The following is a 72089-nucleotide window of genomic DNA, read 5'->3' as shown; positions in this document are numbered from 1 at the left end:
AGGCAAGTGGCAAGCTGCAGGCCTGGAACGTTGTGTCTCCGAGTTCAATACAGCTTTTCCATGGAAACTCCTAGTGCAGAATAGAAATAGCCTCTAACTCCCATAGGAGGGAGTCTAGTTGTAAGCTGGCTTCAAGTCATACTTATTTTGAGTGTTGAGCAAGATGCCTATCCCTAGTGGTTCCACACTGCATGTGTACTAAGCTTCAAACTCCCTTATGTTACATGCCTGTCAGAAGGTGTGTGAGAGGCAAGTGGCAAGTTGTAGAAAAAGAAGGCTTGTTTTTCCTACTTCAGTATAGCACTTTCCATTGAAATTTGTCACCTAGAGTAGTGCTGCTTTGTAATTGGTATAGGAGAGAGACTACTTGAAAGTTGGCTTGGCTTCAAGGCATAGTTACTTCTGAAAGTTGAGCTCTTTGTAGGACCCTCCCGTATCCTGTTTGCCTGTAGACTTAATTCTAATATCCTTATGTTATGATGGCAGAAGTTGTGTGAGTGCAACTGGAAGTTGTAGGCCCAGAAGTCCTTTGTCTCCGAGTTCAATACAGCAATTTCCTAACAACATCCTCAATTAGAATGAAGTTAGGTTCTAACTCCCATAAATGAGAGGCTAGTTGAAACCTGGCTTTAAGGCATAATTACTTCTGAGAGTTGAGCTCATGGCCTGTCCTTCCCATATCCTTACTGCCTGTACACTTTGCTTTTAACTACCTTATGTTGGATGAATGATAGAAGCTGTGTTAGAGACAAGTACAAGATGCTGGCCTGAAGGTTTGTGTCTCCGAGTACAGTAGAGTGCCTTGCATGGAACTTCTTCACCTAGAATGGTGCCAGGTTCTAGCTACAAAAGGAACGAAGCTAGCTGAAAGCTGGCTTCGAGACCTACTTATTTCTGAGTGTTGAGCAAAAGCCTATCCCTCATAGCTCCACACTGCATGTGTACTAAGCTTCAAACTCCCTTATGTTACGTGTCTGTCAGAAGGTGTGTGAGAGGCAAGTGGCAAGTTGTAGAAATGGAAAACTTGTTTTTCCAAAGTCAATACAATGCTTTCCATTGAAAGTTCTCACCTAGAGTAGGTGAATTACTTTGTAATCTTATAGGACAAAGGCTATTTGAAAGCTGGCTACAAGGCATACTTAATTCTGAGAATTGAGTTCTTGGCAGGACCCTTCCCCATTCTGTTTGCCTGTAGACTTAGCTTCCAACATCCTTATGTTAGATGCTGGTAGAAGTGGTGTGGGAGACAAGTGAATTTGCAGGCCCAGAAGTCTGATGTCTCTGAGTTCAAAAAAGCTATTTCCTAATAACATCATCAATTAGAATGGAGTTATGTTCTAACTCCCATAAATGAGAGGCTAGTTGAAAGCTGTCTTCAAGGCACACTTACTTCTGCGAGTTGAGCTCATGGTTTGTCCCTCCTTCATCCTCATTGCCTTTATACTTTGCTTCTAACAACTTTATGTTCAATGACTGATAGAAGTTATGTGAGAGGCAGGTGAAACTTTCAGGCCAAGAGGCCTTGTGTCTCCATGTTGACTACAGGGACTTTCTAGGAATATCCTCACTTAGAATAGAGTTGGAATTGAACTCCCATAAATGAAAGGCTAGTTGAATGCTGGCTTCAAGGCATACTTAGTTCTGAGTGTTAAGCTCATGGCCATTCCTTCCCATATCCTGACTTTCTGTAGACTTAGCTTTTAACATCCTTATCTTAGGAGCCTGAGAGAAGTGGTCGAGAGGCAAGTGAAAGTTGCAGGCACAGCAGTGTCTCCGAGGTCAAAACAGTGATTTCCTAGAAATAGTCTCACTTAGAATGGATCTAGATATTAACTCCCATAAATGAGAGGTTAGTTGAAAGCTGGCTTCAAGATGTACCCATTTCTGACTGTTGAGCAAAGTGCCTATCCCATGAGGTTGCTCACTGCATGTGTACTTAGCTCCAAACTCCCGTATGGTATATGCCTGTCAGAAGTTGTGTGAGAGGCAAGTGGCAAGTTGTAGAAAAGGAAGGCTTGTTTTTTCCTACTTCAATACAGACCTTTCCATTGAAAGTGCTCACCTAGATTAGAGCTACCTTGTAATTCTTATAAGAGAGAGGCTAATTGAAGGCTCGCTTCAAGTCATACTTACTTGTGAGCATTAAGCTTATGGCCTGTCCCTCCTGTATCCTGTCTCACTGTAGACTTCACTTCTAACATCCTTGTCAGATGCCTGGCAGAAGTTGTGTGAGAGGCAAATGAAAGTTGCAGGCCCAGAAGTGATTCATAGGTCAATAAAGCGATTTCCTAGAAATAGCTTTACTTAGAATGGAGCTAGATACTAACTCCCATAAATGAGATGCTAGTTGAAAGCTGGCTTCAAGGCATAATTACTTCTGATTGTTGAGCACAGGTGCTGTCCCTCACACTTACACACTGCCTGGGGGTTTAGTTTCCAACATTCTCATTTTTATGCTTGTCAGAATTTTCGTGAGAGTCAAGTGGCAAGCTACAGGCCTGGAAGGCTTGGGTCTCTGAGATCAATACAGCTATTGCCTGGAAACTCCTAGCATAGAATGGAGTTATACTAATTCCCAAAAGAATGAGTCTAGTTGTAATCTGGCTTCAAGACATACTTATTTCTGACAGTTGAGCTCATGGCTTGTACCTACTGCATCCTAATTGCCTGTACACTTAGATTCTATCATCTTTATGTTTGATACCTGACAGAAGTTGTGTCAGGCAAGTAAAAGTTTCAGGCAGTGAAGTCTTGTGTCTCTGTGTTCAATAGAGCGGTTCCCTAGGATCATCCTCACTTAGAATGGAGCTAGATTCTAACTCCCCTAAATGAGAGGCTAGTTGAATGCTGGCTTCAAGGCATACTTAGTTCTGAGATTTATGCTCATGGCCAGTACTTCCCATATCCAGGCTCCCTGTAGACTCAGCTTTTAACTTCTTTATGTTAGATGCCTGAGAGAAGTTGTGTGAGAGGCAAGTGAAATTTGCAGGCCAAGCAGTCTTGTGTCTCCGAAATCAATTCATCAATTTCTTAGATATAGCCACACTTGGAATGGAGTAGATACTAACTCCCACAAATGAGAGGCTAGTTGAAAGCTGGCTTCAAGATATACTTATTTCTGAGTGTTGACAAAGGTGCCTATCTATCGCGGTTCTACACTGCATGTGTACTTAGCTTCAAATTCTATTACATGCCTGTAGGAAGTAGTGTGAGGCAAGGAGCAAGTTGTAGAAATGGAAGGCTTGTTTTTCCTACTTCAATACAGCCCTTTCCATTGAAAGATCTCACCTAGAGTAGAGCTCTTTGCAATTCTTATAGGAGAGAGGCTACTTGAAAGCTGACTTCAAGGCATACTTCCTTCTGAGAGTTAAGCTCGTGGCCTGTTCCTCCTGTATCCTGACTCACTGTAGACTTAGCTTCTAACATCCTTATGTTTGATGCCTGAGAGAAGTTGTGTGAGAGGCAAGTGAAATTTGCAGGCCCAGAAGTCTTGTGTCTCCAAAGTCAATATGGCGATTTCCTAGAAATATCCTCCCTTAGAAGGGAGCTAGATACTCACTTCCATGAATGAGATGATAGTTGAGAGCTGGCTTCAAGACGTACTTACTTCTAAGAGTTGAGCAGAGTTGCTGTCCCTCGCACTTCCACGTGGCCTCTGGATTTTGTTTCTAACACCCTGATTACAGATATTTGTCAGAAGGTGTGTGAGAGGCAAGTGGCAAGCTGCAGGCCTGGAAGACTTGTGTCTCTGAGTTCAATACAGATTTTGCAATGGAAATTCCTACTGTAGAATGCTATTACCCTGTAAAACCAATAGGAGAAAGTATACTTGTAACTGTGTCAGAGGCAAGTAAAAGTTTCAGGCAGTGAAGTCTTGTGTCTCTGTGTTCAATAGAGCGGTTCCCTAGGATCACCCTCACTTAGAATGGAGCTAGATTCTAACTCTCATAAATGAGAGGCTAGTTGAAAGCTGGCTTCAAGGCATACTTGCTTCTGATAGTTAATCTCATGGCCCATCCCTCCTGCATCCTGACTCATGGTAAACTTAGCTTCTAACATTCTTATATTAGATGCATGATAGAAATTGTGTGAGAGGCAAGGGAAAGTTGTAGGCCCAGCAGTCTTGTGTCTGTGAGGTCAATACAGTGATTCCCTAGAAGTGCCTCACTTAAAATGGAAATAAATACTAAAAAATAAAACCATAGCTGGGGGCATCACAATGCCATATTTCAGGTTGTACTACAAAGCTGTGGTCATCAAGACAGTGTGGTACTGGCACAAAAACAGACGCATAGATCAATGGAACAGAATAGAGAACCCAGAAGTGGACCCTCAACTTTATGGTCAACTAATATTCTATAAAGGAGGAAAGACTATCCACTGGAAGAAAGACAGTCTCTTCAGTAAATGGTGCTGGGAAAATTGGACACCCACATGCAGAAGAATGGAACTAGACCACCCTCTTTCACCATACACAAAGATAAACTCAAAATGGATGAAAGATCTAAATGAGGCAAGATTCCATCAAAATTCTAGATAACTTTCAAATCATCCTGAAAACCTACGAATTCAGTCTGAGATTTAAAGAGAGAACAGATGGAATGCTACAGTGAGAAGAGTTTGTGCTTCTATCAAGGTAGGAAGACGGAAAAATATAAGTAAAAAAGCATCCAAGGGGAAGGAGCCCCCATGAGGAGCCGGGCTAAGGCTACACGGCAAGAAGCAGGAGGTTTACCAATTTTCCCAGACCGAAAAGGCACTTGCAGGGAGCTCCGGCAGGATCCCAGGAGGGGCAGGGATGCCCTCAGGTTCCAAGGGGCACTAACAGAGGAACTGTGCCCCGGGGGAGAGCCCACCACACACCATGGGCAGAGCTCCCTAAAGGCCTGGAGCGTGTGCTTGGTGGGGCCTGGAGTGCAGCTCAGGAAGCTCAGGGAGCAGCTGGGGGGGGGGGGGTGGAGGCGCTGCGCGGTCCTGTGAGCCCCTCGGGTGGCGGCTCTGGCGGCAGCTCCACGAGGTGGGGGGTGTGCGGCCCCGGAGCCCAGGGTGCTGGGGGACAAAGCCTAACATCCGGCGCTCCCCCCAGGACAGACAGAGGCTGGGAGGACACAGGACAGCAAGGAGGCTCCTGCCGCCTGGCAGCCCCAAGCTGTGCAGATGGGCGGCCCCATCCCCCCGAGCATCCAGGCCCCTGTGGACTGGGAGCTGCGGTAGTTACTGTGGAAGCTGACTCCAGAGTTGGAAAGCTGGCCACCATAATTGTTGTTCCTCCTGGTGTCACCTTGTACCTGGGACTCAGCAGGGGCCTCGCAGGATAAACAGCTCCCACTGAGCCATGCACCTGGCAGGGGGATGAGCAGCTCCCCCAGGTGCACACACCTGAGAATCAGCACAGCAGGCACCTCCCCCAGAAGACCAGCTAGAAGGACAAGGGAAAAAGAAGTTATTGACCAAGGAGCACTGGAAAATTACAGGGGAAGTCGAGGGATTTCCAGTACATAGAATCAGAAGATACTCCCCCCCCTTTTTTTGTGTTTTCTGTTCCCCCCCCTTTTCCCCTTTTTTTCTCTCTTTTCTCCTTTTTCCATTACAACATCTTTTTGGCCACTCTGCACTGAGGAAAATGACTAGAAGGAAAAACTCATCACAAAAGAAAGAATCAGAAACAATCCTCTCTCCCACAGAGTTACAAAATTTGGATTACAATTCAATATCAGAAAGCCAATTCAGAAGCACAATTCAGAAGCACAATTATAAAGCTACTTGTGGCTCTAGAAAACAGCATAAAGGATTCAAGAGACTTCATGACTGCAGAATTTAGATCTAATCAGGCAGAAATTAAAAATCAATTAAATGACATGCAATCTAAACTGGAGGTCTTAATGATGAGGGTTAATGAGGTAGAAGAACGAGTGAGTGACATAGAAGACAAGTTGATGGCAAGGAAGGAATCTGAGGAAAAAAGAGGAAAACAATTAAAAGATCATGAGGATAGGTTAAGGGAAATAAATGACAGCTTCAGAATGAAAAATCTACATTTAATTGGAATTCCCAGGGGTGCCGAAAGGGACAGAGAAAGTGTAGTTGAACAAATCATAGCTGACAACTTCCCTAACTTGGGAAGGGAAACAGGCATTCAGATCCAGGAGATAGAGAGATCCCCCCCATAAAATCAACAAAAATCACTCAAAACCTCTATATTTAATAGTGAAACTTGCAAATTCCAAATATAAAGAGAACATCCTTAAAGCAACAAGAGACAAGAGATACCTAACCTTTATGGGGACAAGTATTAGGTTAACAGCAGACCTCTCCACAGAGACCTGGCAGGCCAGAAAGGGCGGGCAAGATATATTCAGGGTCCTAAATTAGAAGAACCTGCAGCCAAGAATACTTTATCCAGCAAGGCTCTCATTCCGAATATAAGGAAAGATAAAGAGCTTCCAAGATAGGCAGAAACGGAAAGAATATGCACCACCAAACCAGCTCTGCAAGAAATAGTAAGGGGGACTCAGTAAAAGAAAGAGGAAATCCAAGGAAATAATCCACAAAAACAGGGACTGATAGGTAACATAATGACACTAAATTCACAACTTTCAATAGTAACTCTAAACGTGAATGGGCTTAATGATCCCATCAAAAGATGCAAGGTTTTAGACTGGATAAAAAAGCAAGACCCATCTATTTGCTGTTTGCAAGAGACTCATTTTAGACCTAAGCACACCTCCAGCCTGAAAATAAAAGGTTGGAGAACCATTTACCATTCAAATGGTCCTCAAAAGAAAGGGGTAGCCATCCTCATATCAGATAAATTGAAGTTTCTCCCAAAGACTGAAAGAAGAGATGAAGAGGGACACTATATCATACTTAAAGGATCTATCCAAAAAGAGGACCTAAGAATCATGAATATTTGTGCCCCGAATGTGGGAGCTGCCAAGTATATCAATCAATTAATAACCAAAGTTAAGACATGCTTAAATAATACACTTATACTGGGAGACATGAACATGGCACTTTCTGCAATCGACAGATCTTCTAAGCACAACATCTCCAAAGAAACAAGAGCTTTAAATGATACACTGGACCAGATGGATTTCACAGATATTTTCAGAACTTTACATCCAAGTGCAACTGTATATACATTCTTCTCAAGTGCACATGGAACTTTCTCCGGAATAGACCACATATTGGGTCACAAATCAGGTCTTAAGTGACACCAAAAGATTGGGATTGTCCCCTGCATATTTTCAGACAATAATGCTTTGAAACTAGAACGAAATGACAAGAAGTTTGGAAGGATGTTAAACAATCCTGCTAAAGGATGAAAAGGTAAACCAGGAAATTAGAGAAGAATTAAAAAGATTCATGGAAACTAATGAGAATGAAGATACAACCATTCAAAAACTTTGGGATAGGGATCCCTGGGTGGTGCAGCGGTTTAGCGCCTGCCTTTGGCCCAGGGCGCGATCCTGGAGACCCGGGATCGAATCCCACGTTGGGCTCCCGGTGCATGGAGCCTGCTTCTCCCTCTGCCTGTGTCTCTGCCTCTCTCTCTCTCTCTCTGTGTGACTATCATAAATAAATAAATAATTTTAAAAAAACTTTGGGATACCCCAAAAGCAGTCCTGAGGGGGAAATACATCGCAATACAAACGTCCATCCAAAAACTGGAAAGAACACAAATACAAAAGCTAACCTTGAACCTAAAGGAGCTGGAGAAAAAAAAAAAAACAGCAAATAGAAACTACACCCATTTCATGATTGGATTGTTTGTTTCTTTGGTGTTGAGTTTAATAAGTTCTTTATAGATCTTGGAAACTAGCCCTTTATCTGATATGTCATTTGCAAATATCTTCTCCCATTCTGTAGGTTGTCTTTGAGTTTTGTTGACTGTATCCTTTGCTGTGCAAAAGCTTCTTATCTTGATGAAGTCCCAATAGTTCATTTTTGCTTTTGTTTCTTTTGCCTTCGTGGATGTATCTTGCAAGAAGTTACTATGGCCGAGTTCAAAAAGGGTGTTGCCTGTGTTCTTCTCTAGGATTTTGATGGAATCTTGTCTCACATTTAGATCTTTCATCCATTTTGAGTTTATCTTTGTGTATGGTGAAAGAGAGTGGTCTAGTTTCATTCTTCTGCATGTGGATGGGCAAAAGACATGAACAGAAATCTCACAGAGGAAGACATAGACATGGCCAACATGCACATGAGAAAATGCTCTGCATCACTTGCCATCAGGGAAATACAAATCAAAACCACAATGAGATACCACCTCACACCAGTGAGAATGGGAAAAATTAACAAGGCAGGAAACAACAAATGTTGGAGAGGATGTGGAGAAAAGGGAACCCTCTTACACTGTTGGTGGGAATGTGAACTGGTGCAGCCACTGTGGAAAACTGTGTGGAGGTTCCTCAAACAGTTAAAAATATACCTGCCCTACGACCCAGCAATTGCACTGTTGGGGATTTACCCCAAAGATACAAATGCAATGAAACGCTGGGACACCTGCACCCCGATGTTTCTAGCAGCAATGGCCACGATAGCCAAACTGTGGAAGGAGCCTCGGTGTCCAACGAAAGATGAATGGATAAAGAAGATGTGGTTTATGTATACAATGGAATATTACTCAGCTATTAGAAATGACAAATACCCACCATTTGCTTCAACGTGGATGGAACTGGAGGGTATTATGCTGAGTGAAGTAAGTCAGTCGGAGAAGGACAAACATTATATGTTCTCATTCATTTGGGGAATATAAATAATAGTGAAAGGGAAAATAAGGGAAGGGAGAAGAAATGTGTGGGAAATATCAGAAAGGGAGACAGAACGTAAAGACTGCTAACTCTGGGAAACGAACTAGGGGTGGTAGAAGGGGAGGAGGGCGGGGGGTGGGAGTGAATGGGTGACGGGCACTGGGTGTTATTCTGTATGTTAGTAAATTGAACACCAATAAAAAAAATAATAAAAAAAAAAAAAAAGAAACTACACCCAGCAGAAGAGAATTAATAAAGACTCGAGCAGAACTCAATGAAATAGAGACCAGAAGAACTGTGGAACAGATCGACAAAACCAAGAGTTGGTTCTTTGAAAGAATTAATAACATAGATAAACCATTAGCAGTCTTATTAAAAAGAAGAGAGAAAAGACTCAAATTAATAAAATCATGAATGAGAAAGGAGAGATCTCCACCAATACCAAGGAAATACAAACGATTTTGAAAACATATTATGAGCTGTTCTACGCCAATAAATTAGGTAATCTAGAAGAAATGGACGCACTTCTGGAAAATCACAAACTACCAAATCTGGAACAGGAAGAAATAGACAACCTGAACAGGCCGATAACCAGGGAGGAAATTGAAGCAGTCATCAAAAACCTCCCAAGACACAAAAGTCCAGGGCCAGATGGCTTCCCAGGGGAATTCTATCAAACGTTTAAAGAAGAAACCATACCTATTCTACTAAAGCTGTTTGGAAAGATAGAACGAGATGGAGTACTTCTAAACTCCTTCGATGAGGCCAGCATCGCCTTAATTCCAAAACCAGACAAAGACCCCACCAAAAAGGAGAATTGTAGACCAATATCCCTGATGAACACAGATGCAAAAATTCTCAAGAAGATACTAGCCAATAGGATCCAACAATACATTAAAAAGATTATTCACCATGACAAAGTGGGATTTATCCCCAGGATCTGGCCCTGGACTTTTGTGTCTACAATTTGGATTACATCTCATTTAATTGATTTTTTAATTTCAGCCTGATTAGATGTAAATTCTGCAGTCATGAAGTCTCTAGAATCCTTTGTGCTTTTTTTCCAGAGCCACCAATAGCTTTATAATTGTGCTTCTGAATTGGCCATCTGACATTGAATTGTAATCCAAATTCTGTAAGTCTGTGGGAAAGAGGACTGTTTCTGATTATTTCTTTTGTGGTGACTTCTTCCTTCTAGTCATTTTCCTCAGTGAAGAGTGGCTAAAAACAAGTTGTACTTGATGGAAGCACGAACTCTTCTCATTGTAGCATCCCAGCTGTTCTCTCTTTAAATCTGAGGACGAATTCATAGGTTTTTCAGGATGATTTGAAAGTGATCTAGGTAAGTTAGTGGGGATAGGTGACTGGGGACCCCACTCTTCCACCATCTTGCCCCAACTCCCAAGGCATATTTACTACTGATAGATGAGCACAGGTGCTTTCCCTCACTATTTCACAATGCCTGGGGATTTAGTTTCCCACATCCTCTTTTTAGATGCTTGTCAGAAGATTTGTGAGAGGCATTGGCAAGATGCAGGCCTGGAAGGCTTGTGTCTACTAGTTCAATACAGCTTTTGCGATGAAAATTCTAAGCATATAATGGAGTTAGCCTGTAACTCCCAAAAGAGCAAGCCTAGTTTTAATCTGGCTTCAAGGCATACTTCCTTCTGACAGTTGAGCTTATGGCCTGTCGCTCCCACCTCCTGATTGCCTGTACACTTAGCTTCTATCATCCTTATGATCGATGACAGACAGAAGTTGTGTGAGAGGCAGGTGAACGTTGCAGCCCAGACAACTGTGTCTCCATGATCAAGAGAGCACTATCCTAGAAATAGCCTGACTTAGAATGCATTTATATACTAATTCCCACTAATGAGAGGTCACTTGAAACCTGGCCTCAGTACTCCCTGACTTCTGAAACATGAGAACACATGCTACCCCTCGCAGTCTTACATGGCCAGTGGATTGAGTTTCTAACACCCTCATTTTATATTATAGAATCTGCCTGAGAGGCTAGCAGCAAGCTGCACGTGTGGAAGGGTCGTGTCTCCGAGTAGATTTGAGCACTGCCATGGATCCTTCTGAAATGGAATGGGGCTAGGTTTTCACTTCAAGGGAAAAGAAGCTCTCTGGGAGGTGGCACCAAGAAATACTTCTTTCTGAGTGTTGAGCAAGGTGCTTATACCAGGCGGTTCCACACTGCATGTGTACTTAGCTTCAAACGCACTTATGTTACATGCGTCTCAGAAACTGTGTGAGAGTGAAGTGGCAAGGTTTAGAAAGGTATACGTTGAGATCCCTGGGTGGCGCAGCGGTTTGGCGCCTGCCTTTGGCCCAGGGCGCGATCCTGGAGACCCGGGATCGAATCCCACATCGGGCTCCCGGTGCATGGAGCCTGCTTCTCCTTGTGCCTGTGTCTCTGCCTCTCTCTCTTTCTCTCTCTGTGACTATCATAAAAAAATAAAAATTAAAAAAAATTAAAAAAAGAAAGGTATACGTTGAATCCTGACGTCCATGCAAAGCTTTCCAGTGAAAATTCCAACCGAGAGTACCCCTACACTGTACATCTTAAAGGAGAGAAGATACTTGAAAGTTCTCCATGAGCCCTACTACTTCTGAGTTGGGATGACGGCATGACCCTTGCACATCCAAAATGCCTGTAAACATAGCTTCGGACATAAAATACTGGACTCTGACTGAAGTCGTTTCAGAGGCAAGGGGCAAGGTGTTGAAAAAGAAAGCTTGTTGTCCTATCTCAAACGCACTCAAGTTACATGCCTGTCATAGAGGGTGTGAGAGTTAAGTGGCATGATGAACGAAAGGAAAGCTTGTTTTCCTACTTCGAATCAGTGCTCTACATGAAAATTCTCAGGGAGAGTTGAGCTGCACTGTAAATCTTAAAGGAGAGAGGCTACTTGACAGCTGGCGATTACATCTGTGAGTAGGGCTGACAGCGTGACCATCCCGTGCCCAAACTGCCTGAAAACATAGCTTCTGACATCCTAATGTGCTATGCCTGGCAGAAGTCGTTTCCCAGGCAAGGGGCAAGGAACAGAAAGCTTGTGGTCCTAACTTGCAAGAGCGCTTTCCATTGAAATGGCTCCCTTCGAGTAGAGCTACATCGTAACTGTGAAAGCAGAGAGGCTACTTGAAAGCTGGCTACAAGGTCTCTTTAGTTTTGAGAGTTGAGTTGACGGCATGACGCTCCCGCTTCCAACTTCCTGGACCTAGCTTCTGGTATCCTCATGTTCTCTCCAAGACCGAAGCTGAGTGAGAGGCAAGGGAATGTTGCAGACCCAGACAACAAGTGTCTCCATCATCAAGAGAGTGGTTTCCAGGAAATGGCCTCGCTCCGAATGCAGCTATATAGTCATCCCCACAAAAAACAGGCTTGTTGAAACATGGCTTTAGGACTCACTGACGTCTGTAACAGGAAAAAACATGGAGTCCCTGGCGTATCCACATTGCTTGGGAATGAGTTTTTGACACACTCGTTTTACATGATTGTCAGAATCTGCGGAAGAGGCAAGCAGCAAGCTGCCGGCTTGGAAGGTTTGTGTCTCCAGGTCCACCAGAGTCCAATGCATGGAACCTCCTCACCGAGGATCTTGCTACGCCCCATCTCCACGTAGAACTAACCACGTAGAGGGCTGGTACAAGCACATACTTCTGCGTGAGTGTTGAGCAAAAGGACTAACCCTCTCGGTTCCACACTGCATGTGACTGAGCTTCAAATGCACTCATGTTACATGCCTGTCATAACCTGTGTGAGAGTTAAGTGGCACGGTGTGGGAAAGGGAAGTTTCTTTTCCTACTTCAATTCAGCCCTTTACATTGACCTTCTAAGGGAGAGTACAGCTGCACTGCAAACCTTAAAGGAGAGAGGCTACTTGAAAGCAGACCACGAAGCCTACTTACTTCTGAGAGAGGGGCTGACGCCGTGACCGTCCCGCACCCAAACTGCCTGTCAACGTAGCTTCTGACATCCTAACGTGCGCTGCTTGGAGAGAGTCGTTTCCCAGGCAAGGGGCAAGGTGCCCAAACAGAAAGCTTGTTGTCCTAACTCGCTAGAGCGCTTTCCATCGAAATGGCTCCCTTTGAGTAGAGCTACATTGTAACTGTGAAAGGAGAGAGGCTACTTGAAAGCTGGCTACAAGGTGTATTTAGTTTTGAGAGTTGAATTGACGGAATGATGCTCCCGCATCCACAAAGCCTGGAGCCCTAGCTTCTGGTATCCTAATGTTCTCTGCATGACAGAAATTTAGTGAGTGGCAAGTGAATGTTGCAAACCCAGACGACCAGTGTCTCCATCATTAAGAGAGTGGTTTCCAGGAAATGGCCTCGCTTAGAATTCAGCTAAATAGTCATTCCCAACAATGACAGGCTAGATGAGACCTGGTTTCAGGACACACTGACGTCTGAAACAGGAACGCACATGGTGTCCCTGGCAGATCCACATTGCCTTGGAATGAGTTTCTGACACCCTCGTTTTACATGATTGTCAGAATCTGCGGGAGAGCCAGGCGGCAAGCTTCCGGCTTGGAAGCTTTGTGACTCCAGGTCCAGCAGAGGGCATTGCATGGAACATCCACACCGAATATCTTGCTACGCCCCATCTCCACATACAACTATCTGTGTTGAGTGCTGGCACCAGCGTATACTTCTGCATGAGTGTTGAGCAAAGGGACTAACCCTCATGGTTCCAAACTGCATGTGTACTGAGCATCAAAGGCACTCATGTTACATGCCTGTCATAACCTGTGTGTGTTAAGTGGTATGTTTTAGGAAAGGGAAGCTTGTTTTCCTATTTAATTCAGTGCTTTACATCGAACCTTCTAACGGAGGATTTTTTTTTTCATTTCAGAAATGTTTTTTTATTTTTATCTGAAAACAACTTAAATTTTTAGACGAATGATTTTAGTATATAAATTTGATTTGTTTTTATTTTTTATTTTTTTAATAAATTAATTTTTTATTGGTGTTCAATTTACAACATACAGAATAACACCCAGCGCTCATCCCGTCAAGTGTCCCCCTCAGTGTCCGTCACCCACTCACCCCCACCCCCCGCCTTCCTCCCCTTCCACCGCCCCTAGTTCGTTTCCCAGATTTAGAAGTCTTTATGTTCTGTCTCCCTTTCTGATATTTCCCGCACATTTCTTCTCCCTTCCCTTATATTCCCTTTCACTATTATTTATATTCCCCAAATGAATGAGAACATACACTGTTTTTATACAGAATATAAAGATTCCCCTCATTGATCTTCCACGTGAAGGGTATTACAAGCCTGAAGGTAGATACTTTCTGCACACAAGTGTGTATCTTATACATAGGGTACTGGAAACCAATGGTGTAGTGCTTCTACACATAAATTAGGTCAAGTGACATCACATATTAAAAAGGAGCAAGAGAAATATTCTAGTTAATCAGATTCAAGAAACAAACAGGACACAAAAACTGCAGATAAGACCAAGTCAGTAACTTTAGTTAGGACACTGCAGATTATACTGGAGTAACAAGTCTGCGAGGCTATAGTGTGTACCACATTAAAACAGCAAGGGAAAGGGTGGATGAGGGATTTTCACTAAAGCAAATTAACTTCTTGTCAACTGCCAAAACAAAACAAAACGAAACTGAGCATATGAATGTTAGTATACTGAAGGCGTGTTATACCAGTTTCTGCGCAGCATGCTAAAAGTTAGTTAGAACTTCTTCATTGGTGCATATGAATCATTAATAGTCATGGAAAGTTTTTTTTTTTTTTTGGCGCCCTTCTCACCAAATTTCAAGCATGTCTTATTTTAGATGGTGTATAGCTTTTATCTATAATTTCGTCCTGTAAAAACATGTGAAGACAACGTTCATTCTGTGCCAGAGGATGACCAGCGACATTATTTATAAACAGCTCCAGCCCTTGCTTCCTTTCTTTAATAAAATTGTCATCAAATATTCCATCATCTCCTCTAAAAGGAAGCTGACGCAAAAATGCTTTTCCAGGGAGACTTGCACTGTAAACATTAAAGGAGAGAGGCTATTTGAAAGCTGGCCACGAAGCCTACTTACTTCTGAGAGTGGGTCTGACGCCATGACCGTCCCGCACCCAAACTGCCTGTCAACATAGCTTCTGACATCCTAATGTGCGCTGCCTGGTGGAAGTCGTTTCCCAGGCATGGGGCAGGTGCCCAAAAAGAAAGCTTGTTGTCCTAACTCGCTAGAGCACTTTCCATCGAAATGGCTCCCTTTGAGAAGTGCGACATTGTAACTGTGAAAGGAGAGAGGCTACTTGAAAGCTGGCTACAAAGTCTCTTTAGTTTTGAGAGTTGAGTTGACGGAATGACGCTCCGGCATCCACAAAGCCTGGAACCCTAGCTTCTGGTGTCCTAATGTTCTCTGCATGACAGAAGTTTAGTGAATGGCAAGTGAATGTTGCAGACCCAGACGACCAGTGTCTCCATCATCAAGAGAGTAGTTTCCAGGAAATGGCCTCGCTTCGAATGGAGCTACATAGTCATTCCCACAAACGAGAGTCTAGTTGAAACCTGGCTTCAGGACACACTGGCCTATGAAACAGGAACACACCTGGTGTCCCTGGCAGTTCCACATTGCCTCTCCATTGAGTTTCTGACACCCTCGTTTTACATGATTGTCCGAATCTGCGGGAGAGGCAAGCGGCACGCTGCCAGCTTGGAAGCTTTGTGTCTCCAGGTCCAGCAGAGGGCATTGCATGGAACCTCCTCGCCAATGATCTTGATACGCTCCAACTCCACGTAGAACTAACCGCGTTGAGTGCTGGCACCAGCGCATACTTCTGCGTGAGTGTTGATCAAAGGGACTAACCTTCGAGGTTCCACACTGCATGTGTACTGAGCATCAAACGCACTCATGTTACATGCCTGTCATAACCTGTGTGAGAGTTAAGTGGCACGGTGTGGGAAAGGGAAGCTTGTTTTCCTACTTCAATTCAGTGCTTTACATCGAACCTTCTAACGGAGAGTACAGCTGCACTATAAACATTAAGGGAGAGAGGCTATTTGAAAGCTGGCCACGAAGCCTACTTACCTCTGAGAGGGAGGCTGACGGTGTGACCGTCCCGCACCCAAACTGCCTGTCAACATAGCTTCTGACATCCTAATGTGCGCTGCTGGCGGAAGTCGTTTCCCAGGCAAGGGGCAAGGTGCCCAAACAGAAAGCTTGTTGTCCTAACTCGCTAGAGCACTTTCCATCGAAATGGCTCCCTTGGAGTAGAGCTACATTGTAACTGTGAAAGGAGAGAGGCTACTTGAAAGCTGGCTACAAGGTGTATTTAGTTTTGAGAGTTGAGTTGATTTCATGACCCTCCTGTATCCACACAGCTTGTAAACTTAGGTTCTAATATCCTAAATTTGGCTGTCTGTCAGAACTTGAGTGAGAGGCAAGTGAATGTTGCAGGCCAATACACTAGTGTCTCCATGATCAATAGTGTGGTTTCCTAGAAATTGCATTGCTTAAAATGGAGCTACAAGATCATTCCCACAAATGAGAGGCTAGGTGAACCCTGGCTTCAGGACACACTGATGTCTCAAAGATGAGCATACATGCTGTCCCTTGCAGTTCTACTTTGCTTGTGGATTGAGTTTCTAACACCCTCATTTTAGATGTTTTCAGAATCTGCATGAGCAGCAAGCAGCAAGTTGCCAGATTAGAAAGCTTGTGTCTCCGAGTAAGTGGGGTGGTTTCCATGGAACCTCTTCACCTAGAACGGGGCTAGGTTCTTACTCCAATAAGAATGAAGCTCCTTGATTGCTGGCATCATGATATACTTATTTCTGAGATTTTAGCAAAATTCCTTTTTCACGGTTCCACAGTCCATGCATACTTCGCTTCATACTCCCTTACGTTACATCCCTGTCAGAAGATGTGTGAGAGGCAGGTGGCATGGTGTGGAAAAGGAAAGCTTATTTTCCTACTTCAATACAGCGCTTTACATTGAAATTTCACTGAGGGTAGATCCTTATTGGTAATCTAAGGGAGAGAGGTTACTTGAAAGCTGGCTACAAGTCCTCCTTTTTTCTGAGTGTTCAGTTGATGGCATGACCGTCCCACATCCAGACTGCCTTAGAGTTTGCTTCTAACATCCTAATGTTCCATGCTTGACAGAATTTGTGTGAGAGGCAAGTGAAAGTTGCAGGTCCTGATGACTTGTATCTCCATGTTCAATAGAGCAGTTTCCTAGAAATAGCCTCACTTAGAATGGAGCTGTATACTAATTCCCACAAATCAGAGGCTAGGTGAAAACTGGCTTCAGGACATACTGACTTCTGAGACTTCAGCACACGTGCTGTCCCCCGCAGATGCACACTGTGTATGAATTTAGTTTCTAATACTCTTTATTTTATTTATTTTTTTTCTAATACTCTTTTAGGTACTTGTTAGATGTTGCCTGTGAGGCAAGTGTCAAGCTTCACACCTGGAAAGCCTGTGTCTCCAAGTTCAATACAGCTTTTGCAATGGAAATTCCTACTGTGAATGGTGTTAGGTTGTAACTCCCGTAGGAGCAAGTATTGTTGTAAGCTGTCTTCAAGGCATACTTAACCTCTGGGAGTTGAGCACAGGCACTGTCCCTGGCGCTTTCACACTGCCTGTGGTTTAGTTTCTAACCTCCAATTTTATTATTTTTATTATTTTTTATATTTTTGTACACTGTAATTCCTTAACATTTATTTATTTAACTATTATGTACACCCAGTTTGGAGCTTCATCTCATGACCATGAGATCAAGAGTCATGCACCTGCCAACAGAGGGCCCCACGAGCCTCAGATTGTATACTTTATTTATTTATTTATTTATTTATTTATTTATTTATTTATTTTACCAGGTATAAGAAATTTATTTTTCTTCCTACTTCATTTTTTTAATTGGAGTTCAATTTGCCACCATATAGCATACCACCCAGTGCTCATCCCATCAAGTGCCCCCCTCAGTGCCCATCACCCAGTCACCCCCACCCCCTGCCCACCTCCCTTTCCACCATCCCTTGTTCATTTCCCAGAGTTAGGAATCTCTCATGTTCTGTCTCCCTCTCTGATATTTTCACTCATTTTCTCTCCTTTCCCCTTTATTCCCTTTCACTATTTTTTATATTCTCCAAATGAATGAGACTATATAATGTTTGTCCTTCTCTGATTGACTTATTTCACTAAGTCCAGTTCCATCCACGTCGAAGCAAATGGTGGGTATTTGTCATTTCTAATGACTAATACTCCATTATATACATACACCACATCTTCTTTATCCATTCATCTTCCGATGGACACCGAGGCTCCTTCCACAGTTTGGCTATTGTGGACATTGCTGCTATAAACATCTGGGTGTAGGTGTCCCGGCGTTTCATTGCATCTGTATCTTTGGGGTAAATCCCCAGCAGTGCAATTGCTGTGGAGTTTAATAAGTTCTTTATAGATCTTGGATATTACTCCTTTATCTGATATGTCAGATATATATGCAACTATCTTCTTCCGTTCTGTAGGGTTTTTTTTTTTGTTTTGTTTTGTTGACTGTTTCTTTTGCTGTGCAGAAGCTTTTTATCTTGATGAAGTCCCAATAGTTCATTTTTGCTCTTTTTCCCTTGCCTTCATAGATGTGTCTTGCAAGAAATTGCTATGGTCAATTTCAAAAAAGGTATTGCCTGTGTTCTCCTCTAGGATTTTGATGGATTCTTGTCTCACTTTTAGAACTTTCATCCATTTTTGTTTTTCTTTGTGTATGGTGTAAGAGAATGGTCTAGTTTCATACTTCTGTGTGTGGCTGTCCAATTTCCCCAGCACCATTTATTGAAGAGACTGTCTTTTTCCAGTGGATAGTCTTTCCTGCTTGGTCAAATATTAGTTGACCATAGAGTTGAGGGTCCACTTCTGGATTCTCCATTCTGTTCCATTGATCTATGTGTCTGTTTTTGTGCCAGTACCACACTGTCTTGATGATCACAGGTTTGTAGTGCAGCCTGAAATCCGGCATTGTGATGCCCCCAGCTCTGGATTTCTTTTTTAATATTCCCCTGGCTATTCAGGATCTTTTTTTGATTCAATACAAATCTTAAGATGATTTGTTCCAACTCTCTGAAGAAAGTCCATAGTATTTTGATAGGGATTGCATTAAATGTGTAAATTGCCCTGGGTAGCATTGCCATTTTCACAATATTCATTCTTCCAGTCCATGAGCATGGAGTATTTTTCCATCTCTTTGTGTCTTCCTCAATTTCTTTCAGAAGTGCTCTGTAGTTTTAGGGTATAGATCCTTTACCTCTTTGGTTAGGTTTATTCCTAGGTATCTTATGCCTTTAGGTGCAATTGTAAATGGGATTGACTCCTTAATTTCTCTTTCTTCAGTCTCATTGTTAGTGTATAGGAATGCCACTGATTTCTGGGCATTGGTTTTGTATCCTGCCACACTGCTGAATTGCTGTATGAGTTCTAGCAATCTTGGAGTGGAGTCTTTTTGGTTTTCTATGTACAGTATCATGACATCTGGAAAGAGGGAGAGTTTGACTTCTTCTTTGCCATTTTGAATACCTTTTATTTCTTTTTGTTGCCTGATTGTTGAGGCTAGGACTTCCAGTACTATGTTGAATAGCAGTGGTGAGAGTTGACATACCTGTCATGTTCCTGTTCTTAGGGGAAAGGCTCCCAGTGTTTCCTCATTGAGAATATTTGCTGTGGGCTTTTCATAGATGGCTTTTAAGATGTTGAGGAATGTTTCCTCTATTCCTACACTCTGAAGAGTTTTGATCAGGAATGGATGCTGTATTTTGTCAAATGCTTTCTCTGCATCAATTGAGAGGATCATATGGTTCTTGTTTTTTCTCTTGTTCATATGATCTATCACATTGATTGCTTTATGAATGTTGAACCAGCCTTGCATTCCAGGGATAAATCCAATTTTGTCATGGTGAATAATCTCCTTAATGTATTGTTGGATCCTATTGGCTAGTATCTTTTTGAGAATTTTTGCATCTGTGTTCATCAGGGATATTGGTCTATAATTCTCCTTTTTGGTGGAGTCTTTGTCTGGTTTTGGAATTAAGGTGATGCTGGCCTCATAGAACAAATTTGGAAGTATTCCATCTCTATCTTTCCAAACAGCTTTAGTAGAATAGGTATGGTTTATTCTTCTTTTTTTAAATAATAAATTTATTTTTTATTGGTGGTCAATTTGCCAACATACAGAATAACACCCAGAGCTCATCCCGACAAGTGCCCCCATCAGTGCCCATCACCCATTCACCCCCACCCCCTGCCTTCCTCCCCTTCCACCACCTCTAGTTCATTTCCCAGAGTTAGGAGTCTTTATGTTCTGTCTCCCTTTCTGATATTTCCTACCCATTTCTTCTCCCTTCCCTTCTAATCCCTTTCACTATTATTTCTATTCCCCAAATGAATGTGAACATATAACGTTTGTCCTTCTCCGATTGACTTATTTCACTCAGCATAATACCCTCCAGTTCCATCCATGTAGAAGCAAATGGTGGGTATTTGTCATTTCTAATGGCTGAGTAATTTTCCATTGTATACATAGACCACATCTTCTTTATCCATTCATCTTTCGATGGACACTGAGGCTCCTTCCACAGTTTGGCTATTGTGGACATTGCTGCTATAAACATTGGTGTTTCTTCTTTAAACGTTTGATAGAATTCCCCTGGGAAGCCATCTGGCCCTGGACTTGGTAGGTTTGTGATGACTGCTTCAATTTCCTCCCTGGTTATCAGCCTGTTCAGGTTTTCTATTTCTTCCTGTTCCAGTTTTGGTAGTTTGTGGTTTTCCAGAAATTGCATCCATTTCTTCTAGTTTGCCTAATTTATTGGTGTATAGCTGCTCATAATAAGTTTTAAAAATCGTTTGTATTTCCTTGATATTGGTGGTTGTCTCTCCTTTTTCAGTCGTGATTTTATTAATTTGAGACTTTTCTGTTTTGTTTTTAATAAGGCTGGCTAATGGTTTATCTATCTTATTAATTCTTTCAAAAAACCAACTCCTGGTTTTATTGATCTTTTCCAGATTCTTCTGGTCTCTTTCATTGAGTTCTGCTCAAATATTTATTAACTCTCTTCTGCTGGGTGTAGGTTTTATTTGCTGTTCTTTCTCCAGTTCCTTTAGGTGCAAGGTTAGCTTGTGTATATGAATTCTTTCCAGTTTTTTGAGGGATGCTTGTAATGCGATGTATTAGGGAAATACATCCCTCAGGACTGCTTCTGCTGCATCCTAAAGATATTGAACTGTTATATCTTCATTCTCATAGTTTCCGTGAATCTTTTTATTTGTATTTTTTCCATGAATCTTTTTAATTCTTCTCTAATTTCCTGGTTGACCCTTTCATCTTTTAGCAGGATGGTCCTTAACTTCCACGTGTTTGAGGTCCTTCCAAATTTCTTCTTGTGATTTAGTTCTAGTTTCAAAGCATTTTCATCTGATAATATGCAGGGGACAATCCCAATCCTTTGGTATCACTTGAGACCTGACTTGTGACCCAGTATGTGGTGTATTCTAGAGAAAATTACATGTGCACTTGAGAAGAATGTATATTCAGTTGCGTTTGGATGTAAAGTTCTGTATATATCTGTGAAATCCATCTGGTCCAGTGTATCATTTAAAGCTCTTGTTTCTTTGGACATGTTGTGCTTAGAAGTTCTGTCATTTACAGAAAGTGCCATATTAATGTCTCCCAGTATTAGTGTATTGTTATCTAAGTATGTCTTAACTTTGGCTATTAATTGATTGATATACTTGGCAGCTCCCATATTCAGGGGCATGAATATTCATGATTGTTAGGTCCTCTTGTTGGATAGATCCTTTAAGTATGATATAGTGTCCTTCTTCATCTCTTACTACAGTCTTTGGGATAAAGTTTAATTTATATGATATGAGGATGGCTACCACTGCTTTCTTCTGAGGACCATTTAAATGGTAAATGGTTCTCCAACCTTTTATTTTCAGGCTGTAGGTGTCCTTAAGTCTAAAATGAGTCTCTTGTAGACAGGAAATAGATGGGTCTTGCTTTTTTATGCAGTCTGAAACTCTGCCTCTTGATAGGATCATTAAGCCCATTGACGTTCAGAGTTACTATTGAAAGATATATATTTAGTGTCATCATGATACCTCCCTGTTTTTGTGGATTGTTTCTTTGGGCTTCCTCTTTCTTTTCCAGAGTCCCCCTTAATATTTCTTGGAGAGTTGGTTTGGTGGTCACATATTTTTGCAGTTTCTGCCTATCTTGGAAGCTCTCTATCTCTCCTTCTATTCTGAATGAGAGGCTTGCTGGATAGAGTATTCTTGGCTGCATGTTCTTCTCATTTAGTACCCTTTCTGGCCTGCCAGGTCTCTGTGGAGAGGAATGCTGTTAACCTAATACTTCTTCCAGAAAGGTTAGGGATTTCTTGTCTCTTGCTGCTTTAAGGATCTTCTCTTTATCTTCAGAATTTGCAAGTTTCACTGTTAAATGCTGAGTGTTGAACAGGTTTTATTGATTTTAGGGGGGAATCTCTATCTCCTGGATCTCAATGCCTATTTCCCTCCCCATGTTAGGGAAGTTCTCAGCTATGATATGTTCAAATACACTTTCTGGTTCTCTGTCCCTTTCGGCACCCTCTGGAACCCCAAATAAACATAAATTTTTCCTTCCAAGGCAGTCATTTATTTCCCTTAACCTTTCCTCATGATCTTTTAGTTGTTTTTCTCTTTTTTCCTCAGCTTCCTTCCTTGCCATCAACTTGTCTTCTACGCCACTCACTTGTTCTTCTACCTCATTAACACTCATTAACCTAGTTAGGACCTCCAGTTTGAATTGCATTTCATTTAATTGATTTTTAATTTTGGCCTGATTAGATCTAAATTCTGTAGTCATGAAGTCTCTTGAATCCTTTATGCTTTTTCCAGAGCCACCAGTAGCTTTATAATTTTGCTTCTGAATTGGTTTTCTGACATTGAATTGTAATACAAATTCTGTAACTCTGTTGGAGAGAGTTCTGTTTCTGATTCTTTCTTTTGTGGTGAATTTTTCTTCTAGTCATATTCCTCAGTGCAGAGTGGCTAAAAACAAGTTGTACTGGAAAAAGGAATGAAAAAGAAAAAAAAAGGAGGAAAACAAAGAAGTAAAAACAAAAACAAACAAAAAAGAAAACAACAAAAATAATAAACAACAAAAAAAAAACAAACAAGGAGGGATATCCTCTGATTCTATATACTGTAAATTCCTCGACTTCCCCTGGAAGTTTCCAGTGCTGCTCAGTCAAGAACTTGCTCTTCCCCTGTCCTTCCAGCTGGTCTTCTGGGGAAGGGGCCTGCTGTGCTGACTCTCAGGTGTGTGCACCTGGGGGAGCTGCCCTGCCCCTTCCTGGTGTATGGCTCCATGGGAACTGTTTTTCCTGTGAGGCCCCTGTTCCCTGTGGCCCCGACCCTCCCAGACACAGCGTGACACAAGGAGGAATAACAACAGTGGCGGCAGCCAGCTCTCCAGCCCTGGAGTCAGCTCCCGCAGTAACTACCACAGATACCAGTCTGCAGGGGCCTAGATGCTCCCGGGGATGGCAGTGCTGACTTGCACAGCTCGGGGGCTCCCGGTGGCAGGAGCGCCCTTCCTGTCCTGTGTCCTCCCGGCCTCTGCCTGTCCCGTAGGGAGCACCGGATCCTGAGCTATGTTCCCCAGTGCCCTGGGCTCCGGGGCCTATGCCGCTGGAATTGCGCTCTGGGGGCCACGCAGCCCCCTCCACCCGGAGGCCGTGCCTGAGCTGCCACCTGAGGTGCTCCTGAGGCCCCGCCAGGTGTGCGCTCCAGCCCTTTATGGAGCTCAGCCTGTGGTGTGTGGTGCCCTCTCCCCCAGGGTGCACTTCCTCTGTTAGTGACCCCGGGAACCTGGTGGCTCCACTACCCCTCCTGGGATCCTGCCCGAGCTCCCTGCAAGTGCCTTTCTGTCCGGGAAGATTGGTAAAGTTCCTGCTTCTCCGGGACTGGGCTTTCCTATTCTAGAGGCTCTCACCACCCATCCTTAGCCTGGCTCCTCGCAGGAGCCCCTCCCCAACTGGATTTTTTTTATTTATTTATTTTTCTGTCTTCCTACTTTGATAGAAATGCATACTCTTCTCACCGTAGCATTCCAGCTGTTCTCCCTTTAAATCTCAGGCCAAATTAGTAGGTTTTCAGGATGATTAGAAAATTATCTAGGTAAGTTGGTGGGGGCAGGTGACTTGGGGAATCCTACTCCTCCGCCATCTTGCCCTGCCCCCCTCCCAGGAAATATTTCATGTGGTAGCACAAGTAATGCTATACCATGGGCCTGTATTGAGCTTATATTGGACAAACATAACCAAACATGAACAGGCGACTCATTCTGGCTACATATTAGACAACAGCATCAACTATGTTTTTAGATAAAATGACTCCAAATTTTCCCAACTTTAGGGTCTTCAGCCTCAATTCTCAAATGCAGAGTATAACCCCATACTTCTACAGAGATTGGCAGCAGTTTCCTCTGGATTTACTCTGGCTACACACCAACTAGGAAAGTGTGCCTATCACATGATCTCTGGTCCTTAATGACACATTCTAGTCCCTTGTATCTTTGAGGAAGCCACATACCCAACAGCTGCCATCGTGTCCTTGTCTGGATATTACAAAAATACTGGCTTCAGAAGGAAATCATGATGAATTAAAAAGAAAAAGAAGAAGACTGGTAAAGATACCAAAATAAGCAAGAAAAATCCTGGCCAACATATCTGTGCAAGAAATCATTTCTTTTTCTCTTTTTATTCTATAACTCTCCTTGCTCTATTATCCATACTTCCTTTTAAGTTTTTTGTTCAATTTCATAGTGTCTTTTTTTCTTATACAAATTGAGCACAAAATAGTAGTGACAGCCTTAACATTTGAGATTATTGAGACTTAAAATAAGAATGAGGAAGTAGAAAAATTTTAATTTTCCCATATTCTTCCCTGTATCTTTTTCTCTCAAAAAGGTCATAAGGGGGAAAAAGTCACTTTGTACTTCTAGTTCTCATTTTCCGACTTTCTTTTTAGATGACTGGGAGTTGCACTTCTACACAGTTTAAAAATACGTCATCAAGTTACGGCAGTAATTATTAAAGAAACATGTCACTCCAGTTTGTAAGAGATCCACGAATTTTTCACAAATAAGGAGCGTGTACTAGATCTCAAAAACTTTTGACTTGATTTGACAATTAAGCAAATGTAGGTTATTTCAAGGGTAAATTGAATCCATGGTAAAAGGATTTTGGTGCAATTAAACTAATGTTTTAAATTTTTCCTGATATTTACTAATTTGTTGTATACTTTCATATATAATTTAAATTCAAGAGTTGTAATTGCCACTCAAAATCTAGACATATAGGGGATTCCTGGGTGGCTCAGCAATTTGGTGCCTGCCTACAGTCCAAGGCATGATCCTGCAATCCCGGGATTGAGTCCCACATTGGGCTCCCTGCATGAGGCCTGCTTCTCCTTCTGCCTGTGTCTCTGCCGCTCTCTCTCTGTCTCTGTGTCTCATAAATAAATAAATAAAATCTTAAAAAAAAATCTAGACAGACCTACTGTCTGCCAAAAAAGGAGGGGGATTTATGGTGGCTAAAGATATATACAAATAAAAATTTAGAATGTTTATTTCTAATCATAATTTCATAATTTAAATCACATTTTTATTTTTTATTTTTATTTTTATTTTATTTTTTCTCCTGTTTTATTTATTTTTATTTTTTTAATAAGTTTTTTTTTTTATTGGTGTTCAATTTACCAACATACAGAATAACACCCAGTGCTCATCCCATCAAGTGCCCCCATCAGTGCCCATCACCCATTCACCCCCTTCTACCACCCCTAGTTTGTTTCCCAGAGTTAGGAGTCTTTATGTTCTGTCTCCCTTTCTGATATTTCCCACACATTTCTTCTCCCTTCCCTTATATCCCCTTTCACTATTATTTATATTCCCCAAATGAAAAGAACATATATTGTTGGTCCTTCTCCGACTGACTTACTTCACTCAGCATAATACCCTCCAGTTCCATCCACGTTGAAGCAAATGGTGGGTATTTGTCATTTCTAATGGCTGAGTAATATTCCATTGTATACATAAACCACATCTTCTTTATCCATTCATCTTTCGATGGACACCGAGGCTCCTTCCACAGTTTGGCTATTGTGGACATTGCTGCTAGAAACATCGGGGTGCAGGTGTCCCGGCGTTTCATTGCATCTGTATCTTTGGAGTAAATCCCCAACAGTGCAATTGCTGGGTCGTAGGGCAGGTATATTTTTAACTCTTTGAAGAACCTCCACACAGTTTTCCAGAGTGGCTGCACCAGTTGACATTCCCACCAACAGTGTAAGAGGGTTCCCTTTTCTCTGCATCCTCTCCAACATTTGTGGTTTCCTGCCTTGTTACTTTTTCCCATTCTCACTGGTGTGAGGTGGTATCTCATTGTGGTTTTGATTTGTATTTCCCTGATGGCAAGTGATGCAGAGCATTTTCTCATGCGCATGTTGGCCATGTCTATGTCTTCCTCTGTGAGATTTCTCTTCATGTCTTTTGCCCATTTCATGATTGGATTGTTTGTTTCTTTGCTGTTGAGTTGAATAAGTTATTTATAGATCTTGGAAACTAGCCCTTTATCTGATACGTCATTTGCAAATATCTTCTCCCATTCTGTAGGTTGTCTGTTAGTTTTGTTGACTGTATCCTTTGCTGTGCAAAAGCTTCTTATCTTGATGAAGTCCCAATAGTTCATTTTTGCTTTTGTTTCTTTTGCCTTCGTGGATGTATCTTGCAAGAAGTTACTGTGGCCGAGTTCAAAAAGGGTGTTGCCTGTGTTCTCCTCTAGGATTTTGATGGAATCTTGTCGCACATTTAGATCTTTCATCCATTTTGAGTTTATCTTTGTGTATGGTGAGAGAGTGGTCTAGTTTCATTCTTCTGCATGTGGATGTCCAATTTTCCCAGCACCATTTATTGAAGAGACTGTCTTTCTTCCAATGGATAGTCTTTCCTCCTTTATTAATTGACCATAAAGTTCAGGGTCCACTTCTGGGTTCTCTATTCTGTTCCATTGATCTGTGTGTCTGTTTTTGTGCCAGTACCACACTGTCTTGATGACCACAGCTTTGTAGTACAACCTGAAATCTGGCATTGTGATGCCCCCAGATATGGTTTTCTTTTTAAAAATTCCCATGGCTATTCGGGGTCTTTTCTGATTCCACACAAATTTTAAAATAATTTGTTCTAACTCTCTGAAGAAAGTCCATGGTATTTTGATAGGGATTGCATTAAACGTGTAAATGGCCCTGGGTGACATTGACATTTTCACAATATTAATTCTGCCAATCCATGAGCATGGAATATTTTTCCATCTCTTTGTGTCTTCCTCAATTTCTTTCAGAAGTGTTCTATAGTTTTGAGGGTATAGATCCTTTACCTCTTTGGTTAGGTTTATTCCTAGGTATCTTATGCTTTTGGGTGCAATTGTAAATGGGATTGACTCCTTAATTTCTCTTTCTTCAGTCTCATTGTTAGTGTATAGAAATGCCACTGATTTCTGGGCATTGATTTTGTATCCTGCCACACTACCAAATTGCTGTATGAGTTCTAGCAATCTTGGGGTGGAGGCTTTTGGGTTTTCTATGTAGAGTATCATTTCATCAGTGAAGAGGGAGAGTTTGACTTCTTCTTTGCCAATTTGAATGCCTTTAATGTCTTTTTGTTGTCTGATTGCTGAGGCTAGGACTTCCAGTACTATGTTGAATAGCAGTGGTGAGAGTGGACATCCGTGTCTTGTTCCTGATCTTAGGGGAAAGGCTCCCAGTGCTTCCCCATTGAGGATTATATTTTCTGTGGGCTTTTCGTAGATGGCTTTTAAGATGTTGAGGAATATTCTGTCTATCCCTACACACTGAAGAGTTTTGATCAGGAATGGATGCTGTATTTTGTCAAATGCTTTCTCTGCATCTAATGAGAGGATCATATGGTTCTTGGTTTTTCTCTTGCTGATATGATGAATCACATTGATTGTTTTATGAGTGTTGAACCAGCCTTGTGTCCTGGGGATAAATCCTACTTGGTCATGGTGAATAATCTCCTTAATGTACTGTTGGATCCTATTGGCTGGTATCATGTTGAGAATTTCTGCATCCATGTTCATCAGGGATATTGGTCTGTAATTCTCCTTTTTGGTGGGGTCTTTGTCTGGTTTTGGAATTAAGGTGATGCTGGCCTCATAGAACGAATTTGGAAGTACTCCATCTCTTTCTATCTTTCCAAACAGCTTTAGGAGAATAGGTATGGTTTCTTCTTTAAATGTTTGATAGAATTCCCCTGGGAAGCCATCTGGCCCTGGACTCTTGTGTCTTGGGAGGTTTTTGATGACTGCTTCAATTTCCTCCCTGGTTATTGGCCTGTTCAGGTTTTCTATTTCTTCCTGTTCCAGTTTTGGTAGTTTGTGGCTTTCCAGGAATGCGTCCATTTCTTCTAGATTGCCTAATTTATTGGTGTATAGCTGTTCATAATATGTTTTTAAAATAGTTTGTATTTCCTTGGTGTTGGTAGTGATCTCTCCTTTCTCATCCATGATTTTATTAATTTGAGTCTTCTCTCTCTTCTTTTTAATAAGGCTGGCTAATGGTTTAGGTATCTTATTAAATCTTTCAAAGAACCAACTCCTGGTTCTGTTGATATGTTCCACAGTTCTCTGGTCTCGATTTCGTTGAGTTCTGCTCAAATCTTTATTAACTCTCTTCTTCTGCTGGGTGTAGGATCTATTTGTTGTTTTTTCTCTAGCTCCTTTATGTGTAAGGTTAGCTTTTGTATTTGAGTTCTTTCCAGTTTTTGAATGGATGCTTGTATTGCGATGTATTTCCCCCTTAGGACTGCTTTTGCTGCATCCCAAAGATTTTGAACAGTTGTATCTTCATTCTCATTAGTTTCCATGAATCTTTTTAATTCTTCCATAATTTCCTGGTTGACCCTTTCATCTTTTAGCAGGATGGTCCTTAACCTCCACGTGTTTGAGGTCCTTCCAAACTTCTTGTTGTGATTTAGTTCTAATTTCAAGGCATTATGGTCTGAGAATATGCAGGGGATGATCCCAATCTTTTGGTATTGGTTCAGACAGTATTTGTGACCCAGTATGTGGTCTATTCTGGAGAAAGTTCCATGTGCACTTGAGAAGAATGTGTATTCAGTTGAGTTTGGATGTAAAGTTCTGTAGATATCTGTGAAATCCATCTGGTCCAGTGTATCATTTAAAGCTCTTGTTTCTTTGGAGATGTTGTGCTTAGAAGACCTATTGAGTATAGAAAGAGCTAGATTGAAGTCACCAAGTATAAGTGTATTATTATCTAAGTATTTCTTCACTTTGGTTAATAATTGATTTATATATTTGGCAGTTCCCGGATTCGGGGCATATATATTGAGGATTGTTTTTTTTTTTAATTTTTTTTATTTATTTATGATAGAGAGAGAGAGAGAGAGAGAGGCAGAGACACAGGCAGAGGGAGAAGCAGGCTCCATGCACCGGGAGCCTGACGTGGGATTCGATCCTGGGTCTCCAGGATCACACCCTGGGCCAAAGGCAGGCGCTAAACCGCTGCGCCACCCAGGGATCCCTATATTGAGGATTGTTAAGTCCTCTTGTTTGATAGATCCTTTAAGTATGATATAGTGTCCCTCTTCATCTCTTACTACAGTCTTCGGGGTAAATTTTAGTTTATCTGATATAAGGATGGTACCCCTGCTTTCTTTTGAGGACCATTTGAATGGTGAATGGTTCTCCAACCTTTTATTTTCAGGCTGTAGGTGTCCTTTTGTCTAAAATGACTCTCTTGTAGACAGAAAATAGATGGGTCCTGCTTTTTTATCAGTCTGAAACTCTGCGCCTTTTGATGGGGTCATTAAGCCTGTTCACGTTCACAGTTACTATTGAAAGGTATGAGTTTAGTGTCATCATGATATCTATTCAGTCCTTGTTTTTTTGGATTGTTCCACTGAACTTCTTAAAGGGGACTTTTAAGAGTCCCCCTTAAAATTTCTTGCAGAGCTGGTTTGGAGGTCATATATTCTTTCAGTTGCTGCCTGTCTTGGAGGCTCTTTATCTCTCCTTCCATTTTGAATGAGAGCCTTGCTGGATAAAGTATTCTTGGTTGCATGTTCTTCTCATTTAGGACCCTGGATATATCCTGCCAGCCCTTTCTGGCCTGCCAGGTCTCTGTGGAGAGGTCTGCTGTTACCCTAATACTCCTCCCCATCAAAGTCAGGGATTTCTTGTCTCTTGCTGCTTTAAGGATCTTCTCTTTATCTTTGGAATTTGCAAGCTTCACTATTAAATGTCGAGGTGTTGAACGGTTTTTATTGATTTTAGGGGGGGATCTCTCTATTTCCTGGATCTGAATGCCTGTTTCCCTTCCCAGATTAGGAAAGTTTTCAGCTATGATTTGTTCAAATACATATTCTGGCCCTCTGGCCCTTTCGGCGCCCTCGGGAACCCCAATTAAACGTAGGTTCTTCTTCCTCAGGCTGTCGTTTATTTCCCTTAATCTGTCTTCATGGTCTTTTGTTTGTGTCTTTTTACCTCAGTTTCCCTCTTTGCCATCAACTTGTCTTCTATGTCACTCACTCGTTCTTCCACCTCGTTAACCCTCGTCGTTAGGACTTCTAGTTTGGATTGCATCTCATTCAATTGATTTTTAATTTCTGCCTGATTAGCTCTAAATTCTGCAGTCATGAAGTCTTTTGAGTCCTTTATGCTTTTTTCTAGAGCCACCAGTAGCTGTATAATAGTGCTTCTGAATTGGCTTTCTGACATTGAATTGTAATCCAGATTTTGTAACTCTGTGGGAGAGAAGACTGTTTCTGATTCTTTCTTTTGAGGTGACGTTTTCCTTCTAGTCATTTTGCTCAGTGCAGAGTGGCCAAAAACAAGTTGTATTGGGAAAAGGAGAAAAAGAGAGGAGAGAAAGAAGAAAAGAAAAGAGAAAAAGAAAAAAGGAAGAAAAAAAGGGAAAAAAAGAGAAGAAAAAGAGAAAGAAAAAGAAAGAAAGAAAAAAGGGGTGGGGGAAGCAAACAAATCAAAAAGCAAAAATAAAAAAACAAAAACAAAAAACCCAAAACCACGGGGGAGTATCTACTGTTTCTGTGTACTTTAAGTCCCTTGGCTTCCCCTGGAAGTTGTCCGTCTAGCGGGTCTTCTGGGGGAGGGGCTTGTTGTGCTGATTTTCAGGTGTTAGCACTTGGGGGAGCTGCTCTGCCCCCTGCCTGGTGCAGGGCTCAGTGGGGGTTGTTTACCCCGTGAGGCCTCAGGAGGAACAACCAGTGGCGGGGCAGCTCTGGAGCCTTGGATTCAGCTCCCGCAGGAGCTCCGGTGCTCTCCGTCTGCAGGGCCTGGAGGCTCCGGGGCGGGGCCGCTGATCTGCTCAGCTCAGGGCAGGAGCGTCCTTGGGGTCCTGGGCCCTCCGGGCCTCTGCCTGCCCCGGGGGGAGGCCGGATCCTGGGCTGTTTCCCGGCATCCAGTGCTCCCGGGCCTGTCCTGTTGGATTCGCCCTCCTGGCCGCGCAGCCCCCTCCGCGGAGCCCCCGCCCGAGCCCCCCCCGAGCTGCTCCGGGTCCCGCCGTGCGCGCTGCAGCCCTTAGGGAGCTCGGCGCACTCTCCCGGGGCGCAGGTGTCTGTTAGTGTCCCCAGGATTCCGAGGGCATCCCTGCCCTCCTGGGTCCTGCTCCACCTCCCTGGAGCCCCTTTCCACCCGGGAAGGTCGGTGCAGGTCCTGCTTCTCCGGGTCGGGGCTCTCCTGTCCTGGGGTCACTCGCCCCGGCCTCAGCCCGGCTCCTCGCGGGCCCCTCCCCCTTGGAGGCCTTTGTTTCTTATTTTTTCCCCGTCTTCCTACCTTGATAGAAGCGCGAACTCTTCTCACTGCAGCATTCCAGCTGGTCTCTCTTTAAATCTCAGGCCGAATTCGTAGATTTTCAGGATAATTTGAAGGTTATTTAGGTAATTTGGTGGAGACAGGTGACTTGGGGACCCTACTCTTCCGCCATCTTGCTCCTCCTCTCCTAAATCACATTTTTAATTTCAATTTAAGTATTGTTACAACAATAAAAACAACATAATATCCTTTAATATTTTAATATTCTCATTTAATTTAATACTTAATATCCTTATTTTATTAGCCAAGCTTAAACCCTCTTACTTTTAAAAAGTACTTAATTGTCTTAGAAGATGAAATTGTTGAATTAGCTTGCATATTTTATAACATACACAAAGAAAGAATTTACTTATTTTTATTGCCAGAAACCTGATCAGCATTTCAAACCTTATTTGACTCCTGATTTGCCAAAACGACTACATTTTGCCAAAAATGTCAGAATTGATAAAGCTCATCTTTTGGTGGATCGGCAGTAGCTGGCTGTGAGATTTGTGCATATATTTACTTGTCTCCTGATAGTTTTAACAACTATTTTTCATTATAAATTACCTTAATTTTATCCTGCTATTATGATCCTGTAATTTTTCCTGATACTAATAATTCCTTGACTTTTTATATGCTACCTAGCACTTCTACATTAGAAACCCCTATTACTAGGGGGCCAATCTTAGATTCCTAAGCCTCACAATATAGAAGAATGGGAAGAAGAAGCTTGGCACTGTTTATAGACCACTCCAGAAGCTGTCAATAGCAGCATATTGCTAACCCCCATGGGGTCTTTTTCCAGGGGTAGATAGGATGTAAAGACAGTATCAGTTGTCTTCCAGGCTGGTAGTAAGTAATTGATTAGATGGCTCTTTGAGATCTTTGTCATCTTGATGGTTTTTATGAAAGAGCACCTTTATTGGTTCTAAGGCCAAGCTAACTAATTAGATATTAACATTTATTTCTTTTTTCTAGTTATAATTCATGTTGATTGTTGAGAATTTGCAAATGATAATTATGTGTAGAGAAAATAAAAACCATTCCAAATCGGCTCATTCCAAATAACCAATTAATTCACTGGTTTCACAAAATCATATTGGTGTTATGGTATGTGCTGGGCCTTGTTCTAGGCATTTGGGATACAGGCAGGATTCTTGTCAAATGAAGAAGACTGATGATAAGCCAGCAAACAAATACATACACATTTTCTAGTAGTTTAACTAATGTTTCCTATTTTTATATTTCGTTCCAGTGGGGTTTTTTTTTTCTTGTACATAAGTGGCTTTAAATGGAATCAGGATCCTACTGTTTTCTGGCCTTATTTGTATGCTATGTAAAGCTGGAAGATACAGAGGAAAATAGGAATTCAGAGTTTGAAAGATATGTTTCACAAAGAGGAAGCAAAAACAAATGAGGTAGTTGGGCTCTAATATAAGTGTGTGCAGGATGAGGAACTGTGATTTTGGTAGAGCCAAAGGGTATGAGACAACCCTGAAACCCAAGCAGTCAGTACCCGGCTGATCCGGAGAGTGTGCATGTTCACCCCTGGCCTCTAGATGGCACTGGCCTCTCTTCTTGGGTTTAGAGTTTCATAGCTCTTCTCTGGAAGGTCAGTGGCTTTACTGTGTGACTCAACATAGCATTCTCTAGAAGAATTAAAAAGACTAAGCTTTACTAATATTAAGTATGTAAGGTTTTTAGTAATTTAAGTGCATAATATGTGAACAAATATGTCCAAATGTAGGTGAATTACCCAAATATTTACTGTTGAGAGTATGAAATTAAAGAAGTTAGGAGGCCATTAATGCAAAATGAGAAAGTGCCCATCCATCTTATAACATGGCCTATGGGTTATAGAAGGAGAGTCCAGCCACCACAGTACATCTGGGTATCATAATTAATATCTAGTCTCAAATTATAAGCCTTGTATATTTAATAGCTAGTGGTGAGATGTAAAAAGAACAGCAGGCTGAGAGTTCAAGACCCATCTCCACACCCTAACTTATGAGAACTTAAATTCATGTCTCAGGTTTCATTTTCATCATCTGTAACACAAAATGAGCCTGGTTTTATTACTCCCTTGATATTAAAGTAAACTAATTTACATCAAGGGAAATGTTGATTACAGCTCTAACCAGAGCAATCAAGGGGTCTCATCTGATTAAGTCCTGGGTTCACTCTACTTCCAACTCTTTTAACACACAAGTGTCAGGCTACCTAGTTTCTACATTAAAGTATGCTGTCTTTAGTTATAATGTCCAACGTTTGATGACTAGATTTGATTTCCTTTCCAGAATCAGCAAATTCCATCACTTAGTGTAACCTATCACCACCATTATCATCCTTATTTTGCCTAAAATGTTTAGATTTTACTAATTCGGGGAAACCCAATTATTTGAACTACAGCTGAAATATTGTTAAAGTGCCTCCCTTAAAGAACATGAATAATAACTTTTTATTTTATGATTGGAAAGTTACAAATACTTCCCAGGTACTTTTCTAAGAAATGGGAATAGGCACAGTCCCCACCCTAATGATCTTTGTGCAGGCAGGGAGGAAGACAACAATTATAATCAGGTGTAACAAATGCTGAGCTAGGATCAAGTACAAGGTACAAGGAAACAAAAAGAGTGATTACACAGCCCAGGTGTGGATGTCAAAGAAGGTCAGATGATACTTCCTGGTAGGTGTGGTTCTTGCTCTGGGTTTTTTTTAAAAAAAAATTTTTTTTAAATATTTTATTTATTTATTCATTCATGAAAGAGAGAGAGAGACAGAGAGACAGAGAGACAGAGACACAGGCAGAGGAAGAAGCAGGCTCCATGCAGGAAGCCTGACTCGGAACTTGACCCAGGTCTCCAGGATCAGGCCCTGGGCTGAAGGCAGTGCTAAACCACTGAGCCACCTGGGCTGCCCTTGGTATGGGCTTTGAAGAGTCAGGATGGGTTAGGCTAAATGCTGTCACATACAGCAGGTCTGCCCCAAGCTTTGTGCAGTCTGTGCATTGTCCAGAGGCACTCAGCCAAGATGAGAGGCAATAGAAGCATAACCCTTGCTTAGCTCACTGAGCTCTGACTGGAGGCTCTATCTGCAGAAGGAAATGGGCCATTTTTCTTGACTGGAAAACATCCATCTGCTGACCAAGCCTTGAGCACTGTCAGGCTGTATAATCTCAGAAGTGCTTCTGTCTTGAAATACTCTACCCAGAGCAGTGGGACATCTTTTTTAAAGCCAGCAGTTGCTCTGGGACAAGGAAGTGTAGAAATAGATTACAGGACTAGGTTCCGATGAAGGAAGCTGCTTTCCTTCTGAAGGATCCAACTGTCATGACTAAATAGTGTGACTTTGACTGTAAAGAAAATTCACATTGGTGGATACAATGTGGCTGGAGGTGAATATGTGGATGTGTGGAGTTGCATTTCAGAGAGCTAACAATGTTCAATAATAGGTGTGTGTATGTGTATGTGCGCGTGCGCACACGTGCTCTTTGTGGGAAGATTCTGAAGTTTGGAGTTAGGATAACCAATTAGGAACTTTGTTCGGGTCAGCTTAGAATGGTGGCAGAAGAGGAGAGCAGGGGAAAATGTGAAAGGTTCTACATAGGTGGCTAGGACTCTCCTGGGGTCAGGAAGTAAGTCTTACTCATCTCCCATCTGTGTCATCACTCACCTGTGGCAGAGGAACTGGCCTTGATTTCGACTTTATTAATTAGACATTGAGAAGATAAAAGAGAATTTGTTCCAGAAGATTTCATATGGTACTTGGAAGTTGAGCTAAATCATGACAGATAGAATCAACTCATTTTTTCCAAATGCTAGCTTCTATTTTTCCATATGTAATTTCCAGAGTCAAATTAATGATTGGAAAGCATAAACATGAGCAGTTAGAAGAGTAAATTTCTAAAATTTTCACTTGAGAAGAATAGAAAATAGTGTTTTTCAAACACTATTTCTCATCTTTAATCTCTGAATAAGTATTGACTTTAGTATTAACTAAAGCTTTCTAATTGAGTTGGGTTAGAAGTCGAAAACATTTTTTAAAAGTCTTTTTCTGAAAATATAGAAAGGATCCATTTTAGAAAATTTTACCAATGACTTAGTTCTAAAGACCCTTTTTTCTTTCATTAATGAATACTCTAGCCTCCCACACAGAATTTAAAACTTAATTATCCCCAAATAGTTCCAATAATCTTGCAAATATCTATGTAATAAAGAAAAAATACTTTTTATCTTTTAAAATATTTTAGGGATGCCTGGGTGCCTCAGTGGTTGAGTGTCTGCCTTTGGCTCAGGGCCTTGATCCTGGGGTCTGGGATTGAGTCCCACATCAGGCTCCCTCCATGGAGCCTGCTTCTCTCTCTCTGCCTGTGTCTCTGCCTCTCTCTCTCTCTCTCTGTGTGTCTCTCATGAATAAATAAAATCTTTAAAAATATGTATATATTTTAAACAAATCTTATGCCAAAAATTTTATTAGAATTAACCAAGGTAATGAACTGGCACCTTTGAGTAACTGAATTTAAAACCCTTATAAATAAGAATCCTCTCGCTTTCCCCATTCTAGATAGTCCTTAGCCTTTCCTTTCTTCCCTCTTTTAGGTAGCATTGAGTGTAGCCTGCTCAGTGTTGTGATTTATTTTCCATTTTGTGATTTATTTTTATTTAAGATGAGTGAGAGTCACTTATGAATGTTTTGAAAGTTGATTTTTTTTTAAGACACTAAATTAAAGTCCTGCCTACAATGCAAAAACAAAAACATTGTGTGCTTGTGTATTTACCTGAGGTGGGTAGTAGGAAAGTAAATGAGACAAATCTCTCTTTCTCTCTCTCTCTCTCTTTTTTTTTTTTTTATTACTAATCGTGTATTGAAAGCAGAAAGAGGTTACACGACACCAAATAAACCAGTTCTGAGGACTTCCCCAAGATAAAGTTGTACAGCTCCAGCTTCCTCAGTGTTTATCAAAACACAAAAGAAAACAGTAGAGGTCGTCGTTTCTATGGCAAATCTGACCCTTGCAGGCTGAGGGAGTGAAAGCACCTACTGTTGCCCGGGATCCGAGGGCTGAGGCGCTGGGATGACTGGCCTGCCCGCCGGCACTCCTGCTGGTGAGACCCCAGGCGGCCCGGAGCAAGACAGAGTGCCCACACCGCCTCCAGGGAGGCCGGGGTCCCTCCAAGGGGTGCGTGAGAGGTGATGCAGCCCCCAGCCCGTCTCTGTAAACAGCCCGGACAACTGTTAAAAAAGAGGAATCTTTTACCCATTAGAAACCTAATTGGAACCAGTATGACATTTTTACTTTAAAAAATAAATCTAAGTTTATTTATTGGTATTTTGTTTTCATGTATAAAAACAAACAGTATAAAATTGCTAATACTGCTGAATTAAAATGCTAAAATAGGAGATAGGCAAAAGACTAATTACATTTGAAGTCATTCAAGTAATACAGCAACCCCAAAATTAAAAATAAAGTCTGAATTTATGAGAATGTACTAGCCTTTTCTTACCAAGTATTATAATTAACTTTCCATCTTCTTTATATATATGTTTTAAAGATTTTATTTATTTATTCACGAGAGACACACAGAGAGAGAGAGAGAGAGATAAAGGCAGAGACACAGGCAGAGGGAGAAGCAGGCCCCATGCAGGGAGCCTGATGTGGGACCCGATCCTGGGTCCCCAGGATCACACCCCGGGCTGAAGGCGGCGCTAAACCGCTGAGCCACCAGGGCTGCCCTCTTCTTTATATTTTATGCTATTTTCCTAGATATCTCCTGTGTAAAATGGAAATCAATATTTTTTCCCAGTTTCAAAGACTGGTTTCTAAAGTACTGAAATGCTTAAAGTAGTATATTAGTCAAACTATTCTTAATCACATGGGCATTAATTAATGTCTAAAAGATACAGGTAAGCTTGAAGACAATTTTTTTAACATTTTAAATTAATTTTTAATTGATGTGTACTAATGTACAATGTTATATTCAAATTCTTCTTCTTTTTTTTAATCTGTGCCTCTGTTATCATTGTGTTGTCAATGTCTAAGAGCCAAAGGCTTTTAAATTCTATTTATAGATTCTGGATTCTCCTTCTTTCTCTCCTACCATTCTGTTTGTTCCTCTAGTTATTAATTTGAGTCCAAAAATAACTATGTTTATGCTATCGTTGACAGAAAAATTATATAAAAGAGAAGCTACATAAAAATCCATTAAAGCTCAGTATACAGTAAGATCTCATATCAATGTATTGATTGCAATGTAATATTTCTTTAAAGGAGTAAAACATATTCTGTGGAGGAGGTAATCATTGTTATAACAATGAATTTAAGAGCATGGAGGTAACCTACTGCTTTTTTTTAACAAGTATTTATTGAGCAGCTACTTTTTTTTTGGAAGATTTTATTTATTCATTCATGAGAGACACAGAGAGAGGCAGAAACATATGCAGAGGGAGAAGCAGGCTTCCTGCAAGGAGCCTGATGTGGGACTCGATCCCAGGACTCTGGGATCACGCCCCAAGCTACAGCAGATGCTCAACTGCTGAGCTACCCAGGAGTCCTGAGCACCTACTTTGTGATAGGCAATTTTTAGGACCCTTGTGTACAGCACTGAATGAAACAGATAAGGATCTCTGCTCTCATGAAGCTTTCATTCTAACAGAGGAATATAGACAATTGGCATAATAAAGAAATACATTATTTGGTATGTTAGGGGATAAGTGCCATGAGAAATAAAAGTAAAGCATAGTAGGTAGAAACTGGGTGTGTTTCAGGGTACCAGAGGGGCAGTATGCAGTTTTACATAAGGTGGAGAAGGTAAGATTCATTGAGATGATGTTTGAACAGAGACTTGAAGAGGGTGAAAAAAATCAACCTTTCAAATATTCAGGGGACGAGTGTCCCAGGCTGGGGAAACAGCCAGTGCAAAGGCCCAAAGGTGGCAACCTGCCTGATATGCTGGGGATAAGAGAGCCTTCATAAGCTATGACTGTGGCTGATTCAAGAGGAAGGAGCAAGGGTTCAAGTGGGTATCTGAAGTTCAAAATATGTATTAGACATGAAAGTAGAGATGTTATATAGGCACCTAAAGAGAGTCTATCTACTCAGAGATTAAAACTTGGGTTTTAGGAATGTAACTTATTTTAAAAATATGCAACTAGATAAGATCCTCAGAAACTGAGTATGAGTAGAAAGAAAGACCAAGTACTGAGCTCTAAGCAATTCTACTTGAAAAAGTTGAAAGAAAGAGAATCACTGGCAAACACACCTACAAGTACAGGCAGTAAGGAAGGAAGAAAACCAGGAACATAGTATGTCATAGAAACCCAGGGAAGAGACTATTTGGAAGAGCTCATGAATAAAGTGTAGCTGATATTCCCCCATAGATAAGGCTTTATGGTTTTTGCAGCCTGGTTGTCTTATCTATTTCCGTACACACACACACACACACACACACACACACACACACACACATATCCCTTCCCAAATAAAGAAAATGTGTTGGGCTCTTTATGAATATAGTGCCTTTTAACATTGTCATGATGAGCTATATATCCTTGTAAATGTTTGAAAAGTCTCTGGAGACAGAGTGCTTCTTTATTAAATAGAGTATTATTTGATAATTAAGTCAATCAGTATCAGGAAAACTTATGCCTCCAGTTCTTTGCTAATTATCTTGGAAAAAAATACATATATTATACAGCCTGGACAACTGTTGAATATATATACATATTTATAATATATAATAAGTGCTTTTATAAATATATAAATATATAATATATGAATATATTAAAATATATTTATAAAAATGTATGTATTTGGCCCCATTATTGCAAAATAATTGTTTATGTTTGACACTTTTCTTCTTGTTCTTCACAATATAAAAGTATCAAATGTGTTATGAGTAATATAATTAAGTTAAACATGAGTTAATTCAATATACATAAAAATATTTAGGTTTCTTCACCCTAAAAGTAAAGGGGAGATATATTTGAGATATCGGTGGGTTAGTATAAGTTGTGAAAAAACATAGTGTTTAGAAACATCAACAGCTTTTGGCCATGTGTTAACATATTTGAACAATGATTTGAAATGACTATGATAAGGGTATCTGATGTTATGTGATGAATTTATAATTTATACTGTCTACATATAGTAGAACTGTGCTTACATTGGTTGTCTACTGTTGCTTGTTTCCCCTCATCTGTAGGCATAAGAGGTGCTGTGGAAGCAAGTACATTTAGAAAAAGTAAACACAATACAGATGATAATTTATTGTATAGTTGAGATCCCAATCATAGGTGCAAATGATATAAAAATCACATGCAAATCTGAAAAGAAATCCTTACAGTGGCCTCAGTCATAACTGGGAGAGCTGTGACAGAAGGAAAATTGTGTCTCTTCCAACATCTGTTTTTGAATTGAGATGGCATCTAATAACAGTAGGACCATTACCACCTAGGCTATCTTCTTGGCATGTGGATCCAGTTTTAAAGAAAAAACTGAAATTGAACCATTTGAAAATATTGAAGTCTATAACCTTGTATGTAGTGAGGACATCTATATAAATTTAACATCAAAATATGGATATGTTTTTTAAATTATGTATTTTGAAATTGGTAATAAACTGAATCTCTGAGGTGGGCGCTCTGTACTAAGACAGAAACTGGAAAAGATGGGAATGAGTCATCATTCAGAATGATTGAACTGTAAGAGTGAATTCTTTGTTTCATGATAATGATAAACATTAGATCTCAGGAGACCAGCTTTTCTACCACTTACTCACTATTTGAAAATTTCATAAAACTTAGACAAATAAAATTACATTTCAAACTTTCCTTTTTTTTTAAATTTTTATTTATTTATGATAGTCACAGAGAGAGAAAGAGAAGCAGAGACATAGGCAGAGGGAGAAACAGGCTCCATGCACCGGGAGCCCGATGTGGGATTCGATCCCAGGTCTCCAGGATCGCGCCCTGGGCCAAAGGCAGGCGCCAAACTGCTGCACCACCCAGGGATCCCCATTTCAAACTTTTCAAAGCAGGAAAAACCCCCTCAAGCTCAAGTGTTTTTTTTGTTTTTTGTTTTTTGTTTTTTTTTTTGTAATGACAGAGAAAAAAACTTCTGGCATAAAAGGATGCTAGAAAGCCCTATTATGGACAGATGCTTGGGATTATAACAGTGTTTAAAAACAAAAAGAAAAACAAAAACCACCTTAAGGAATTAGAATTTTCGGGGATCTCCCCTACCTTTCTGCCTACATGCTTACGTCAGACCATTGTACTGATAAATCATTTATCTAAGCAAGGCAAATGGATAAGTTGCAATTTCACCTTGAGCTGCAGGAGTTCTGACATAAATACACTCACAGTTGTCATTCCTAATCTTGCCAAAGGCATGTGGTGATTAAATATGGCTTAGAAACAATAAAGTATCCATTTGAAAATAATTTGTTATAGTCTTAACAGCTCAGACTCTTGATTATCAAGCTGAGTTTGTGGACTGGGATGTTGGCCCTTTGTGTAGAGGCTTAGAAGGAACAAGGTAGGATTTCAGTTCTAAGTGAGATCTATTTGGTGGTATTCAGCAGGAGCCACTTAAAGAACTATGTTTGTAAACTATTTGTATATTGTGTTGTTGTAGAAAAAAATAGAAGCTATCCAAAAATCACACAAAATTCATGAGTTTAATATTTTAAAGGTATCTGCCCTTAGAGAAGTTTCATATAACCAAGCAAATATATTACAAATAAGATTGTTAATTATTTAACTTCTCCAAAATTGTTTTTGATAAAAGTATAGCTTTGTATGCTAGAAAACTGGGATATGCTTAAGGAACAAAGTGATCATTTAAGCGATGATACTTTTTTCTGGAGGAGCAGAAATAGTTCCTGGAAGTGCCTGTAGCTTCTATAACAAATATGGCCATTCTCTAGAAAGAGGAGGTGATAGACACCCTGGTGGAGAGGGCAGTGGTGCTTGGGTGGTGGTTAAGAGTTTGACTCTTGGTTTCAGCTCAGGTCATGGTCTTGGGGTAGTGGGATTGAACCCCACATCAGGCTTTCTGCTCAGTGGGGAGTCTGCTTGGAGGGATTTCTCTCTCCCTTTCCTTCTGCCCTGTCCCCACCTCACCCCTCTCTCTCCCTCTCTCTAAAAACACCCCTCCAAAAAAAAAAAAACCCAAAAACAAAACCTGAGGGGAAGAGTCACTAACTTGGATGGCAGATACAGTACAAGAGAATTTATTAAAGGAGGTTTTGTTTTCTCCCATCTCCTAGATAGATGTTGTGCCTTTTAATTTAAAACTACTTTGAGGGATCCATGGGTGGCTCGGCTGTTTAGTGCCTGCCTTTTGCCCAGGGCGTGATCCTGGAGTCCTGGGATCGAGTCTCACACCAGGCTCCCTGCATGGAGCCTGCTTCTCCCTCTGCCTGTGTCTCTGCCTCTGTGTGTGTGTGTGTGTGTCTCATGAATAAATAAATAAAATCTTAAAAAAAATAAAACTACTTTGAACTTATTTTTAAAAACAGATCTTCTACACATTCAACCAGCACCAAACAATGGCCTCCACGGTAGTTTAAACCATCTTCTGAAGGTACCTTTTTATGAGCCATCCCATACAGAGGAAGCGTCAAAGTTTTCTGTTTGTGGCCTTACTGTTGCATTGCCCACAGATGCTCTAGATTGTTCATGCCCTGAGCTACAAAGTGTAAGTAATAACTTCACATATTCATAAAAATGTAAAGGGGCAAGTAAATCTATAACCGGGGTTACAACCAGGGTAGCTGATGATCAGGTTTGTGTTCTAGTTTAGGTATTTACCTAAGTAAATGTATGTGATTTCTCTGAAACTTGTCTGGAGATGAGAGGAGATACATTGTAAGATTGAGTGTGTGAATATGCTTTGTAAACTAGAAAGTACTATCTGAAAATTATTAATTCCCTTGTGAGCTAAATGTCCTTAACCCTTCAAAACAGTAGAATCTTGGAGCTCTTTGATTTCTTTCATCAACAGAACGCTCTTACAGCTGCAAGTTTTCTTACAGGTCTTTTTAGTGGATCAGGCACTTGGCTGAGTTCAGGAGCTTGACTTCAGATCCCAGGAGACTCAGTAAGGTGAGGTTCCAGTGCTAGGAGATCCCCCTACTCCCCAAAGATATGGGATCAGAACAGAAGTTCCAAATTTAAGGACCAACCCTACTGCAACACAAGGATGGGGGCTGGGATTTCAGAATGGAGTTGGAGCCCAGTTATCAAGAGTCCATCAAGTTAAAACCAATGTCAAGGTGCATCTGATGCCAAATTAAAAATATTTTTGTAGAACTCAATAAGTATCCACTGTCTCAGGTAAGAATTATTCCTTATAGCCAGGAGTCAGCAAAGACTTGATTTTCTCTAATCCTCAAAGTAACATTACACCACATAGATCAATAAGTATTTATAAATAAATGCTGACCAAAAGAGTCTTGAACAGAAAAAAGTCCAGTCAATATGTCCAATAAAAGTCAAATCCACAGCCAAGATCAGGGTAGGGGTATGGATTCCTTATCTATAGCTTACCTCGATGAAACTGCCATTTAAAATCATCATCATCAAAAAAAAAATCATCATCATCATAATAAAACATTACAATGTGGATGTTTTTGTCTCTGTTTTAGGAGAAAAGAAGGATCAGAAAGGCTAGGAAAACTGTCCAAGGCCACAGAAATTTGGTCTACCTGACTACAAATGTCCAAATTCTTCTCTGTTAAGAATGCCCTTTGCTATTCAAAGTGTGGTCACAGGATCAGCATCTGCTTCACTTGCAAGCTGATCAGAGATCCAGAATCTCAGGCCTCACTGGGTTTACTAATCAAAATCTGCATTTTAACAAGACCCTCAGGTGAGTTGTACTCATATTAGCTTGAGAAGCCCAGGGACGTTGTCCTGCCAATTTAGTAGTCGATTCTAGCTGCTGTCAAAATGCTTTGCCCCATTTTCTTGTATCTGCAGACTCCCACACAAAGTATTTCTGAGCAAGTGGCAGAATGGGAATTTAAATTCAAGCTGGTTTGGCTCTTTGTTGAGTAGTATAACATTTGGGTGTGACTGGAGAAAGAATTCTGATGGCCTTTTACAACATGTGTTATCACTTTGAATTACTTTCTCTTGCCCACGTTGTCTTGTAGAATACTTCTCTAGAACATGTGAATCAAATGCTTAATCTCCCTGAAGATCAAAGTAAGTCAATAGAAAATAGGTCAAGTCTTTGGTGTATAGGCCTAACAAAACACAATATTGCCTTTTGGGGATCCTTTAAAATAAACTCACAGAAGCTTTTGAACATCAAGATTGTATTGCTGATATACAGGAAGAAAAAAATCCCACAAAACTGATCTAATAACAATAATCATAAGCCTGGAGTACTTGCAGTGGTTCCAGGAACATAACAAATTTCCTTCAAATGGTTGTGGCTGTTCTTTTTGTTACATGTGAATAGCCCAAACTGCCTACCCCTGCAGCTTATTGGCTGTGTGACTGGGCCAAATCACTTAACCTCTCTGTACCTCAGTCTCCTCATCTATAATAATGGAACCCACCTCGTGTCGTTGTGAAAACTGAAAGAGTTAATGCATGGAAAGAATTTAGAACAGTCCCTGGCCTGTAACAACATTCTTATTACCTATTATCTTTTAAATATTCTTTTTTTAATAATAAATTTATTTTTTATTGGTGTTCAATTTGCCAACATACAGAATAACACCAAGTGCTCTTGTGTTAAACTCACTAGGCTTGTTGCATCATTTGTAAAATGGGAATACCGTCTTTATTGAGTTTTTGTGAAAATTAAATGTGTTAATTTAATGTGTACTTAGAATGGTGCCTGGCACACAGTAAGAGTTCAGTAAATATCTTTGTTGGTTGACAATATTTTTTTTTTTTTTAAATTTATTTATGATAGTCATACAGAGAGAGAGAGAGAGAGAGGCAGAGACACAGGCAGAGGGAGAAGCAGGCTCCATGCACCGGGAGCCTGACGTGGGATTCGATCCCGGGTCTCCAGGATCGCGCCCTGGGCCAAAGGCAGGCGCTAAACCGCTGCGCCACCCAGGGATCCCGACAATATTTTTATAATCTATTGACATGACATGAATATCTTGTAGGTTTTTAAACCATCAATAACTGATGGATTTTTAGAATATTACAACAGGCAAATAAAAATAAATAAGTACATTAGGACATACTTTTCTTTATAAAATTGCAATATCTTTCCTATGATAATTACTAAGGTAGATCATCTTTGTTACAAAGTATGTCCTTTTGGTTTTGAGGTTTCATCTCTTCAAATATGTCCTATGCACTGTTAGCTGCTTGGCCAAATTACTTTTCTAAGCCCTAGTTTTGTAATGGAACAGAATGGAACAGTAATAGCCTCGGAGTTATAAGGATTAAGAGGTTAAGAATGTAAAATATTTATCAGAGAAACAGGTGCATAATAAACCATCAGAGAATGATGATGCTTTTATGCATGGAAGCATTTGCTAATTTTACAACCATTTTTATTTTAGGTTATTTTTACTCTAGTAGCAGCAACAGAGGAACTAAATATGCCATTTGGGAGGTCCAGGATTATGCAGAACAAGGAATACTGTCTTCTATATCACAGGGAATATGTCAGTGGATTTGGAAAAGCTATCAAGATGCCCTTGTGGAGATCATATACAGTACCAAAACCAGTAAGTTCCTGTGTCCACTGATCCATGAAGGCTGGAAAAAATCTGTGGTTCCCTAATATTCTAAGAATTGAATTTTGATTTTCAGTAGAGATCCCAAAGGGAGTTCGCTGGCCTGTGTCTTGTAAGACAATGTCCCACATATTTCTCAAATGTATTTATGGGTGCTATGTGGGTGCAAAAGGGGAACACATCATGTTTTGCCTGGAGAAATTAAAAGATGTGTACAGGCCAATTGATAAGGCAGGTAGAAAAGAAGCTTTTGAAGAGTGGCAACAGGAAACACAGAGGCACACTATCTATTTTGTACATCCTAAGTACATGGTGGATGCACCTAGAAGGTGATGCTAACTAGATTATAAAGGGCTTTACATTTACCTGGTTATTTACCACATACTTTACTTTCTGCTGTGTATCATGGTAGGCACAAAGAACATAATGTGAATAAGCAGTAATCCTTCCCCAAAGTATCTAGTACTCCCCTAGGTCAGGCTAGACTTACATGTAGAGATGTGCTATATCATAGGTCTCTCCAGGCTGAGGTTGAGAATTCAATTATTGATATTCTCTTCTTTTTTCACTGTCCAACAATCTCTCTTTCGATAAGTGACCCTGGGTCATTTGGCTATCAAAAGGAAGAAAATGTCAGATCTCTAACTCACACCATATACAAAATTAAATTGTTGGTGAATTTATAAACCTAAATGTGAACAGCAAATCCATATTTTCCTTTGCATGTATTTTTATGACCTTGGGGTAGAGAAGGTTTCCTTAGGACACAAGAACAACAACAAATACAGAGGGAATTGGTTAATTTGGCTATATTAATGCTAACGTGTGACAAAAAGACAAAGTTACGGATGAGGGAATATGTTTACATTGTATGTAAGAAACAAGAGATGAGTATCCAGAATGGTAATTAAAATCCAGAATGGCTAATAAGTTTCCAATAAACAAGAGAATGACAAACATCTTAGCTAATAAATGGGCAATGAATATATGAGCCAAGCAATTGAACCTCATTAGCAACCAGGGAAATGTAAAGGAAAGCAAAAATTAAAGTCTGCCAAAAATCAGTCAAAACACTCCTTCAGGGAAGAGATGGTTCTATTTAATGTATCCTCGCCCAATAGTGCTGCCCAGTAAATGTTTCTGAATGAATGCATTGGCTACATTAATCCCAGCCATTATTTTTAAAGACTTGAGGACAAAGCAGTACTTTCAACTAGAAGGGTAAATAATCAGGAAGCTGTTTTTGTAAAGAAAATTGTGATCTCTTAGGTCCAAAGACTCTTTTGACAAACCTCAACCTATTAATATTCTTGCTTAGCCAAGAGATACTTTTTATGGCAGGGAAGTGATTGGTTGTATCTGGTTTATTTACTCTTCTTGTTCCAATTCAAGATTTCTGGAGAAAAATAAGCATATTTGCCCACTATTAATTGAAACTTTGTGTGTTCTGAACACCAACTCTGTTGCTGACAATGGTTTAATTGTGGTCAGTGGTAGGAGAGCACTGATGTTGTTTTCCAATGTGGGCAAATATTTTACCAACAGTTACCTGAGTTCATGTGTATGGTTAATGGCAATATCACTTTCCTATTACGCAAAATGTTCAGGTTGTGATTTTTTTCAACATACTGTGGAACAACAATGTGAAGTTACTTATTCCTTAAAATAGTTTGTTTCTGTTTTTGAGAAAGGCGGTATGATTCAAGACCAATCATATGATTTAGTTCTCTATTTTGAAAAGTCCAGGTATCAGGGATTGTGTGGAGTTAAGGGGAATGTTTGTGTTTTTAATATTTTCTCCTACTGTCTTGCATTCCTGAATTTATATGAGCTTTAGCGGAAACCAGAGGCAAGGAGATTTTAAGTGGGCTCAGACCAAGAGTTTAGTACAATTCTTTTTTGTTATTGTTTTAAAACTAGCTTCTTTGTTACCAAAAGTTGCTGTCTGTTCACTGATCCCACAGAACTACTTAAGTATTTCTCCCTCCATGTGACAGGATGGAATTCTAGCAATTTTCTGCTTTCTAATTCAGAAATTACTCCGTTAGTATGTTGTGGTTCAAGAAAATTACATACAAGGATGTTCTGAGATTCACATAAAAATGTTGTAAATCAGCCCTGTGTTTGAAAAATCAGACTTTAAATAAGCACTTTTCGGAGCATGGGCCCAATTGGCTTGTGTCTTGAAGTTTTATGGAGCTTTTGTTTTTCTGTGGTTTTGGTGGGTTTTCTAATTTTTGTTGTTGTTATTGTTATCTCAGAAGAGTTCTGGAGAAGTAGCTGTGATTTGAAATCACGGTCCTGCAACAAGAGCTTCAAAACTATTAGACTATATATGGGCTTCACTTCTGGGGCCACTCAGTAGGATTATGTGAACTGCTTTTTCTGTTGCTGGGTGAAAAATTGAAATTAAGAGCAGAAATTATGATTACGTTTTAGAACATTTACCTTATAAATTTGATGTATATCAAAGAACTTTTAGAGAGAGGAAAATCTAGCACACTTAAACAATGTTTCCCTTTCTCTTGATATATATGTGTATATCATTGGATTTTTGAATAGCCTTTTCTTGTTTCCAAAGCTTGTTAGCACTAATATAAATTATGATCTAATTATGTCTTATGATTCTTTAAAAAACTAAGAACATTTTTATGTATCACATTTTTTGAACTATAAGAAATATTTTTCCCTGTAGGAAAAAACTATGACCAGAATAAGAATTTTAAAAGTATATAGTCATTATCCTTACTGTAAGACTAGATGGTAACAATCCAATATCTAAATAAATAACTTTAGCTTTTATGTTCAGCCTATAGGTAAAGAAAGGCTATAACTTCAATAAAAATAATGTTATCCACTGTTCAAGTATTATTTTAACCCCATGCCAGACTATAAATGAAAGCATCTCACTTTCCTGTCTATGCTCATCATCTACTTCTCTTGAAGAATTTTGAGAGCTAGAGAGTTCAGATGTTATCTGAGCGTCTGAGTTCTAATTATTGTTTTCCTGACTCTCTATCCTTTAGCTTAAAAAACTCTTAAGGAACTCTGAAAAGCTAGCAGGGTTGAAGCTGTTTCTATATGTGGGGATGGGAGGATGGTTTGCTGTGCTTTCTCAGGAACCCAGGACTCAGAAATGACATGACCATACCCGCCCCCCCCCCCCCCATCCTGGTAGAGTGCTGCCTGTTGCATAATCTCACCTTTATAAAGGAGGCCACATCCTGTCTTCCCTAGTGTCAATACACTTATATTTGGGGTTCAAGTTTGGTATGTAAGAAACAAGATTTTCAGTAAACAGAAAAAGTATAATTTTTTTTAGTACTTTCTGACTAAAGCCATCCTGATCCATTTTCCCCAACTCAAAGTCTGTGCTACTTTGAGAAAATAGTAAACATTTTTGCCCAACTGCAGCCTTTGCTAAAAATTATAATACACTTCTTTCTTTAACATTTTTATAATTTTAACTGTTGAAAATAGGGGTTTTATCTTCCTTACATTACAGAGAATACACCCATGGCTACATTTATGTACTGTACATTTCTTCAAGTAAAATGTACAAAACCTGTGAAGTTTTAGAGTAAAATGAATAAGACGTGTGGCAGGAAACATCAACTCACAATATTCTGGTTGTCTCTGAGGCTCACAATTGATGTTGTTGGTTCTCCCATTTTATAACATCTTCACATGCCCCTTTATGTCATTCAGAACTGTTTGTTGTGATGTATTTTTGAAAGAAGGAAAGATATATTTTTGAGACTTTATGCATCTTAAAAATTCTTATTCCATCTATATACTTAGTGGAATTATTAAGAATTATTAGAATTTTAGAGATAATTTTTCTTCAAATTAATAGGAGATAACATTTCCTGCACTGTCTAATATTTTTATATGTTCCCTAATTTTTCCATCTTTTGTCTTTAATTTTACTTTTTGAGAGATATTTGCAACTTCATCTTATAAATATTACTGAATATTTTATTTCTGTTGTCATATTTATATATTTTTTAATTCAAAGAGCTCTCTCTCCTTTTCTATAGCTTTCTCTTCTTTCTGTATGGATGCCTTGTATACTCTCATCTCTCTAAGGAGCAAGTTTTCTTCTCTCTCTGCATTGTCTCTTTTTTATCATGGTTCCTCTTCAACCCTGACAAAATGTTTGGTGATCCTTGGTTATAATTTTATATGTTAAGGGAGAGGTGCTAAGCTTCATGGCTGGGGCTGGCCAGCTGATAGGCTGATAGGTTGTTCAGGATAAGAACCAGCCATTTCTTGGGGGAAAATTTCCAATTGTAAGCATCTAGTTTTCCTTTCAGGCTGGTTTGTTTCCCAAAGAAGGACACTTTTAATCTGACCTAGCATATAGAATCAGGCAGCCTTCATGTGAGCAATGATAATGGGAGGAGTCTTACCATGCAGTATATAAATTTTTATTTAATCCCATTGCTTTCAATATGGTGCACTTGCTCTCTGGCCTGTCTTGTGTCCTTAGACTGAACATCTCTCTGGTTCAACTTCTCCAGTGAGTAAACTTTTTATCTATCCTCTTTTACAGACTTTCAACCGGGTCTCTTCTTTCTGGCCCTATGTGCATTGCCTGTCTTTAGGAGATTCCCAAATTCTACCCTTGAGGTTTGGCAGTAGGAATCCATTCCATTGTGCCTTCCCGAGTCACGGCTTTTCAATGTCAGTATTTAGTGGTCTACTAAGTCATGTTGTAATGTAATAGTAAACAACTATGTTGATCTGATTTCCAGCTTCTGAACATTTATTATCTATTATGTGTTTTCATCATTAATGTTCTTTTAGTGGAATTTTGGAAGGGAGCAGAAATAAATGTGTTCAATTAAGTTGAGGGGTCTACTCAACTTCCATATAGTCTTCTCCAACTGGAGTGTTGTAGTATGTTAGGGAGTACATTCTCTTGTTGGCTTTCCAGACTTCCCCCATCCTCATCTCCTACCTATTCTTTTTTTTTCCTTAATTAATTTATTTATTTATGATAGTCACAGAGAGAGAGAGAGAGAAAGAGAGGCAGAGACACAGGCAGAGGGAGAAGCAGGCTCCATGCACCGGGAGCCCGACGTGGGATTCGATCCCGGGTCTCCAGGATCGCGCCCTGGGCCAAAGGCAGGCGCCAAACCGCTGCACCACCCAGGGATCCCCCCTCTCCTACCTATTCTATACCTCATCATGGTACTCTCCTGCCTATGGATATAGTACAGTGTTTTTTGCCTTTTTCTTTGTAAACTGATCTTTCACATTTTATGTTTCTCCGCTTTACTGAGATATAATTGGCATAAAACACTGTGTAAGCTCAAAATGCACCATGTGATAATTTCATACATGTATATATTATCAAATGATTACTCTATACATTTAGACACCAGGTAATTTTTGCTTTTATTACAATGCAGTAAATAAGGGAAGGATATCCTAATTTAATTAAACCTTCTTTGTTGTTAAGAAATATATACACTATGGGCAGTAATGTTCATATGAATCAAAATCTGAAAAAAATTAAATGAATAGTGAAATGTTTACTTATGATTATATGCTAATTGAAATATGATGATTTAAGACTATATTGCCTTAAACACTTGGGTTAGGCAGCATATTTATAGGATGTCTGCTAGTGGACTAATTATTGTTTTAGCCTTTAAATGAAGTTACAAAGAAAATTGCAAAAAACATATTCCTATATTACATGATGAATGAAGCACAGCTACAATTTTTTTAAGTCCCCAAATAAGTAAGTTCAGATAACTGAAGTTGCTTTAAATTAATCTCAGATTGCCCAACAGTTTGTATGTGTATTTTATTTTATTTTTTATTTTTTATCTGTATATTTTAAAAGATTTTATTTACTTATTCATGAGAGACACAGAGACAGAAACACAGGCAGAGGGAGAAGTGGGGATGTAGAACTCAATCCCAGGACCCTAGGGTCATGTCTTGATTCAAAGGCAAACACTCAACCACTGAGCCACCCAGGTGTCCCTCGTATGGGTATTTTATTTATTTTATTTTATTTTATTTTATTTTATTTTATTTTATTTTATTTTATTTTATTTTATTTTATTTTATTTTATTTTATTTTATTTATGATAGTCACACACAGAGAGAGAGAGAGAGAGAGAGAGGCAGAGATATAGGCAGAGGGAGAAGCAGGCTCCATGCACCGGGAGCCCGATGTGGGACTCGATCCCGGGTCTCCAGGATCGCGCCCCAGGCTGAAGGCAGGCGATAAACCGCTGCGCCACCCAGGGATCCCTCGTATGTGCATTTTAAAAATGAATTGCTTTTATTTTACTTTCAATATTTACATGTAAGTACACCATATATCATCACCAACTAAAAGTTAGATCTTAAAAAGAATTTTTGTTTTTTAGCAGGAGCTCTCATTATTCATTTGCTCTCAATTCAGGATTTTATTCTGCAAATATTCCTTTCCAGGATGTATTTGATTTGCCTTCCCAGTGTTCCTAACCAGAAGGGAACCACAGAAGAAAACATTGCTGAAGACACCCATTTCCATTGCTTGCGTAGACCTGATTCACTAAGAAAATAAGAAAAGGTTAAATGAAAAACATTCTAGGGAAGTTACAAACCATATAAGGTAATGGGTTAGCCACCACTGTAGGCGTAACTTTTTTTTTTTTTTTTTTCTCTTTCAACAGGGAGACACATCGCCTCTTCCTCCCACTGTCCCAGACTGTCTGCGGGCTGATGTCAGAGTTGCTCCTTCTGAAAGCCAAAAGTGTTCCTTTTATTTAGCAGACGAGAATATCACCCACGGCTTCCTCTATCCTCCTGGTTAGTATAACTCTTTTTTAGGGCAGCAACTTAGAAAGCCCTCATCAGCTGGATGTGGGCATGTGCCTTAAACATATGCTCCCCCACCGAAACTACCTGCTTGGGCAAAACTGGCTGCCCAGGAGGCTTCCAGTGGTTGTGGGGTGACCTATAGCCATGTAACAGCTATAATAAAGACTAATAAATTTTGCAGTAGGAACTGCACATCAGCTGTAATCTGGCCCAGATGTTTAGAGAGGTCAGCAGATTTAGGGTTTAATTTTAAAACTGAAGATTCTTTGGAGAGGGACACAAGGCATCTAAAAAACACATTTTTTCTGGCTGCTACCCAAGCTAAGGCCTGTACGGTGCATGCAGCTGTGCCTGTAGCAAGAAATCAGACTGGGATTCACGCCTGTAACACACAGAGCATGCTTGTGTCCAACAATTTCACATTGTGGATTAAGCAGCTGAATGAACTTTACATTTTTTTGTGTTTTGTTTTGCTTTGTTTTTTTAGAAAGCATCTCTCTTCAGAACATGCAAAAGCCAGTGTCATTTTTCTGAACTGAAATCTCTTCCCTATTTAGCAGGAAATGTCATTTTTATTAACTCACTCATGAGATTTTCAACAATTTCAGCTTCTGAGAATGGATTTACTCCTGATATTTGGCTTAATTTTTCTGTAAGCCATGACCTAAGAGGTCAATTTGGAGATTTATAGCTTAGGGATTTTTAGAGTGGGGGAAAAAAAAGGCTTGGTGAAAAGAAGTAGTATATCAATTTAAATACCTAGCACAGGGATCCCTGGGTGGCGCAGCGGTTTGGCACCTGCCTTTGGCCCAGGGCGCGATCCTGGAGACCCGGGATCGAATCCCACGTTGGGCTCCCGGTGCATGGAGCCTGCTTCTCCCTCTGCCTGTGTCTCTGCCTCTCTCTTTCTCTCTGTGTGACTGTCATAAATAAATTAAAAAAAAAATTTATAAAAAAAAATAATAAAATAAATAAATAAATAAATACCTAGCACAGAGTTAGGATAAATAAACTGATATATCTTATTAAAATATCTGCAGAGCTCCCAAGCTTATGCAAACCTTAAGTAGTTGCAACATTTTATTAATAATTTTTAAAATTGGCATATAAAATTATATCTGTTGAGCCGTAAGGCATTGGTTGATATATAAATATTTGCCTCAACCAGGAAATGAAATTAATAACTAAACAACTTGTCTTAAAATATTAAGGATTAAATGAAACTCTTTGCTAACTCTCCACTATTTTGTTTGTTAGAAATTCCATCAGAAACTAATCTTACTTTTCTCTGAAAATGAGGTAATACTGTCCAGATTGCTATCCCAACTTTCAGAGCTTAATTTAAAAAATAGAGAAAGCTTCTAGGGTTCTGAGGACTGTGAATAGCATGTGAAATTTTAAGAAAAAAGACCCCAACAATTTGTTTTTCCTTGGTTTTTGGTACCCACCCACTGGCCTTTCACTTAAATATTGGTTCGCATATCCAAGTATAATTTAAATATAAAAAAACATTATGATAAACATTTATAGGCTTGCAGCTTTTTTCATCCTCATGATATTTCCACGATATAAATGTCATAAGACAAAGCACTTTGCTCCACTGGTTAAGCTGGTATGCAGCAGAGCTGGGCTTTCAACCCAGGCACTCTGATTCTGGACCACACATGTCCGGCACTAAGCCAGGGAGCACATCCCCCAGTCCTCCAAACCAATCATGTGTGGTGTCATGAGCATTGAGTTAAAACTTACTTTCTTAGGAACATTTGATTTTGGAAGAGTTGTTTATAACAGCACTATTACTTTGTGCACATTCAATATCAATGCTTTCATATTGTTACAGTACTTGTTTTCTAGGGCTGTTGTAAACCGATTACAACAAACTGATAGCTTAAAGCAATAGAATTGTATTCTCGCATAGATCTAGAGACCAGAAGTCCAAAATAAAGATGATGGCCCGGCCATGCTCTTTCTAAAGGAGAGAACCTAGAGAGAATCCTTCTTTACCTCTTTCACTTTCTGGGGGGCTTCAGGCATCACTTGGTTGATGGCTACATCACTCCAATCTTCGCATGTGTCTTCACAGTGCCTTCTCCCCTGAATCTCTCCTCTTCTGAACCTCCTGTCTTTATAAAAACACCAGCCTACTCTAAATCCAAGATAATCTCATCTTGAGACCCATAACTCAATTGTATCTGTAAAGACTCGATTTTCCTATGTATCACATTCACAGGTACAGGGGGTTAGGACTTGAACATATCTTTCTGAAGGTCACCATTCGACCTATAGGTATCAAATGCATAAAACTGCTGGCCTTATTGATAACCTTTACTGGGGAGTACTTAATATTCCTATGTTTTAGCTGCTAATAAATTTTCATTGGTATGTAATAGTATTTTACTGATTACGTATTTTGTTATATTTTCTCTACTAGCTAGAGTTAATCAAATTTGTTTTACAGCAAATAATAGGACTTCTGGTAGTCAATATGATGTTTTAATCACAAGTAATTTGGTCCCTATGTATAAAGCATTTAAAGGTAAGTATTCATTTAGATTATTAATTTTAAAACACCTAAGTGACTTTATGAACTTATAAATTAAACACATCTTTGGTTTTTTTTTTTTCGCAATTTGTCCCTGATATTGAGTCATTATGTTCTAATGTTTTAATTTAGAAATAGGAAGATCTCTGGCATAGTTATGTTTTTTTCAGCTTACTTCAATTTTGGGTGCCTTCTGACTAGAACTTCAATAATTTGTTTTTAATCTAATTCAGCTGTAAATGGCTAATCACAAAACAAAATTTTACTGACACTCACCATAAGTAAGTGCAACATGTTTGTCTCTATAATCATAATCAATAAAGCAATGTGTATATTCTGACCATGATTTAATATAACTGTCCCCAAAGCACCTCAGTACTAGAAAGGAATTTGGAAACATATTTTACTTGGAACGCCTGGGTGGCTCAGTGGTTGAGTGTCCGCCTTCAGTTCAGGGTGTGATCCTGCAGCCCTGGGATCGAGTCCTGCATCAGGCTTCTGCTTCTCCCTCTGCCTGTGTCTTTTCCTCTCTCTCTGTGTCTCTCATGAATAAATAATTTTTTTTTAAAGGAAACATTTTACTTAATTTCAAGACTGCAACTACCTCAGTAACAGGAAGTATCATCAAAGTGACTATCTTTTTAAGATTTTATTTATTTATTTATTTATTTATTTGAGAGAGAGAGAGAGAGAGAGAGAGAGAGAGAAAGAGTGCAAGGAGGGGAGGGTCAGAAGGAGGAACAAACTCCTCACTGAGCAGGGAGCCCAATGCAGGATTTGATCCCAGGACCCCTCAGATCATGGCCTGAGCTGAAGGCAGACACACAACTGACTGGGCCACCCAGGTACCCCTATCAATGTGACTATTCTTTTTGTTACATGGACTATTTTTCAGAATTACCTAAGCACCACTGACAATTATTGAAACAGAATTTGATGCTATTTAAATGTATCTCCCTATTATAGAAAATATTTCTGTGTTCAATAAAGGTAGATGTTTTTAACGTCTTATTCTATTATTTTTTAGAAATGTGGGATTACTTCCACAGTTTTCTTCTTGTAAAACACACCATGGAAAGAAATGGAGTAAATGTGGTTAGTGAGCCAGTATTTGATTATAATTACGATGGTCATTTTGATTCTCCAAATGAAATTACAGGGTAAATAATTTGAAAACAAATGGATTTTTTGATTTAGCAATAGGGTATCATGAGGGGAAACCTCAGTATGCTAAATAAAAGGTTAGAATTCTAATATTACACAATATATTTACATAGGGATGTTATCACTGACTATCTTCAACTGGTCTAAATATATTACAAAATTTTATATGGCAAATATTTAAACTAATGTGCAAAGAAAAAATTAGCAAAGTTTTTATTTAGGAAAAGCTTAGCAAAATTTTTACTTAGAAAATTTCTAAACAAATGGGCACAGGGAACATGTGTTTTTGTGAAGGTTAAAGAGATAAGAAAGACTCATTGTACTATCAATAAATATAGAGCCAGTCCGGCAATTAATTTAAAAGACCAAGTAGTGATGATTCATAATATTGTCCAATAGTGGATGATTCATAAAATATCTTCCAGGAGAGGGTAGAAGTTTCCCCTAGGAAACCAGTTGTATTAACTTGTACATCTTTGTACCAAACCTGGTCATAATACATTGCTAAGAATTACCTTTGGATACAGCACACAGGAATAGAGAGGTTTGGAAGTTTTATCTATTATTTCTTTTATTATCAAAGTTTATGAAGGACCGAACTAAACAATTATGCTGTCTGAGCCTAGATTGTGTAAAGCAATGGTTTCTACCTATACCTTTAAAAATTTTTTTTACTAATTTATTCATGACAGACACAGAGAGAGAGAGACAGAGACGTAGGCAGAGGGAGAAACAGACTTCATGCAGGGACCTTGATGTGGGACTCGATCCCGGAATTCTAGGATCACACCCTGAGCTAAAGCTAGACGCCCAATCACTGAGCCACCCAGGCATTCCTCTTACCTGTACCTTTTGATAGAGGAACATTTATGACAACTCAGTGTGTGGCCTTTCTGTATTTCATTTGTCTTGTCCTTATTTTAGTGCTTATTAATCCTACATTTCACCATTCAATAATTCTAGCAATCACTTTGATAGCACTTTACTACATGATAAATACCTTTCTAAACACATACACTTCATTTGGTCCACAAAACATTCCTATGTTAGATTCTGTTAGCCTCCCTATTTAGAGATGGAGAAACAGATATAGAGAGGTTAAGTATCTTGTTTATGTTCCACAGCTAATAAGTGGGAAAGTCAGAATACAAACCCTTTGAATTAATGTAGAAATCCTAAAATCACAGTAATATCACTATGTATAGCAGTCATACAGTCATATTTCTTTTCATGGGCTCCTAATAATAGTCTACCTTTATTTTTCACTTAAAACTTTAAAAAGCACTTTCATGTTTATTATCTAAAACTAAAGGACTGTCATATTAGTTGTAAGGATCTATCCCCATGTCTTCATTATGAAGTTGGTAGTACAGGATCACCTCTATGTTAAAATTAAGGAAACTTATCAAGTCATAGAATGTGAGAAGATTAGCATTCACCCAGACATCTAGCAGAAGTGCCGTGCTAGAGTTGGAATTGGGGCTTCTGTTTTCCAACTAGAAAACACAAGAGGCATAATATCATGGTCTGCTTTCCTTTGTATTCTCATATTTTCCCATAATATTATAATGACCAAGTTCAGGCTTCTATAAAGTTCTGTTCTGGCTTATGGAAATCTAAAAACATGTGATAAGATTTTGTACTTTCTATTCATTTACTTTCTTGACTATATTTTTACTATAACGTTTCTTTAAAAATGTATGACATTTATAAGTTCTTTTTCATTTATAAGTTTTAGAAGCAAAAGTGTAATAACAATATATTTTCAATTGTTTTTACTTTTATTTATTTATTTTTCTTTTCTTGTGTATTTTTTATTGGATTTCAATTTGCCAACACCCAGTGCTCATCCTGTCAAGTGCCTCCCTCAGTGCCCGTCACCCAGTCACCCCATACCCCGGCCCACCTCCCCTTCCACTACCCCTTGTTCATTTCCCAGAGTTAAGAGTATCTCATGTTATGTCACCCTCTCAGATATTTCCCACTCATTTTCTCTCCTTTCCTCTGTAATCCCTTTCACTGTTTTTTATATTCCCCATATGAATGAAACCATATAATGTTTGTCCTTCTCTGATTGACTTACTTCACTCAGCATAATATCCTCCAGTTCTATCCATGTTGAAACAAATGGTGAGTATTCGTCATTTCTAATGGCTGAGTAATATTCCATTGTATACATAAACCACATCTTCTTTATCCATTCATCTTTCGATGGACACCGAGGCTCCTTCCACAGTTTGGCTATTGTGGACATTGCTGCTATAAACATTGGGGTGCAAGTGTCTTGGGCTTTCACTGCATCTGTATCTTTGGGGTAAATCCCCAGCAGTGCAATTGCTGGGTTGTAGGGTAGTTCTGTTTTTAACTCTTTGAGGAACCTCCACACAGTTTTCCAGAGTGGCTGCACCAGTTCACATTCCCACCAACAGTGTAAGAGGGTTCCCCTTTCTCCACATCCTCTCCAGCATTTGTTGTTTCCTGTCTTGTTACTTTTCACCATTCTCACTGGTGTGAGGTGGTATCTCATTGTGGTTTTGATTTGTATTTTCCCTTCAATTGTGTTTTTAGATACATAATGAACACTAGTGTTCCTATCCTAGTGCACTACTTTGTGGTGCTGACCAGTGCAAAAGCTAGAGCCACACCCCTAATGCCTTCCCTGGTTGGTTGGATGTCCTACCTCCTTTTTTTTTTTTTAGTTTATTTTTAATAAAAAAATTTTATTGGAGTTCAATTTGCCAGAAAGGGCTGGCAGGATATATTCAGGGTCCTAAATGAGAAGAACCTGCAGCCAAGAATACTTTATCCAGCAAGGCTGTCATTCAGAATAGAAGGAAAGATAAAGGGTTAGTGTCCTACCTCTTATTATGCCTCACTGACCTACCAACATGAAGAGCTGCCCAGTGAGTCTGCTCCTGTAGAGTCCTCAGGACCTGAGAAAATGATTAGTCCAAGTTCCTCCAGGCTTTCATCAAAGTGGCTTTGACTACAACATACTTTTTAGTTGTTTCATGGATAGAGCTGTACTAAAAATTACCTCATTCTTGAGCTTTTCCTTGGACTATTGATCTTCATGTAATTGATGTCAATTTAAATATGTATATGCCTACCTGACCAAGTGTGTGTGTGTGTATATATATATATATATATGCATATATTTTGTATTAAATTTATATACACTTTATTCACACTCATTCATAAGGGAAGGGATGATATCATATTAATATTTTTATTCTTAATACAGAAAATTTAGAGTTCTGTGCCAAAGCTGGCACTCAGTGTTTACTGAATGAATATGTAAATACAAAAACTCCATCAGCTGGGAACATGAGGTCTGAAATTAATTACAGACACATAGATAATGAGTAACACCTTTTTAAAACATCATGTGTTAAAAAAAAATCATGTGTTAGTCTACTTTAGTATCTAATATGGATCAAGGAAAATGGTATGTAAATAGTTACTTAAACTTGCATATGTTTTTATAGAAAAATATATATTCTTGTAATTGTGTTTTACTAGTTATTCAACAAATATATTGAGTATCTATTAAGTGCATAGTACTGTGAAAGAAACTTTTTTAGAACACACCATGGAGGAATACATTGTCTCTGACCTTAAGGAGTTCTTATATAATTTTGATATATAAATGAGATATAAATAAGGATAAATGAAATATAGACACATAATGGGTCAGTTGATAATAGAAAAGTTATTTTAAAAAATAAGAGATGTCACAAAGTTGCTTTAATTGCTAAATCCAAAGTTGGATTAACTGCTAAATAATGTTATAAGGATTTAGTGTTTCAAATTTGAAGCACATTTGGCTGGAATAATCAATAAAGGAAGGTTATATAAAATGGGAGAGTAGAGCTGGGCCCTAAAAATGGGCAGAATTTGAACAAATTGAGAGGATTGAGAAGAACCTTCAATGGAGAAAAGATTTGATAACTAACTGATTGGGTGCAACAGACAAAGAAAAAGGGATACTCGAAGATGAATCAGAGATTTTATTTATTTATTTTTTAAGATTTTATTTATTTATTCATGAGAAACACACACACACAGAGGCAAAGACATAGGCAGAGGGAGAAGCAGGCTCCATGCAGAGAGCCTGATGTGGGACTCGATCCTGGGACCACGGGATCACTCCCTGAGTCAAAGGCAGATGCTCAACTGCTGAGCCACCCAGGCATCCCTGAATCATAGATTTTAAATGTAGGTAATCAGGAGATAACAGAGGGAAATTAGGAATGAGAACTATTTTGGTTGGTCGATAAGACAGTTATGTTTATGCATGTTCTTTGTAGAAATAAGGGTTCACATGGAAAAATCCCATAGGCTAGTAGAGACTGGAAATTAAAACTTAGGTTCCAGGCCAGATTGGGATTCATCTCTCTTCTTTCAGGTGTTCAACACATAACTCCTTCACCATACTGTGTACTGTGGGAGATACACCAATAAATTAGTCATGAATTCTATCAAAAGGGACTCATAGTCTAGCCCTTGAATGCCTAGTACAATAGAAGAAGGAAGAGATAAGTGAGACAAAGAAGGACAGATAAAATTACTATAGGATTTAAAAGAAGAAATATTACTTAATAGGGAAGGTGACATTCTAATTGGGTGTGGAAGATAGTATTTTAACTTGAATGTTACTGGCCTTTCAATGACTAAAGTTGGATAGCAAAGGTTAGAGGCTAAGCAGTAGGTCTCTCATAGTCCTAGAGTAGGCAAGGGTTTCCAAAAAATGGTAAGCAATCATTCTTCACTTACTTTTCCAGTGTCAGACAGTGGTGGCTAATACAGCGTGATGCTGGTTATCAGTCAGAATTTAGTAGTTCTTTATAGCAGAGTCTAGGTAGCTACTATGGATTGATTAAAATGGGTATGCAAAGAAGAAAATATTGGCTCTCCCTGGTCTAGGCCCTTATTGCCTTTTATCAGAACTTTTGAAAATGAATCTTAAATAGCTTCATTGTCTCTTGTCCTCCTCTTGTTCACCTCTGTACACCACTACTGACTTACCCTAAATGTTAGGTTTTCATTGTGATATCCTTTCTCATCCCAAAACTTTAGCTACTCTAAATAAAAAAACAAAAGCAAGCAAACAAAAACATCTAGGCCTGTACTTAAGGCTCTTCACAATGTACCTTCAGTTGACCTTACAAACCCAAGTTGTGGGCCCACTGAAGTCCTTGAAATGACTTGATACATCTTGAATTTCCCTACTTCAACATCGTTGCTCATGCTTTTCTTTCCTAGAATGCCTTTCTTTTCCATCTGCTAAAAACTCTACCTTCAAGATAGAAGGTAAAATACAAGACAGAAGGCTTCAAGGTAAAATACAAATGGTATGAAATCTCTGACATCCAAAGTAAAGATAATCTCAAAATTGGTAGGGCATCATCTCCATTGAAGAAGACATCAACAATAATGAGTTGGACATTATTTAAGATACTAAGGAATTTGCAGTATAATAATAAGGATATGACATTTATAAAGATTATGATGAGTGTAAAGCAAACTTAAGCCAAGCTATGATTTTTTTAAGGATTTGTATTTATTTACTCATGAGAGACAGAGAGAGAGAGAGAGAGAGGCAGAGACACAGGCAGAGGGAGAAGCAGGCTCCATGCAGGGAGCCCGATGTGGAACTCGACCCCAGAACCAGGATCACTCCCTGAGCCAAAGGCAGATGCTCAATGGCTGAGCAACCCCTACATCCCCCAAACTATGATTATAAGAGATTATGCATAGGATGTGGCAGGATGAGAAAGGGTCAAAAGTAACTGAAAATTTAGGCATGACTGACTAAGAAATATATGAGACAATCAGTTGTTTTGCAAAGAATCAATTTGCTTTTGGTGGTCTTCAATTTGAGAAACTAGTTGAACACCTAGGAGGATACATGAGAAACAGTGTAGAAAAGATCTTAAATGCATGGATTTTTGAGTTGGACATCCTGTACTGAGTTATTGACATTGCCTCTTTGGGTAAATAACTGAATGTCAATCTCCTCAACTATATACAAAAATTCACATAAAATTCCTGTAAGCATTAGTTATTTCTTATAAAATCCTAAGAAATCTCAATAAATAGTAAACAAATGGTGGCCATTTTAAAGAATCACATCTTATGTTAGAGTTACACATTCTGCAGTCCACATAAAGGGAGACTATATACAAATAAAATCCTCTATAATCAAATCACCCAATAAGGCATCTACAAACTATACCTTAAGTCTAAATCAACCAATATTCCCCCTAACATTAGAAAAGGTAATTGTGCCTTGAGCACACAATGAAATAGTTGACTTGCTTTACAGGGCATGATGTATGGAAACTGCACTTTTAGATAATCCAATTCCTCAGCTCCCCTACTGTAGGAGATCTGAAGGAATTGTCATCAGTTGTAGAAATGATAGAAAGAAAGAGAAAGACAGAAAGACAGAAAGAAAGAAAAAGAAAGAAACAAAGAAACAAAGAAAGAAAATAATAAGGAAAAGACCATTGCAGTTCTGTACTGTACTTAATGAAACAAATCTGCATATATGTGGATCCCCATAGCTCAAACTTGTTCAAGGATCAATTGTATTTAAATACAGCTCATAAAAATTGTATGTATGCAAGGCTGCTCTTCTGTTGGGATGCACGAGTATAGTAAGAGTTGTCTCTTGCTGGCTTCTGTTCAGATTGGTTGGTGCAGGGGGACTAGCTGATATTAAAGGACTTGAGAAGCACCTCTGCCTAGATATAGTTATGTGTTGTGCTTTAGGTTTATTGAATCAGAATTTTAAGAGGATAGACCGAGTCTGGTGTTGAGTAAATATTTATTTGGCTAAATACCAAATAAACCATAAGAGAGCAGAGCAATATAAATCAAGTGGGAGAGAACTTTACAAAAAAATGTGATAAAAACTATTAAACACTGCTGAAATGGGGCATAGTAAAGGCAGGAAAAAAGAATTAATTACATTCTCATTGGAAATATGAGGTCAAATTAGTACACTGTATATTTATTTTTAAAAATTAACACACAACATGAATCCCACACAGAGAAGTGCTTGAGAGGCTGTAGACAAGCAGTACTTTCCTCTTACACTTCCTTTAGGTCAAATAATAGATGCCTTTTTAAAGCCTGCATATTTAAAAAATAACTATGCTGAATTCAAATGACAGTTATTAAAACACTCATCTAATTAAACAAACCCTTAAATTTTCATACTTAAAAAAATCTAAATGAAAATTAACAATACCATGTGAGTATCAGAAAATTACTATAAAGAATAAGAAAATATGTAGAAATCCATGGCTTTAAATGATCGACTTAACTTTTATATAGTAAAAAGCCTATTAAAAGTCAGGTGGCAAAGAAATGTCTGAAAAGATACTCTTCTATAATGATACTTAGGGTAATAAAATGAAACAGAGATGAAACAGTATTTTGCACCATAATTTGGCAAGGATGTGAGGGAAATAGTTATTATCCTCCACTGCCAAGACAAGTGTAAATTGGTATGAATGCCTTGAGGAGTGGAAGGTTTAATATCTGGTAAAATTAAAGTTGCATGTACTCTATGATCTAGCAAGTCCATTTATAGATCTTAGAAACTCATATTCTTGAATATAGGAGACATGTGCCAAGTTATTCATTACCATATTATTTATAATGCCAAAAATACTATCAATATGGCAATGAAAAAAATACTATCATAAGCCACAACTAATAACAAATAATTTAACTAGCTTTAGATATATCACTATGGATGGATCGCAAACATAATACTGACTGAGAAAGTAATTATACACTGTCACTTATAATAACATAAGCTTGAAAACTCTTAAGTCAATACTATGTATTATATATTGATGTGCAGTAAAAGTTAAAACACAGGCTGAATTCACATGGACTTGTGATCATGATTAGTGCTGAACTGGGGATTTAACTTCATCTGTAAGATCTTATTTCTTTTCTATCTGAAGTAAATATTAAAATAGTTAAATTTTATGACTTTGTGGTGGTCTGTATTTGCTATAGTATACTTTTGTCTTCTTTTTATTTTAGTAAACCACAAAATTTAGCTATATCAAGATTTAAGGCAATAAAAATCCCAGGAAAAAGGAAAGTTTCTAAATGATAAAAGATCTTTCTGCTAATGAAAAATAATACCCTATGAAAAACAGTCTTTTGTTTCTGTTTTATAGGAAGATAAACCAGAAAGCTGTTTGGATTGAAGAAAGATGGCAAGCCCACATCGCTCAGGTCTGTGATGTAGAACTTACTGAGCTGGACTTTTACCAGAAAAAAGCACAGCCTGTCTCTGAAATTTTGCAACTAAAGACATATTTACCCACATTTGAAACTATAACCTAATATATAAATGAATTCTGGGGGAATATAAATGATTTTTCCCTCTTAAATAATCGCAAAATAAAACTCTCTATTTTTCCTTAACTCCTTAAAAAAGCCATGTGGCATAATTTCATTATTCCTTTTCACTTCTTCATCTCTGTAAATGTGAACTGTATTTTGAGGTCACACTTTTTTTTTGTTTGTTTTGTTTTGCAGAGATTGTGCTGTGTTATATGAGATTTCTTATCTCACTTGTAATCTTTGGCTATATTTTCCTGCCCAGCATTATCTAAACAGAAGGGAGAGCAAGAAAAGTATCACTTTGGTGAACATTGTACAAGAAGTGTTAGATTTGACGATCAGACAATATTTATTAAAAGAAGCACATTACCTCATTCAATAATTTCACTTGTAAAAATTGTATAAACAGATCTTTTACAGTAGAAAAGACCAGAAAACAACCTCAAAGACTGGTTGAACAAATTATGGAATTATGTTTAAACAATGGAATGGAAAAATGCTATTCCAATACTATGAAGAAAGAAGTAGACCTATATATTGAATGTATGTCTACTGTTAAATGAACTAGGTAAAATAGCATGCTATCATGTCTTAGGCGTCAGCACTTTTTCTTTAAAGGACCAGAAGAGGGAGCGCCTGAGTGGCTCAGTCAGTTAAGCATCTGCCTTTGGCCCTGGTCATGATCTCAGGGTCCTGGGTTGGAGCCCTGTGTAGGGGTTCCCCATTCAGTGAGTGTCTGCCTCTCCCTCTCCCTCTGCGTCCCCCTCCTTCATGCTCTCTCTCTCTCATAAATGAAAAGAATCGAAAAAAAAAAAAAAAGAAAAAAGAAAAAGAGCCAGATGATAAAATGTCTTAGGCCATACAGTCCCCTAAAGTCAACTCTGCCATTACATCAAGGAAGTACTCATTGATAATATGTAAAAGAAATTGGAGTGGCTGTGTTTAAATAAAACTTTATTTACAAAAAGAAACAGAGGGTTAGATTTGGCTCCAATAAACTTTATTTAAGAAACAGACAAACAGGGATGCATGGGTGGCTCAGCGGTTAAGCATCTGCCTTCTACTTAGGGCATGATCCTAGAGTCGGGGGATGGAGTCCCACATCATGCTCCCAGCAGGAGCCTGCTTCTCTTTCTGGCTGTGTCTCTGCCTCTCTCTCTCTCTCTGTGTGTGTCTCTCATGAATGAATGAATGAATGAATGAGTGAAGAAATAATTCTAAAAAAAAAAAGAAACAAGCAAAAAAACAAGCTATCCTTTGTCAATCCCTGATTTTATAATAAAGCTGGGGTGGGGAGAGGTAGGAATTAATAATTAATGGTAAAGAGAGAGGGAGATTTTTTTTTTTTAACTTGGTGACCTCTTGGTATCTAAAAATTTTAAAAGTCACTCTGTTTCTGTTTATCTTTAATTTTTCAAAACATATTAATCAAGGAGATCCCATACTTTTTGAGAGGAAATACCATTGATCAGATTTTTGGATTGCTAGACTAGCAATGTTCCAAATGATTGTTCATCCAGGGGACAGAGGCTTTAGTTAGTTTAAACGCCAATGGTTTTTTGTTTTGTTTTGTTTTGTTTTGAAAACCAGCTCTTTATTTTTTTTTAATAAATTTATTTTTTTATTGGTGTTCAATTTGTCAACATACAGAATAACACCCAGTGCTCATCCCATCAAGTGCCCACCTCAGTGCCCACCACCCAGTCACCCCCCCACCCCCCTTCCACCACCCGTAGTTCGTTTCCCAGAGTTAGGAGTCTTTCATGTTCTGTTTCCCTTTCTGATATTTCCCACTTATTTTTTCTCCTTTCCCCTTTATTCCCTTTCACTATTTTATATATTCTCCAAATGAATGAGACCATATAATGTTTGTCCTTCTCCAATTGACTTATTTCACTCAGCATAATACCCTCCAGTTCCATCCACGTGGAAGCAAATGGTGGGTATTTGTCATTTCTAATGGCTGAGTATACATTTCCATTGTATACATAAACCACATCTTCTTTATCCATTCATCTTTCGTTTTGTTTTAACATATTTTCTCCACTCATAGTTTAAAAAATTGTGCAGTGAAAACTGTAAGACACAAATTAAACTATTTCTAGTTACCTGGAACATTAAACCCGAAACCTTAAAACCCCGAGTATAAATAGAATTCCCACAATTCATGTTTCTCTGCCCCATCACAACCTGGAAATTAGATAAGATCACCTGAATTTAGACTGCACCATGGGGAGACAAATGGAGGATGGTTACAATCCTGAACTGAATTTAACTCTGAATGTTCTTAGTGTTTCTGAATTTCTCTGAAAGTGACTGAATTGTTTTCTATTATTAGATCAAATGAGTACTTAACACAAATTTCAGTCAGAGAAAAATTGAAGTTTATTGTTTTGCATAGAGATTGTGTGATATTATACCTTTCTTTTGCATAATCATTATCCTATTAAAAAGAAGTGCATATATCTGAAATCATTTTGAAGGAAGGATACCAATTATTTGACAGGTCATGGAATTACAAGGGCTTTGAAAGTGCTACAACTTTAAGTATGTAGTCAAGTTTTTACAATTAGTTTGTTTTATTTTTTTTTAATCTGAAAATGTAGACAATAAAGTTAGTTGCATTTGAAAAACATTTATTTAGAATTTCCAGATACAGAAATGTACAGAAATATACATTTATTTAGAATTTCCAGATACAAAAGATGCATCGTTTGCAAGAATGATATAAAGAACTCTTGTATAACCTTCAGCCAGCTTTACCAATTGTTATTATCCTGACTATATATATAGTCTTTTCTCCCTGAACTTTCTGAGAGTACATGCTAGTCATTATACCCATTCACCCCCAAAACTTCAGTCTGTATTTCCTAAGATTAAGCTGTAGTTGGGAGGTTTAATGTTTGTACACTGACGTTATTATTTAATTTATAGGTCTAATTCAAATTTTCTTATATTTTCAGTAATGTCCTTTATATTATTTTCTGGGATCCAAGACAGAATTGTTCAATGCCTTGTTTTCTTTCCACTTTGTTCTCTTCTAATGTAAAATCAGGCTTTACAGGGGATCCCTGGGTGGCTCAGCAGTTTAGCGCCTGCCTTCCGCCCAGGGCATGGTCCTGGAGTCCTGGGATTGAGTCCCACATGGAGCCTGCTTCTCCCTCTGCCTGTGTCTCTGCCTCTCTCTCTGTCTCTCATGAACAAATAAATAAATAAATAATAAGGCTTTACCAAATAATGTTGACCTTTTTTTTATGAGTCTAGGTCATGTATTTTGTACATGTCTGTCCCTCAAATTGGGTTTTCTGACATTTCTTGATAATTGGATCAATGTTTTGCATCTTTGACAGAAACAGTACAACAGTGATGGTGTGTTCTCAGTGCTTTGTATCGAGAAGCACAAGATGTTCAATTATACCATTGTTACTGATGCCAAATTTGATCAGTTGTCTAAGTTGGTGTTCACCTGGCTTCCCTTCTGTAAAGATAATATTTCCCCCTTTATAATTTGTAAGTTATTTGTGGGGATACTTGAGACCCTATAAACTTCCTGGTTCATTAAATCATCCACTATCTTTAATAATTAATTATTTAATAATTAATTCTTTCTGATTAAATTTTTGCTATTATAGTTGCAAAAGGGTTCTTTCTTAAACTGCCATTACTCCTTCTACACTTATTAACATTCTACTGTAAGGAAAAGTTTTCCTATCTTATGTGTTTATTTGCTCATTATTTGTTTATTATTTGTATAGACTCATAGATTCTTTTTATTCCCATGAAGTAAAATACACTATAATTGTTACTTATTTTAGTACTCAAATTGCCCCAGATTTGGCCTGTGGGAGCTCCATTAAGTGAACTCTTGTGTTCTTTGACATATCCTCATCATTTTTAGAGCACCTCCTTACTTTTTGATACAAAAAATGTTTAGGCTCCTCTTACACTTCTCTGTGCTAACTCTGGAGTCAGCCATTTGTCCAAGGAGCTCTTATTCCATTTAGTGAGTGCTGGTGCCCTAATTACTTCTGGAGTATCACTGTATCTATGCCCCTTTAGTCAACAAAAATACAATCTGTGTCTACATATTTTTGTCTAGGATCTCTCTATTTATATCTCATATTTATAACTACATGTACAAAAAAACGTGAGTCCATTGTCTGGATATACTCATCTATTTATTCATTTACCTATTGAAAGACACCTGGGTTTCTTCTAAGCTTGGGCAATTATGAATAAAGCTCCTATGAACATTCATATATAGGTTTTTGTGTGGGCATGAGTTTTCAGTTCCTTTGGATAAATACCAAAGAGCATAATTGTTGGTAAGAGTATGTTTAGTTCTTTAAGGTTTTATTTTTTTATTGGAGAGAGAGCATGAAGGGAGGGAGCAGAGGGAGAGGGAGAAGCAGACTCCCCACTGAATGGGGAGCCTACTTGGGGACTTGACCCCAGGATGCTGAGATCATGACCTCAGCCAAAGGCAGATGCTTAACCAACTGAGTCACTCAGGCACCCCTGTTTAGTTTTGTAAGAAACTGCCAAACTGTCTTCCAAATTTGTTCTACCATTTTGCATTACTATGACAATAAAAGAAATTTCCTGTCATTCTACATCCTTGCTAACTTTTGATGTTGTCAGTGATCTGGATTTTGGCCATTCCAATAGCTGTGTAATGGTATCTCATTGTTTTAATTTGCATTTCTCCGATTATATAGAATGTGGAGAACCTTCATATGCTTATTTGCTATGTTCTTTGGTGAGGTGTCTGTTAAGGTCTTAAACCTATTTTTAAATAAGATTTTTTTTAATTGTTCAGTTTTAAGAGTTCTTCGTATATTTTGAATAAGTCCTTTATGAGATGTATCTTTTGCAAATATTTTCTCCTAGTCTGTGGCTCATTTTCTTTTTTTTAAGATTTTATTTATTTATTCATGAGACAGACAGAGAGAGAGAGAGGCAGAGACACAGGCAGAGGGAGAAGCAGGCTCCATGTAGGGAACCTGACATGGGACTTGATCTCAGGTCTCTGGGATCATGCCCTGGACAGAAGGCAGGCACTAAACCGCTGAGCCACCCAGGAATCCCCCTGTGGCTCATTTTCTAATTTTTTTGATATTGTCTTTTGCAGAGCAAAAATTTTTAATTTTACTGAAATCTAGCTTATTATTTTTTTATGGATTGTGACTTTGGTATTGTATCTAAAAAGTCATCACCAAATTCAGATTATCTAGATTTTCTTCTTCGTTATCTTTTAAAAGTATTATAGTTTTTCATTTTACATTTAGGTATATGATCCATTTTGAGTTAATTTTTCATATAGGGTGGAAGGTCTGTATCTAGATTCATTTTTCTGCATGTGAGTTTCCACTTGTTCCAGGACTGTTTATTAAAAAAAAAACTATATTTGTTCCATCATATTCCCTTTGTTCATTTGTCAAAGATCAGTTGACTATATTTATGTGAGTTATTTCTGGGCTCTCTATTCTGCTCCATTAATCTATTTGTCTGTTCTTGCTGCAGTACTACTCTGTCTTAATTACTCTAGGTTTTTAATAAGTCTTGAAGTCAGGTAGCAATTATCCTCCAACTCTGTTCTTCTCTTTCAGTATCATATTGGCTGTTCTAGATCTTTTGCCTCTCTATAAACTTAGAATGAGTTTGTTGATATTCATAAAAGATTTGCTGGGATTTTGATTAAGATTGCTTTGAATCTATAGATCAAGTAGAAGACTAACATCCTAACAATAGTGAAACCTCCTATTCATGAACATGGAATATCTCTCCATTATTTAGTTCTTTATTTTTTTCACCACTTTAGTTTTCCTCGTTTATATCTTGCAAATATTTTGTTAGATTTATATTTAAGTATGTCATTTTGAATTTGCTAATGTTAAGTGGTATTGTGTCTTTAATTTCAAATTCCACTTGTTCATTGCAGGCATAAAGAAAAGTGATTGACTTTTGAAAATCTTGTATCTTGCAACTTTACTAAAATCACTTATTGGTTCCAAGTTTTCTTTTGTTGTTGATTCTTTTGAATGTTCTACATAGCCAATCAAAGCATCTATGAACCAACACAGTTTTATTTCTTCCTTCCCTATCTGTATACATTTAATTGCCTTTTCCTTACATTTAGTTGTCTTATTATGTTAGCTAAAACTTGCAGTATGATGTTGGAAAGGAGAAGGGAGAGGGGACATCCTTGCCTTGAACTTTGCCTTAGTAGGAAAGTTTTGAGTTTCTCACTATTACATATGGTGTTAGTGGTAGCTTTTTTGGTAGATATTCTTTACCAAGTTGGGGAAATTCTTCTCTAATCCTAGTTTACTGAGAACTATTTATTATAAAATGGATTTGTCAAATGCTTTTTTTCTATTCTAATCTTTTTTCTATTAATATCTATCTATCAATATATTATTTTTTCATTTTTAGCTTTTTGGTGTGATGGATTGCATTAATTGTTTTCCAAATGTCTGGCTAGCCTTGCATACCTGAGATAAATCCGAATTGGTCGTGAAGTACAAGTATTTCCATATATTGTTGGATTCAATTTGCTAATATTTTGTTGAGGATTTTCTTTTAAGATTTTATTTATTTGTTTGTTTATTTTATTTATTTATTTATTTACTTACTTATTTATGAGAGAGAGAGAGTGCAGAAGAGAGAGAGCAGAAGCAGGAGTGAGGTGCAAGAGAGGGAGAAGCAGACTTCTCGATGAGCAGGGAACCTGACACAGGTCTCCATCCCAGGACACCAACATCACCACCCAAGCCAAAGGCAGACACTCAACCACTGAGCCACCCAGGCACCCGGTAGTTTTATTTTCTAAAACTAAAAGTACTGTATTGGCACAACTTTAATTTCTAAGTTGATATATTTAAAATCCAAATTTAATGAGATGTAGTTCTCCCCCACCAAAAATGGAAATAACTTATGCTTTCTGAATCATAAAACTAACATACTCATTGTAACACTATACAAACTGTATAACTATATATATACATATATAGTTATTTTTTACTTTTGGACAATAGAATTATGTCATCTCAGTAATATAATTATCTTTTCTTTTTATTCTGCTGACACAGAAATACATGGTCAACTAACTTTGACAAGTACTTTCTATATAAATTATAATTTAATACAATAGAATTATTTGCCTTTAAATAGAGGGACCACATACTACTACTAGTTATATGTATTTTGGTAGACAAATATATAAAAGGGAGATTTTTATAAGTTCCAATGTTACTGAATCAAAGTTTACAATTAATTTCCTTTGTAGAAATAGAACTTTCTGAGTGAGGTCAGTTAAGGTCTTAGGAGTAGACTAGGAAAGAAGGAAAATTCTAAATGTTGGCTTATTTTCCAGATTTAGTTAAAATTCTGGAAGTTTATTTTCTCAATACATTTGTTTATTTTTTCTTTTCTATGCTTTCTTTCTTTCTTTCTTTCTTTTTTTTTAATCTTTCAGAGTTTTTAATGCCATACTTTTTATTAAGGGAGTTCAAGGTCTATTATTCTAAAAAGTGAGAAATAAATGAGTTTTCTGGGCAAGTAGAAGTGGATGGGTGGGATGAATGGAAGAAAGGAGTGCACCTATTGATGTGTCAATGATTCATCTTCAGCCACTAATTTAGCTGGAGTTTAGTATAAGAATGTTCATCAGTGTTTGATCACATTAGAATAAGTAAATGGAATTTTTAGGAGTCTGTATTTATGCCTATAGGTTGGGCTGATCTTAATGCTATAAATCCCATCTGGTTTTGGCACTTGAGTTTAT

The 72089-nt window shown here is 38.8% G+C and overlaps 1 pseudogene; it reads left to right on the top strand.

Annotated features, from left to right (window-relative positions):
* The first annotated feature begins 23419 nt into the window (after nucleotides 1-23419).
* LOC144296136 (ectonucleotide pyrophosphatase/phosphodiesterase family member 3-like) lies at nucleotides 23420-64303 on the top strand (annotated as a pseudogene).
* The last annotated feature ends 7786 nt before the right edge of the window (nucleotides 64304-72089 follow it).

The sequence above is a fragment of the Canis aureus genome, chromosome 1 (assembly GCF_053574225.1).
Source record: "Canis aureus isolate CA01 chromosome 1, VMU_Caureus_v.1.0, whole genome shotgun sequence".
Classification (NCBI taxonomy): Eukaryota; Metazoa; Chordata; class Mammalia; order Carnivora; family Canidae; genus Canis; species Canis aureus.
The sequence above is the reverse complement of the archived record's forward strand: the minus strand, read 5'-3'. Positions and strand labels throughout refer to the sequence as shown.